The sequence below is a fragment of the Ranitomeya imitator genome, chromosome 5 (genome assembly GCF_032444005.1).
Source record: "Ranitomeya imitator isolate aRanImi1 chromosome 5, aRanImi1.pri, whole genome shotgun sequence".
Lineage (NCBI taxonomy): Eukaryota > Metazoa > Chordata > Amphibia > Anura > Dendrobatidae > Ranitomeya > Ranitomeya imitator.
In genome coordinates this window covers 405470649-405542737 of record NC_091286.1, presented here as the reverse complement: position 1 = coordinate 405542737, position 72089 = coordinate 405470649, and the positions used below count along the sequence as shown (strand labels likewise).

General features: G+C 44.9%; 1 protein-coding gene across 1 annotated transcript; it reads left to right on the top strand.

The window, feature by feature from the left end:
* Positions 1–14085: 14085 nt before the first annotated feature.
* Positions 14086–65746, top strand: LOC138637778 (5-hydroxytryptamine receptor 3A-like). Its single transcript, XM_069726698.1, has 6 exons — positions 14086–14089; positions 14222–14385; positions 31015–31059; positions 32204–32313; positions 62228–62397; positions 65126–65746. The coding sequence occupies exons 1-6, from the start codon at positions 14086–14088 to the stop codon at positions 65395–65397; spliced, it is 765 nt and encodes a 254-aa protein (XP_069582799.1). The 3' UTR covers positions 65398–65746.
* Positions 65747–72089: the final 6343 nt, after the last annotated feature.

The window sequence follows — 72089 nt, the reverse complement described above, 5'->3', positions numbered from 1 at the left end:
GAACTTACATTCCCTACGGATACCACAAGTTCATCCTGCAACAATGACCGGGAGATCGGACATGTCTGACTTTGCCAGATACATGATTCGCTGGGAGTTAATAAACATTAGTCTCTCAAAGTTTGATGATCGTGCTGAGAATTATAGAGCCTGGAAATCCACCTTTCAAGCAGTGATCCAAAACCTTAATCTCACCGGCAAGGAACAACTGGATTTGCTTGCTAACTGGTTAGGCCCTGAATCAGCAGAGCGCATAAAGACAATAAGGGCAGTTCATGTGGACTATTCAGATGCAGGTCTTATTGCAGCCTGGGAGAGACTGGAACAAACCTACGGCAGCTCAGAAGCTATAGAATGTGCCTTATTTAAAAGACTGCAAACCTTCCCAAAGATAACTAACAAGGACAATAGAAAACTTCAAGATCTGAGCGACCTGCTAAAGGAAATAGAATTGGCAAAATTAGACCCACGTCTCTCAGGACTGAGCTACCTAGATACTGCTCATGGCGTTAATCCAATAGTGTCCAAGTTGCCACACGGCATGCAGGATAAATGGGCAGACCATGGCTCTCGGTATAAAAGGCAGCATAATGTGTCCTTTCCCCCATTTTCATATTTTTCCAGGTTCATCAGTGACCAAGCTCGGAAGAAGAATGATCCCAGCTTCGACTTCACTGAGCCTACTCCACCAGCATCATCATCATCTACAAGGTATGATAACATTGCCAAACGTAGAGATTCAAGGAACACAGTATCTGTGAGAAAGACTGACGTTCCACTTACTACACCTGCCTTCACTAAGACAAATAATGTTGCTCCTAAAGTCATGGACAGTAACCGTATGTGCCCTATCCACAAAAGGCCTCACCCACTTAAAGAATGCCGTGGATTCAGAGCAAGGAATTTGCAGGAGCGTAAGGATACCCTCAAGGAGCTTGGGATATGTTATAAGTGTTGCACCTCCTCAGACCACCTCGCTAAGGACTGTAAGGCCGCCATTAAGTGCACTGAATGCAGCAGTGATAAACACGTCACAGCCATGCATCCCACGTCAGCTCCACACAACTCACAACCTTCTGCAGCATCTAATCCTGCTCAAAAGCATGGCAGGGAGCCACAGGTCCTTGACCCAACTGCAACTGCTGTTTCCTCCTCATGTACTGAGGTATGTGGAGAAGGGACTGATCCTAAATGCTGTGCCAAAGTATGTCTGATTAAGGTCTATCCAGAAGGACAACCCGACAAGGTCTCCAAAATGTATGCCATAATAGATGAGCAAAGTAACCGATCTCTAGCAAGGCCCAAATTCTTTGAGATCTTCAACATAAAGGGACAAACGACTCCATACACCCTCAACACCTGCTCTGGTCGTATTGAGACTTCTGGCAGGAGAGCCTCTGGGTACATAGTCTCTTCAATCAAGGGAAACGTGCATATACCCTTGCCAACCCTAATTGAATGTGACCAGATACCTGATAACAGGGAGGAGATTCCCCCTCCGGAAGCTGCACTTCATCATCGCCACTTGAGGCACCTGACTAATGAAATTCCTCCTCTGGACATGAATGCTGATATTCTAATCCTACTCGGAAGGGACATTCTGAAGGTCCACAAGGTACGCCAGCAATGCAACGGCCCAGATGATGCTCCATACGCCCAAAGACTCGACCTAGGCTGGGTAATCGTGGGCGATGTATGTCTGGATAGGAGTCACAAGGCATCCGAAGTCAACGCCTGTAAAACGTATGTGCTCCAAAATGGTCGCGCAACTCACTTTAAGCCATGCCTTCATCACTACGAAGTGAAAGAGAGGTTCTCTGATTGCATCCAGGAGCCTGACATCATTCCCACTCCCTACGGTGATGACTCAGGCTACGTTCACATTAGCGTTGCGCCGCCCTGCGTTGGCGACGCAACGCGCAACGCATGTTAAAACGCGCGCAAACGCGCGCAAAAACGCGCGCGTTTTGCGAGCGTTTTGCGACGCGTGCGTCGTTTTTGACGAAAATCGGACGCACAGAAAATGCAACTTGTTGCATTTTCTTGCGTCCGACGCTAGCGTCGGAAACGACGCACGTGGTGAAAAACGCCACCCAAAAAACGCACGCGTCCCCTATGTTAAACATAGGGGCGCGTCGCCGCTGCGTCGCCGCTGCGTCGCTGACGCAACAGCGGCGCAACGCTAATGTGAACGTAGCCAACAGTGTTTCACACAACAAAAGATGACTACAAAGTCGCCTTATCCATAGAAGACAAGGAGTTTCTTAAAATTATGGACAGTGGATTCTTAAAAAATGAATCGGACCGCTGGGTTGCTCCCTTACCCTTCAAGGCTTCAAGGACCAGGCTTCCTAACGACAGAGAACAGGCCTTATCTAGATTCATCTCACTGCAGAGAACATTAAGGAACAAGCCTGAAATGAAGGAACATTTCATAGCCTTTATGGACAAGATATTTCGCAATGATCATGCAGAGCCAGCTCCACCATTGCAAGCTGATGAAGAATGCTGGTATCTCCCTGCCTTTGGAGTGTATCATCCAAGAAAGCCGAAACAAATCAGAGTGGTGTTCGATTCAAGCGCCAAACATGACGGCGTATCTCTGAATGACGTTCTCCTCACTGGTCCGAACCTGACTAACAACCTGGTGGGAGTGCTCATGAGATTCAGAAAGGAACCGGTCGCCATTACCGCCGACATCGAACAAATGTTCCATTGTTTCATCATGCAACAAGATCACAGAAATTATCTCCGTTTTCTATGGCACCGAGACAATGACACCAACAAGGAAATGATCGAATACCGCATGAAGGTGCACGTTTTCGGAAACAGTCCTTCTCCTGCAGTCGCTACATACGGCCTACGTAGGACCGCCTCCGATGGTGCTGCGGAGTTCAGGAAGGATGCCCAACAGTTCGTTGAAAAGGACTTCTACGTGGACGACGGTCTTAAATCCCTTCCTACAGTGGAGGAAGCCATAGATCTGCTCCAACGGACACAAGGTATGCTTTCTAAAGCTCATTTAAGATTGCATAAAATTGCCTCCAATAGTGCTGTTGTCATGAAGGCCTTTCACCCTAATGATCATGCCGCAGAATTTAGGGACTTGAACCTAGGCTCAGACAATCCACCAGTACAGAGAAGTCTAGGCCTGAGGTGGAACTTGCTAAATGACTCCTTCAGCTTTCAGGTTAGTGGTGCAGAAAAACCATTTACTAAGCGTCGGGTTCTGTCAGTGGTGAACAGTCTATATGATCCACTTGGGTTTGTCGCACCCCTGACTATACAAGGCAAGCTCCTGCTGAGACAACTCTCAGAGTACATTAAGGACTGGGATATGCCACTCTCTGCAGACAAACAACTAAAGTGGAAGTCATGGAGAGAATCTCTTTGTGCCTTGCATAAGATCCACATACCACGTTGTTACACTCCGGCATCCCTAACTACAAGTCAAAGGAAGGAGATTCATGTATTCGCTGATGCCTCCACTGAAGCTATTGCCGCTGTCGCTTACTTGAAGGTTGTAGACTCTAATAATGAAGCCCATGTTGGATTTCTGTTTGGAAAGGCTAAACTGGCTCCTAAACCCGAGCACACCATACCCAGACTCGAGCTCTGTGGGGCTGTACTAGCCATAGAGATTGCAGACTTCATACAGAGCGAACTAGCTATTCACGTGGATGACACAAAATTCTACACAGACAGTAAGGTAGTTCTGGGCTACATATACAACCAGACGAAACGCTTCTATGTCTATGTCAGTAACAGAGTGGAAAGGATCAGGAAATCCTCCAAACCCCAGCAATGGCAGCACGTCCCATCCCATCTTAACCCTGCAGACCTTGCTACTAGACCAGTGTCTATTGGTGCCTTCGCAAGCTCTTCTTGGTTGACCGGACCGGAGTTCCTTCACGAACAGTGCAAAGAGACTGCCGTTGAAGACAGCTTCAGCCTTGAGGATCCAGATGTCGACCCAGAGATCCGTCCTGATGTCAGCACCTTCATCACCAAATTGAAGGAGAAGGTTGGCTTGGACTGTCAGCGTTTTGATCGCTTCTCAAGATGAACGAGGCTGGTTCGTGCCATTGCAAGGTTAGTACACATTGTACAATGCTATCGCAATAAGGATAGTAACACTGATTGTCACGGTTGGCATATCTGCCATAAGCCTCTCTCTGCAGAAGACATTGCTCTGAGTGAACTCATTGTGATACGCAATGTGCAGCAGAATGTTTTTCACAAGGAATTGGAATCTATGCTGATGGACTCAAATCTTTCAAGACTCACTCACGAGACCTTGACAACTTTCTTAGCAGAAGTCTCTGCTATAGTAAACTCAAGACCACTTGTACCCATATCTACGGATCCAGAATCTCCTACAATTCTCACTCCAGCAACTCTCCTCACCCAGAAACTTGGAACTGTTCCTAACCCGCCTGAAGACTCTGTGTCCGGTAACAAATATCATAGACGGTGGAAATATGTGCAACATCTGGCTAATTGTTTCTGGAATAGATGGAAGAGGGAGTACCTGAAACTTCTCCAAAAACGAAGAAAATGGCAACAAGTAAAGCCAAATTTACAAGTAGGAGATATTATCCTCATGAAAGACCAGAAGGAGGAAAGAAGCACATGGCCTATGGGACTTATATCTAAAACCTTTCCAAGTGACGATGGCAAGGTACGCAAGGTAGAAGTGACAGTTACTAAGCAAGGTGACCCCAAAACTTTCATTAGGCCTATATCAGAGATTATTTTACTCATACCGGTTGAGGATTGATTATCCATCCAATCAGTAGGAACTCTTTCAAGGAACTTCAACCTTTGGATTACAAATAGGTTGGAGACAGTTTGGCCTAACGCGGCTTCTCCAATCCGAAGATGGGTTATCCGTTGGATTACTTCAAGAAATCGTTCTAGACATTCGTCTATCTTGTTATTCAATATGTTATTGTTGCATTGCATGCATTGTTTTTATCTTACAGGTTGAGGTATCCCTCCATGTACTTCAGGTAAACACTTCCAATTTGAGACTGTTTCGTATAGTGAAATCCGAGGATTTCAGACGGGGAGTGTGCTGCTCAGTTTATTCTGATAGACTTTCAGTCATACATGGACATTTATGTAGTGCTAATATGCCTAGTTCTATCATTTATTGTATTTGTTATACTTTGCTGCCATCTACTGGCCGTTTGCTATATCACTGTAATATTTGTTATGGAATTTTCCCACAACACCTTTCTGTCTTTAGCTCCTCCTATCTTTTTCCTTCTCTTCCTGTTTTGTACTCCGTGCCATCTTGGAATACACATGTGCTGCAGAGCTGGAGAAAGGATTCTCTTGTTACCTCTAACCTGAAGCTTCTATTATCTCTATCTGGTGATTCTGTAACAGCTCTAACCTACAGTCCTCATTCTCACCAAGGTACTGTAAATAAACCTCTTGAATGTATCACTGCATCATCCTTCCGGATCACCACGCGCGGCTGATAGAGACTGGTGGCACAGGTTGGCGAGTAACGCTACCTGCCATTGTTTATATAGCGATTTGTGATCACATCCCTCAGACGCATCTCATCCATGTATATCGGTGGCAGAATAGCGCCACTGACATGACTACAAAGTGAGATTTACAAGTAATAAATTAAAGGGAACCTGTCACCCCCAAAATCGAAGGTGAGCTAAGCCTACCGGCATCAGGGGCTTATCTACAGCATTCTGTAATGCTGTAGATAAGCCCCCGATGTATCCTGAAAGATGAGAAAAAGAGGTTAGACTATACTCACCCAGGGGCAGTCCCGCTGCGGTCCGGTATGATGGTCGATTTTGGGGGTAACAGGTTCCCTTTAATTTATTACTTGTAAATCTCACTTTGTAGTCATGTCAGTGGTGCACATAGGACTGGGTACACCTTGGCACTGGTTTTATGATCAAAAACAGTGTTTACTAAGTACCCTGTTATTTATATATGTATTTGTTCATTTTGTTTCTATCTTAGATTTTGTTTGCGTCATAGAGGAAAATTAAAATCCATTAAGACATATTCAGAAAGGGGACATATCACCCTCACAGTGAACATATGGGATTATGTAGCGCCAGGGTTCCTGCATTATTACCATCCTCTTCTTCCCCATCAGGGACTTTAAACTCACTCACCACCCCGATCCTCAGCCTGTGCTTCATCCTGCTACTGCGGTCTCCCGTGACTGCGTATGTCTGGCAGATGCCCTGATACTGAGCTTTCAGGATTCATTGGGGGCTTATCTACAGCATTACAGAATGCTGTAGATAAGCCCCTGATGCCGGTGGGCTTAGCTCACCTTCGATTTTGGGGGTGACAGGTTCCCTTTAAGCCTCATTTAGACATCCATTTTTCATGTATGTGTTCTATCTGTGATTTTCATTATAATCTATAGGGCTGTTCACATATTCATGTATTTTTTGTAGACCATGTCTCCGGAAAAAAAATCAGAGACATGTCTGTTTTTTATCAGCACGACGGATTAAAATTACCCATACAAGACAATGGGTCTGTGAAAATCACGGTCAGCACACAGATGCCATCTCTGTGCTGTCCGTAACTAACACTGCAATGTATAGGAGGTTTGTAAGGCTACTTTCACACATCAGGTTTTTGGCGCCATGCCGATTCCGGCGTCGCGCCGCAGAGCGTAAAATGTGAAAACCTGATGGAACGGATCCGGTTTTCCGTCGGATCCAGCAGAAAACCGGATCCGTTCCATCAGGTTTTTTGACAGATCCAGTTTTTAAAAATGCCCCTGGGAGGCCCCAAAAATGTGATTGGCCCCCTGAAAACTATATATACAGTGTTCCTACAGCCCATCTGTAGAGGAGCAAGTGTTTTGAGCAAGATGGATGTCGTTATTGCGAATATTCTGAAGATCTACATGGATTTCACTGTGGAGGCGAATCGCATGAAAACAATTGATCTGGACAAGGAGCGAGAGAGATAGCATTCTGCGTCTGCGCCGACGGTGTTTGTGGATCCACACCATCACTGCACAGAGAATGACACGTGGGGTGTTTTCTACACTGAACATGGAGCTACGAGAAGACCCAGGAGACCTCATATGTGCGGATGAAAGTGGAGAACTTCGATCTATTGGTGGACCGAATTGGACATGTCATCCAAAGGAGTGATACAAATTGCTGATTCTCCATTTCACCGGGGAGCGTCTGATGGTCACTCTTCGGTAAGCAATTTTTATTGTATCTCATCCTGTAAAACACACTTGTTGTTGCTGGTATTTTTTTTTTTTTTAATAGCTTTTAGTGATCTTTTTTAGGAATAATTTTTATTGTATCTCCTACTGTTGAAGCTGACTTATAACTGTAATGTTACTGCTGGTATTTTGTAATAATTTTTGCCTTGCTTTTTTTCACAGATTTCTTGCAACTGGAGAATCCCTTTCGCCACTTAATTTCCAGTTCAGACTTGGGATTTCCACCATCTCCGGAATTGTGAAGTACACCTGCCATGCATTGTGGGACTCTTTGCACGCCAAATTTATACCACATCCCACAATGGAGAGTTGATTGGAAATAGCCGAGAAATTCCAGCAAGTTTGTCAGTTTCCTAATTGCTTGGGTGCAGTGGACGGGAAACATATCCGCATCGTGAAACTTGTTGGATCTGGCTCGGAATATTTTAACTATAAAAAATACTTCTCCATTTTGCTGATGGCCATCGCAGACGCGGAATACAAATGTATAGCAGTGGATATTAGGGCATATGGCCGCTCCAATAATTCCCTTCATGGAAACACCTTCCAATTCCCTTCCCCAAGACCACTGCCTCAAACCTCTGGGCCACCAATGCCTTTTGTTTGTGTTGGGGAGGAAGCCTTCCAGCTGTCGGAACACCTGCTGAAACCCTACTCCAGTAGTGGCTTAACGCAAACTTAAAGAATTTTGATAAGTCCAAGTAGAGAAAAACAAAAAGTGCACTCACTGGTCTATTTAGCAAAAGTCCTTTATTCAGAACATGTGCGGGCACACTGGGGAGAACGTGGACAAAAGACGACGGCCGTTTTTGCGCTGCTGCGCTTCTACGGGTCTCTACTTGGACTTATTTGAATTTGCTTTTTTATTGCACCCAATGTCTAGCAGGCATATACGGCACAGCAGCGGCATTTAGTTACTGTTTTGTTGGGAGGTGGTTCAAGATGCAGTCAATACGGTGCTGTGTTTATTCTACTTGTAAAAGAATTTTGAATTACTCGCCAAATGGCGAGTTCTATTGACAGCTATAAACTTGAAGACTGACACTGTTGATGAGGTGGTGAAAGCGTGTGTTGTACTGCACAATTATGTGATATGCAAGGAACATTTCTATTGAAGACCACTCAGAAGAAACCACCTTGACTGATTATCACAACATTACGTATAGAAGTTCTGTGTCGGTTTCCCAAATGAGGGACAAATTCGCAGAATACTTTATTTCACCTGAATGAATAGTAGACTGGCAGGATGAGAGAGTTTGAACAATTTGTCTTGGTCCTTGTAAGCCTTAGTATTTTACCCAAGTTGTGTACCTGTTTAGGTTGTCCCCAAAGTATTTTACCATTAACCTTATTTTACCCAAATTGTGTACCTGTTTGTGTTGCCCCCAAAGTATTTTACCTTTAGCTTTATTTTACCCAAGTTGTGTACCTGTTTGTGTTGCCCCAAAAGTAGTTTACGTTTAACCTTATTTTACCCATGTTGTGTACCTGTTTGGGTTTTACCCAAAGTATTTTACCTTCTTTTACCCAAGTTATGTACCTGTTTGGGTTGTACCCAAAGTATTTTACCTTATTTTACCCAAGTTGTGTACCTGTTGGGGTTTACCCAAAGTATTTTATCTTCTTTTACCCAAGTTATGCACCTGTTTGGGTTGTACCCAAAGTATTTCACCTATAACCATACCTTATAAATAAAATACAATTTTTTTTTAAAACAAAACAGTTTTATTAAACACAATTTTTTAAACAAAAATAACTTTTATAAGTTGGCATAGTTCGGGATGGAGATATTGCTGGAGCAGCTGTCAGATTGGGACACTTTGACAGTGGGAGTGTGGAGAGAGGAATGTGGTGGTAGTGGTGAAGGATCAGTAGGTAGCGGTGAAGGGGTGAAGAAAGAAAGAGAACTGGTGGACATGAAACTGGGAGTAGCATTTGGAATTTGGAAGGTTGGAGGGGTGTAGTGGATGGATTGGGAGGCAGAAGAGTGATGGGTAGAGAAGAGGGTTAGGATAGTGACATGATGGGTGAAGGAGACTGGTGGTAGTGGGCAGGGAGAGGAGGCACGTATGATGTTGGTGGGAACTGGTATGGGGTGGGATTTTGGTACGGGGCAGGATGCTGGGACGGGGCAGGGGAAGGATGCTGGGACGGGGCAGGGGAAGGATGCTGGTACGGGGTAGGGGCAGGATGCTGGTATGGGGCATGGGCAGGATGCTGGTAGTGGCTGGAGGGAGGGACAGTGGCTGGAGGGGGGCAGGTGCAGGAGGGGGACAGATGTGGTGGCTTGGGAGGTAACAAGCACTAGAGCAGACTGGCACGATTGCATTACTTGCATCTGCTGATCAAGAGGTAGCTTATCCATGCGCTCGAGTACCGACCGGAAAAAAGTGTGGTTTGGTGTTTGACTTGCATCTGAATGCATCCGTTGCAGAAGTGTATGCAACTCAAGACTACTTTTGTTTATCAAATTAAAACCTGCGGCCATTTGCTCCAACAAAAGTTTCAGGAAGTTCTGGAAGGATGCATTCAGGTGCAAGATCTCGGGCGCATAGCTCTGTACCTGACCCTTCTGGCGCTGCCGCTCCGAAGCCACAGGTGTGCTAGAGGTGGCTGCATCAGAGGGGTGGGTAAAGCTATATCCTCACCAGCAGATTCATGCAACGCAGGCAGCCAGGATGCTCCAGCGCTGGTGGATGGGACCGAGGGATCAGATGTGAGGAAAGGCTGGGAAGGTACAGAGGGGCCGGGACTAACACCACTGTCCCGCGGTGGCGGACTCCTGAGGGATCGCCCCAGAAGGGTTCAACTCTGCTGCAGGCTCCCGAGTGCTGCCGACGGTGCTGTGGAACAAAGAGAAAAAAATATATAATTAATATATTGTTATTGCATGGCCCTGGCTGAAACAGCAAAAAAGGGTTAGACATGTAAACATTGGTTATTAAATGTGGTGGGTAATATTTACCTTTGGCTCACCATCGTTGACCTGAGGAACGACAGGGCTTGGGCATATTTATATCTGCTCCTGCGTCCTCCAGATCCACTCGGGGCCCGCATCTCTTTGTTGAACTCCTTCTTGAAGCGATCCCTGATCAACCGCCACCGCTTGACAATCCTCTCGCCAGAAAAAAGTGAAAGCACAAATTGGTTAGTATACAATACTTTACATCCAGCAACATAACTGAACTGTGTATACTTATGTGCTTGATTCTGGGCCCGAACATCGAGGTCCTCCCAGTTGTCTACAAGCTGTTGGCAGACTTGCTCCCAGAGCTGACGGTTCACAATTACATCAGAGTGGCGGCGGTCACCCATGTTCCACAGCAGCTCCCTCTCTCGGATCAGATCGATGAGGAGGTCGATATTTAGACCTGCCTCCTCACCATCCGACTCAGGACCACATTGTGAAGCCTGTTAAAAAAGAAGAAAAAAAATCCATAAAATTCAAAACAACATTAAGTTCAAATAGAAAAAATAAATAAATAAATAAGGAGATGCTTACATGATGACGACCGCCCTGAGTCTCACGCCGATGACCCTGGGAGCCTCTCTGAGGACCTCTGGATCGAGTAGCAGAATCAGAAGACTGTAAGAAAAAAAAAAATGTATGTGCTTGTATGTTGGCTTTTTATGTGTTGTGTGCACTGTGATGTCTATAATGTTCAGTTTGTGTGTGTTGTATGTTGTGTGATGTCTGTAATGATCAGTTTGTATGTGTTGTGTGCAGTGTTATTTCTGTAATGATCTTTGGTTTTTATGTGTTGGGTGTAATGTGAGGTTGTGGTTCTGCGATGCATGCAAGAAACTTACCATTTGCGATCACACTCCAGGTCTCTCTCCACCCCTTCGGTCTTCTTCTGGAAGCACCTCTTCTGCTTCAGCTTCCTGTTATACAAAATTGATAGATTGATAAATGCATGAATTAATAAAATATCTGTATAAATAGATAGATATGGGAGAGATATATAGATGATAGATAGATAGATAGATAGATAGATAGATAGATAGATAGATAGATAGATAGATATGGGACAAAATGGATAGATATGGGACAGATAGATAGATAGATAGATAGATAGATAGATAGATAGATAGATAGATAGATAGAGCAAAAAAATTCAATAAAAACAAAACATTTATTTACCTCAATGCCTCTGACACGGGGGAGGGTTCTCAGAAGAAGACATGGCTGATAGGCTCTGTGGCTGGCTTGCATAGCCTGTGGCTGGCTGATAGGCTCTGTGGCTGGCTGGCAGACTCTGTAGCTGCTGGCTGGCAGACTCTGTGGCTGCTGGCTGGCAGAGTCTGTGGCTGCCAGCTGGCAGAGTCTGTGGCTGGCTGGCAGAGTCTGTGGCAGGCAGGCAGGCTCTGTGGCTTGCTGGCAGGCTCTGTGGCTTGCTAAGAGAGTCTTTGGCTGAATGGCAGAGTCTGTGGCTAGCTGGCAGAGTCTGTGGCTGGCAGGCAGGCTCTCTTGATGGCTGGTAAGGTGTGAGGGCCTCACTAGCATTGTTTATATATGTGTCCTGCGGGCCTGCCAATTGGTTCTGAGCATGCTCCGATTAAAAAAATGGATCAGGTCACCGGATCTGTCTTTTTCCGGACCCGGTGCATTCCGGCGCCCATATACTTGCATTGTAGCGAAAAGCCGGAGGCGCCGGATCCGGCCTTTCCGGCTTTTTCACCGCAGACAAAAAACATTACTGTAGACGTTTTTCCAGACGCCGAAATTTTTTTTTTGCCGATTCTGTTTTTTCTAAAAAGAACCGCAATGGGCCGGAATGAAAAAACCTGATGTGTGAAAGAAACCTAATACAAATTCATGATAATCACTGATGGTAAAAACTGACACACTGACCAAACACTGATGAAAGCCAAATCAAAAAAACAATGATGACACTCGTATAATTTTTTTTTTGCTTACTTGAAAATTACTTATGTCTGAATGAGGTCTAAATGTCTTCAAAATCTAAAAGGTATCTGCAATTTTAAATCTTTTCCTTGTTAAGCTTATTAACCATATTGTGATTTTTCACGTTCACAAAAAAGCAGTGCCAGTGTCAGCAGTGTGATTAGATGCAAATTTTTCATCAGTGTTTGGTAAGTGTGTCAGTTTTTTACCACCAGAGTTTCATCAGTGACTTTAACATCTGGAACATGAACATCTGAATGAGGCCCGGGGCCCAAGGGAAAATGAACTGAATTTCAACAGATTTTCATGTAATGATATTTTTCAGTTTTTTCACTGCTTGAGGAAAAAAGTTTCTCCACTTTCTCCTGTTAGGCAGTGAAAAATGGACATCTCATGGAAGGCATCCGAATGCTGTGAAATGTTTTCCACTGACCGGTAGACTGGTATTGCTGATCTTGATCAATATTGGATATATCTCCCCTATTTTCCATAGACCACTTAGGCCATGTTTTCACATTCAGTCTTTGATCAGTATTTTACATCATCATTTTTTAAGATAAAACCAGGAGTGGGTGAGAAATACAGAAGTGGTGACGTGTTTCTATTATACCGTATATACTCGAGTATAAGCCGACCCGAGTATAAGCCGACCCCCTAATTTTGCCACAAAAAAAATGGGAAAACTTAATGACTCGAGTATAAGCCCAGGGTGGAAAATGCACCAGCTACCAGTAAATGTCAAAAGTAAAAATAGATACCAATAAAAGTAAAATTAATTGAGACATCAGTAAGTTAAGTGTTTTTGAATATCCATATTGAATCAGGAGCCCCATATAATGCTCCATACAGTTAATGATGGGTCCCATAAGATGCTCCATACAGTTCATGATGGGCCCCATAAGATACTCCATATTAAAATATGCCCCATATAATGCTGCACAAAGGTTAGTAATGGCCCCATAAAATGCTCCATAGACACATTTCCCCCATACAGTACTGCATAAAGATGAATAAGGGTCCCATAAGATGCTCCATAAAAACATTTGCCCAATATAATGCTGCACAAACGTTGATTATGGCCCTATAAGATGCTCCATAAAGATATTTGCCCCATATAGTGCTCCACAAATGGTGATTATGGCTCCATAAAGATATTTGCCCCATATAGTGCTCCACAAATGGTGATTATGGCCCCATAGACACATTTGCCCCATGTACTGTTGCTGCGATTAAAAAAAAAATTACATACTCACCTCTCGTCGCTCAGGCCCCCAGCACTTGCAATATTCACCTGTCCTTGTTCCGGGTGCCGCTCCGTCTTCGGCGTCCTCTGCACTAACGTTCAGGCAGAGGGCGCGGAAGACGGAGCGGCGCCTGGAACAAGGACAGGTGAATATCGCGCAGTGCTCCCCATTATACTCACCTGCTCCCGGTGCGGTCCCTGCACATCCCTGATTCTCCGGGCGCTGACAGCTTCTTCCAGCTTTGAACGGTCACCGTTACCGCTCATTACAGTAATGAATATGTGGCTCCACCCCTATTGGAGTGGAGTCTGGTCCATATTCATTACTGTAATGAGCGGTACCATGTGACCGCTCAACGCTGGAAGAAGCTGTCAGCGCCCGGAGAACCAGGGACTTGCAGGGACCGCGCCTGAAGCAGGTGAGTATGTCACAGCCACCGCTCCCCCTCCCCCCGCCGATCCCCTGGGACCATGACTCGAGTATAAGCCGAGAGGGGCACTTTCAGCCTAAAAAAAATGGGCTGAAAATCTTGGCTTATACTTGAGTATATACGATACTTTTCCTCTTATTATTCCTCACCAGATTTTGACTTACAGATACTGAGGTAAAATACTGACCAGATACTGAACATGTGAATGTGGCCTTTGTCCGAGGGAAAACATCTTACATGTCAACAGTCTCAGATTGTCATGGGTATGTGTGTTATCCGTAAATAACATGGATAGCACTTGTATGTGAAAAACTGACGTGTGAATGAGGTCTTACAGTTTGTTTTTGCTTTCTATACTAACTTCAATTTTGGGAAATCCTTTTGTTGTCTACCAGGCACTGAAGTTGGGGGTCTGTTTCATTGTGCTGATCGCACTGCAGAAGCCTTCCATGATTCATTCCAGCAAGTGTTTTTAAAGAAGGCTTTCCGTCCATCGGGAGATGCTAATTCCCCAACGTCAGTTAACATTTCCATCAAACTGTATGCCGTCTTAGGAGTGGTATGTATGATATGTGTAAAAATTTGCTATTCTAGTTTACAATACTCATATATCCTGGTATATGGCCTGATAAAAGTGGCTGGGACGGTCTATATGAACATACTGCATACACAGCCTTGTCTGCAGAGGCCATGACATGTTGGGGCACAAGTATCAAAAGAATCTTTGTACGATCAAATTTTCATTAGTAAAAATTGATGCAAAATGAATTCAATGTTTGAAGTCTTGGATTTGATGCATGATCAATAAAAATTAAAATGTGGCATAAATGTTGAAACATTGGTTTCTAAGTGTTTAAGTGTGCACTGGAGTAATATTGACCAAATTCATTAAAAGTCATGCGCCTGTTAATGAATTTGGCACAATTCTCATATGACGTGCTCCACCGCAAGAAGTGAACTTGTACATTTCTGTTGTATTTTATGCTTGGTTTTTGTTTTTTTCCTTTTTAAAATCATGATAAATTTGTCAGCAGCACTTGGTCACACCCTCACCAAGCTAAGCTCCGCCCACTTGTCAAAAAGTTGATGCAGTAGTTGTTGGCATAAGGCGATGCAATATGGCAGGCACTCAACGGCTAGTGATAGGCGGCTCAAAAAAGAAAACAGAAAAACCTGTAGACTATAGAAAGGATGAACCAAGGAACTCATAATTCCAATGAAGAAAAATGTATTTTGATGTATTTGTTGGAGTGATGACGCAGTTCAGGCCGGCTCGTCTCTTCTGGTTCAGGCTCCACCGGGGCTGTTGCTGAATCTGGTCCTCATCTTCGCTGCAACGCTGGATCCGGGTACATAGGTTCCGACTCTCCAAGTCGTTCCGGTCGTTGTGGACATCTCAGCTCTGTGTCCAGTGGCTCTCGCCAAGGAGGTTCCTGCTCCGCTGGGCTTGTCGCTCCGATTCTCCCAAACGGTGTTCGGGCCACAGCAGCCGCCTGGGTCCTTCGGTTTCAGGTACGGGGTGCACTCCAGCCGCCTTGCTTCTCTGTCTCCTGGGTCGGGCCTGCTCCTCCTCCTGCCGCCATTTCCACAATGTGGAATACTCCTCTGTAATGCAGTGCGCAGGAGTGGTTCATCGCTGCCGGCGCCATTTCCCAAAATGGCGTCATACAGCTGCACCCAAGGTTTTCTTCTGGACCTCACCCGTTCTTCGCACCCTCCGGGGGCGGTGCCAGGGACGTCTCTGGGCAGGTCTTCACGCCATCTCAGTGCTGTCACGCCCACGGAGGATGAAGTCACAGTAGTTATCTTCTTCTTTGGCGCCATACTCCACCATCTTCATGGCTGCCATCTTGGTCTCAATCAAGGTGTCAGGCAAATCTGTTTAGTCAGTCACATTTGAAGTGCCAGTCTCTCCTCTCCTCGCAATTCCTTCACCTGGCAAGGTGTTAAGGTACCTTCACACATAACGATATCGTTAACGATATCGTTGCTTTTTGTGACGTAGCAACGATATCATTAAGGAAATCGTTCTGTGTGACAGCGACCAACGATCAGGCCCCTGCTGGGAGATCGTTGGTCGCTGAGGAAAGTCCAGAACTTTATTTCGTCGCTGGACTCCCTGCAGACATCGCTGGATCGGCGTGTGTGACACCGATCCAGCGATGTCTTCACTGGTAACCAGGGTAAACATCGGGTTACTAAGCGCAGGGCCGCGCTTAGTAACCCGATGTTTACCCTGGTTACCAGCGTAAAAGTAAAAAAAAAAAACACTACATACTTACCTACCGCTGTCTGTCAGCGGAGATACTAGTCACTTGTCTTGAACTTCCAGTCTCATCTTCTCTTGTCACTTCAATGTCATCTCTCACAGGATTCCCACACTGCACGATTTCGGCATCCTGAAGACTACGCCAAGTGTTGGAGTGGGCCAGGGCAGTAGTCATGGTTGAGAGCAAACCCTGTATCACACCCTGGCCTCCCCTGACAATACAGTAATGTCTTTCCTTCTGCATACCTGTGTTCTGGATCTCCATGCCATCCGGGTTCACCCTGGGCCGTCAGAGGTTCTTGGTAGACACTACAGCACAAAGGGAGACACAGTCCAACTCAACTTTAACAACAACAGCTTTACTTGGTTCTGTACGCAGCATTTTCACATTTTCTCCAGCATCAACATCAGGTTTTACAAGGTTCTAATCCCACCCAGGACAACATCTGCAAAGAGTTTGTATGTTCTCTCCGTGTTTGCGTGGGTTTCCTCCGGGCACTCCGGTTTCCTCCCACATTCCAAAGACATACTGATAGGGAATTTAGATTGTGAGCCCCTTCGGGGACAGTGATGATAATGTGTGCAAAATGTAAAGCACTGCGGAATATGTTAGCGCCATATAAAAATAAAGATTATTATTATTATAAATAAAGATTATTATTAAGGGTGGCTGAATATTAGGTTTATGCACCACAGCAAGCCTTTGAAGGATCCTACACCTTGAGGTTCGAGGGACTCCAGAGGCACCAGCAGCTTCAAATAACTGTTTGCTGCTTTGTAATGTTATTTTGGAAGCTGCTCTCTTAATCCCATGAATTTGTCTGGCAGAAACCTTCCTCATTATGCCTTTATCTGCATGAACTCTGTCTGTGCTCTGTTTCAGTCACAAATCTCTTCACAGTATGATGACCACTCTTAAGTTTTCGTGGAATATCTAATGTTTTCATACCTTGTCCAAGGCATTGCACTATTTAATGCTTTTCAGCAGCAGAGAGATCCTTTTTAGTTCCCATATTACTTGAAACCTGTGGCCTGCTTAATAATGTGGACCATAATCTTTAAGTAGTTTTCCTTTAATTAGAATCACCTGGAAAACTAATTATCACATGTGTTTAAGATTGATTTCAGTGATCCATTGAGCCCTGAGACACAATTCCATCCATGAGTTTATTTGAAAAACAAAACAATTAAATCTTTATGACACTTAAAGGGCCACTGTCACCCCCCTCCAGCCGTTATAAACTAAAAGAGCCACCTTGTGCAGCAGTAATGCTGCATTCTAACACGGTGGCTCTTTTAGTTTTGTGTTCATGTATTACTAAAATAAAGCGTTTTGAAACTTTTCAAAAATACCTGCCTTTGTCCATGGAGGCGGGTCTGCAGCCTCCTCTGTGAAGCGCCCAACTGCCGTCACTCATCTCTTCAGGGGCGATGGTCACCGCCCCATGCGCGCTGTTTTCTTCTGAAATCCGGCGCCTGCGCTGTGCATGCCTGCCTGGGGCAGGCGCAGTGAGAATTGGCCGTCATGGCTCTCAGATGCTGGGTTCCTGCCTGCGCCTGCGCCTGTGCGGGCAGTGTGGCCACCCTGTTACTGAATCCGCGCCCCGCACTTTGTTATGCATTATGCACAGTGCGGGGCTGGGATTCCTGGGCATGCGCACTGCGCTTGTCAGACTCTCCCCCAGGTTCCCCGCCTTCCAGCGTCGGTCTGTGCAGGAATCTGCCCAGGAATCCCAGCCCCGCACTGTGCATAATGCATAACACAGTGTGGGGCTAGGGGTGGCGACCATCGCCCCTGACGAGATGAGTGACGGCAGTTGGGCGCTTCACAGAGGAGGCTTCAGACACTTTCCTCCCCCCATATTGTCTGCACACAATTCTAATAGCATCCTCATGTACATCCCCCCTGCTAACTATACTATCTCCTCACTTATTTACCCCTTTGCTCTCCATATTTCCTACCCACACATTCCCCCGACTCCCCATACTGTGTCCTCACACATGCCATCACCTTCGCTCCCAATACTGTGTCAGCATACATTTTTCCCTTCGCTACTTTATCCACCCCCATCTCCCCACTCATCCCCACGGAATATATCCATTCCCCTTCCGACAGAATCCATCCCCCTCCACACAGAATAAATGCACCCTGCCCCACACATGCTAAATAAATACATACACACTGAATAAATCCCCACACACACTGATTAAATCCCCCCCACACACACTGAATAAATCCCCCCCACACACACACACACACAATGAATAAATCCCTGAACCTCCCTCCCATACACTCTGAATAAATCCCTAATCACACACACACTGAATAAATCCCTGACCTCCCCAACACACTGATTAAATCCTGCCTCCCCAAAACACACACTAAATAAATCCCCCCCCCAAACACTGACTAAATAAACATACACACACACTGAATACATATTCCCCATAAACCCACCCCACGATGAATTTTCGGTGTCTTCAGCTCCACAACTACAGGAGCACTTACCACCGAGTCTCTTCTTTCTCCTGCGCGCCAGATAGTGACATCAGCAGCGTGATCACATGACTTGATCACGCTGCTGGCGTCGCTCTGACCCAGCGGTCAGAGCCTCAATTGTACTCACAGCTGTTAGATGTGAGTACAATTGATTTCTGGGAGCCGGAGCTCTGCAGCTTCTCTGTGACGGCTGTCAGCTTGACAGGCGGCACAGAGAACAGCTGACTCCCAGACCGGGGGCGGCAGAATGCAGCCGCCGGGGGAGACACTGCAGACTGCCGCATTAGGCAGCCCAACTGCGCCCCCCTGCCGGCTGTGCCCGGGGCACATGCCCCGGCTGCCCCCCCCTAGATACGCCACTGAGTATTTGTAAGCTAAATTGGCAGCCTGTTAAATCCCCAGCCAACAGGAAGCCCTCCCCCTTGGCAGTATATATTAGCTCACACATACACATAATAGACAGGTCATGTGACTGACAGCTGCCATATTTCCTATATGGTACATTTGTTGCTCTTGTAGATTGTTTGCTTATTAATCAGATTTTTATTTTTGAAGGATAAAACCAGTGTGGTGTGTGTTTTAGGGCAAGTTTCATATGTCAAGTTCTGTGTGTTGAGTTGCGTGTGGCGACATGCATGTAGCGACTTTTGTTAGATGAGTTTTGTGTGGCGACATGCGTGTAGCAACTTTTTGTGTGTCGAGTTGCATGTGACAGGTGAGTGTAGCAAGTTGTGTGCAGCAAGTTTTGCACGTGGTGAGTTTTATGTGTGGTGCATTTTGAGTATGTGCAAGTTTTGTGTGAGGCAACTTTTGCATGTGTTGCATGTGTTGCAACTTTTGTGCATGTGGCAATTTTTCCACGTGTGCAAGTTTTGCGTGTGGCGAGATTTGCGTGAGCCTAGTTTTGCAAGTGGCGAATTTTGCGCATGGCGAGTTTTGAGCCGTGACTTTTGTGTTTCGACTTTTATGTGGCGAGGTTGGTGTATGTGTGGTGAAATGTGTGCTGAGGGTGGTTTATGTGTTCAAGCACGTGGTAGTGTGTGGTGCATTTTGTGTGTGTGTTCATATCCCCGTGTGTGGTGAGTATCCCATGTTGGGGCCCCACCTTAGCAACTGTACGGTATATACTCTTTGGCGCCATCGCTCTCACTCTTTAAGTCCCCCTTGTTCACATCTGCCAGCTGTCAATTTGCCTCCAACACTTTTCCTTTCACTTTTTCCCCATTATGTAGATAGGGGCAAAATTGTTTTGTGAATTGGAAAGCGCGTTGTTAAAACTTCGCCTCACAACATAGCCTATGACGCTCTCGGGGTCCAAACGTGTGACTGTGCAAAATTTTGTGGCTGTAGCTGCGACGGTGCAGATGCCAATCCCACACATACACATATACATACACACACACACACATTCAGCTTTATATATTAGACTAGATGGTGGCCCGATTCTAACGCATCGGGTATTCTAGAATATGCATGTCCACGTAGTATATTGCCCAGCCCACATAGTATATTGCCCAACCACGTAGTATATTGCCCAGTCACGTAGTATACTGCCCAGTCACGTAGTATATTGGTCAGTCACGTAGTATATTGCCAAGACACGTAGGTATAGAACACTGCCCACGCAGTATTTAGAAGTGTGTGCACCATATCCCTGTAAAAAAAAAAATAATTAAAATAAAAAATAGTTATATACTCACCCCTGGGATGCAGCGAAGCTGTGTGATGCGGCCGCCATCTTCCGTTCCCAGGATACATTGCGAAATTACCCAGATGACTTAGCGGTCTCGTCTTCAGGGTAAGTTCGCAATGCATCTCTGGGAACAGAAGATGGCGGCCCGCGCGAGCTCATCGTCCGACGACGGAAGGTGAGAATAGCATGTTTTTTGTTTTTTTATTATTTTTAACGTTAGATCTTTTTACTATTGACACTGCATAGGCAGTATCAATAGTAAAAACTTGGTCACACAGGGTTAATAGCAGCGGTTACGGAGTGCGTCACCCGCGGCATAACGCGGTCCGTTACCACTGGCATTATCCCTGTGTGAGCAGTGACCGGAGGGGAGTATGGAGCGGGCGCTGACTGCGGGGAGTATGGAGCAGGGAGTATGGAGCGGGCGCCGGGGACACTGACTGCGGGGAGTATGGAGCGGGGCTGGGCACACTGACAGCGGGGAGTATGGAGCGGGCGCTGACTGCGGGGAGTATGGAGCGGGGAGTATGGAGCGGGCGCCGGGGACACTGACTGCGGGGAGTATGGAGCGGGGAGTATGGAGTGTGCTCCAGGGACACTGACTGCGGGCAGTATGGAGTGGGGCTGGGCACACTGACTATGGGGAGTATGGAGTGGGGAGTATGGAGCGGGCGCCGGGGACACTGACTGTGGGGTTTATGGAGCGGGCGCCGGGGACACTGACTGCGGGGAGTATGGAGCGGGCGCCGGGCACACTGACTACAGGGAGTATGCAGCGGGCGGCGGGCACTGTGACTGCAGGGGAGTAGGGGAGGGACTAATCGGACTGTGGCCGTTGCTGATTGATCGCGGCAGCCATGACAGGCAGCTAGCGAGACCAATCAGCGACTTGGATTCCATGACAGACAGAGGCCGCGACCAATGAATATCCGTGACAGACAGAAGGACAGACAGAAGGACAGACAGACGGAAGTGACCCTTAGGCAATTATATAGTAGACTAGATGATGGCCCGATTCTAACGCATCGGGTATTCTAGAATATGCATGTCCTCATAGTATATTGCCCAGTCACGTAGTATATTGCCCAGTCACGTAGTATATTGCCCAGCCATGTAGTGTATTGCCCAGCCCACGTAGTATATTGCCCAGTCACGTAGTATACTGCCCAGTCATGTAGTATATTGCCCAGCCACGTAGTATATTGCCCAGCCACGTAGTATATTGCCCAGCCACGTAGTATATTGCCAAGTTACGTAGTATATTGCCCAGCCACGTAGTATATTGCCCAGCCACGTAGTATATTGCCCAGCCACGTAGTATATTGCCCAGCCACATAGTATATTGCCCAGCCACGTAGTATATTGCCCAGTTACGTAGTATATTGCCCAGTGACGTAGTATATTGCCCAGCCACGTAGTATATTGCCCAGTTACGTAGTATATTGCCCAGTGATGTAGTATACAGCACAGAGCCACGTAGTATATTGCACAGCGATGTAGTATACAGCACAGAGCCACGTAGTATATTGCCCAGCCACGTAGTTTATTGGCCAGTCACGTAGTATATTGCCCACGTATGTCACAGGTTAAAAAATAAAAATAAACATATACTCACCTTCTGAGGGCCCCTTGTAGTTCGGTCACATGACCGTGACGTCATGGCAGGTCCTTCTCGCGCAGGAGCGCAGGACCTGTGATGACGTCGCGGTCACATGACCGTGACATCATGGTAGGTCCTTCTCGCGCAGGCGCGCAGGACCTGTGATGATGTCGCGGTCACATGACCGTGACGTCATGTGTTGTGAGTTCTGTTTTTGGGCTCCCTCTGGTGGTTACTGATGGTACTGGGTGATTTGTGTTCTGCTGTCTCTGGTGTCCACCTGTTCTATTAGGATTTGGGAGTTTCCTATTTAACCGGGCTTTCTTGTCATTTCCCCGCCGGCTATCAAGGTTATCAGAGTGTTTTGTTACCTCAGCTTCTGGCTTCAGTAATCTTCAGGACAAGCTAAGTTTTGATTTTCTTGTTCCACGTTTTGCTTTATTTTTGTCTTGTCCAGCTTGCATATAATTGTCTCTTTGCTGCTGGTTGCTTTAGTGGGCTGTAATTGCTCCTCATGTTCCATGAGTTGGAACATGAGTTCAAGTAATTACAGGATGGTTTTTTGAAGGGCTTTTTGCTGACCGCGCAGTTTACTTTTGTATCCTCTGCTATCTAGTTTTAGCGGGCCTCATTTTGCTGAATCTGTTTTCATACTGTGTATGTGCCTTCCTCTCATTTCACCGTCATTATATGTGGGGGGCTGCTATTTCTGTGGGGGATTTCTCTGGAGGCAAGAGAGGTCTGTGTTTCTTCTAATAGGGGAAGTTAGATCTTCGGCTGGTGCGAGACGTCTAGGATCAACATAGGCACGTTCCCCGGCTATTGTTATTTGTGTGTTCAGGTTTAGGGTCGCGGTCAGCTCAGGTTCCATCACCCTAGAGCTCGTTGGTGCTTGTCCTTTTGTGATTCCCTGCCATTGGAATCATGACAGTATAGCCGGCCAAAATGTTTGGGCTGAAGTAGGAGGAAAAGTAGTCTGAGGAAGTTTTTTTTTTTTTTCTCTCCTCTGAGGTTGCTGCCTAGCCTTAATTGCAGCCAGGCTGATTTTTTTTTTTTTTTCCTCCTCTTAATCCTTGAATGGCTCTGACCTTAGCTGTTTATCATGGACGTCCAGAGTTTAGCTTCCAGCTTGAATAATCTTGCTGCTACGGTTCAAAATATACAAGATTTTGTTGTACATGCTCCTATGTCTGAACCTAGAATTCCTATTCCAGAGTTCTTTGCTGGAGATAGATCTAGTTTTCTGAATTTTAGGAACAATTGCAAGCTGTTCCTTTCTTTGAAATCTCGCTCTTCTGGAGACCCTGCTCAGCAGGTTAAGATTATTATATCTTTCCTGCGGGGTGACCCTCAAAATTGGGCATTTGCATTGGCACCAGGGGATCCTGCGTTGCTTAATGTGGATGCGTTTTTTCTGGCATTGGGTTTGCTCTATGAGGAACCTAACCAGGAGATTCAGGCTGAAAAAGCTTAATTAGCTCTCTCTCAGGGGCAAGATGAAGCAGAAATATATTGTCAAAAATTTCGGAAATGGTCAGTGCTTACTCAGTGGAATGAGTGCGCCCTGGCTGCAAAGTTCAGAGATGGCCTTTCTGAGGCCATTAAAGATGTTATGGTGGGGTTCCCTGAGCCTACGGGTCAGAATGAGTCTATGACTATGGCTATTCAGATTGATCGGCGTTTACGGGAGCGCAAACCTGTGCACCATTTGGCGGTGTCTTCTGAACAGGCACTTGAGACAATGCAATGTGATAGAGTTCAGTCTAGAAGTGAACGGCAAAACTATAGGCGGAAAAATGGGTTGTGCTTTTATTGTGGTGATTCAGCTCATGTTATATCAGCATGCTCTAAACGCACAAAAAAGGTTGATAAGTCTGTTGCCATTAGTACGTTACAGTCTAAGTTCATTCTGTCTGTGACTCTGATTTGCTCATTATCATCCATTTCCGTCGATGCCTATGTAGATTCAGGCGCTGCCCTGAGTCTTATGGATTGGTCATTTGCCAAGCGATGTGGGTTTAGTCTTGAGCCTCTGGAAGTCCCTATTCCTTTGAAGGGAATTGACTCTACACCTTTAGCTATGAATAAACCTCAGTACTGGACACAAGTGACCATGCATATGACTCCCGTTCATCAGGAGGTGATTCGCTTCCTGGTATTGTATAATTTACATGATGTTCTAGTACTTGGTCTGCCATGGTTACAAACTCATAATCCAGTCCTTGACTGGAAAACAATGTCTGTGTTAAGCTGGGGATGTCAGGGGGTTCATGATGATGCACCTCCGATTTCTATCGCTTCATCTACTCCTTCTGAGGTTCCTGTATTTTTGTCTGATTATCGGGATGTTTTTGAGGAGCCTAAGCTCAGTTCGCTTCCTCCTCACAGGGATTGCGATTGTGCTATAGATTTAATTCCTGGTAGTAAATTTCCTAAAGGTCGTTTGTTCAATCTGTCAGTGCCAGAGCATACTGCTATGCGGGATTATGTTAAGGAGTCCTTGGAAAAGGGACATATCCGTCCATCTTCGTCCCCTTTGGGAGCAGGTTTTTTTTTCATGGCCAAAAAAGATGGGTCCTTGAGGCCTTGTATAGATTATCGTCTTTTGAATAAGATTACCGTAAAATATCAGTATCCTTTGCCTTTGTTGACTGATTTGTTTGCTCGCATTAAAGGGGCTAAATGGTTCACTAAAATTGATCTTCGGGGTGCGTATAATCTTATACGAATAAAGCAAGGTGATGAGTGGAAAACCGCATTTAATACGCCTGAGGGCCATTTTGAGTATTTGGTAATGCCTTTCGGACTTTCTAATGCTCCTTCAGTCTTCCAGTCCTTTATGCACGATATTTTCCGTGAATATCTGGATAAATTTATGATTGTGTATTTGGATGATATTTTGGTTTTTTCTGATGACTGGGAGTCTCATGTTCAGCAGGTCAGGAAGGTGTTTCAGGTCCTGCGGGCTAATTCCTTGTTTGTAAAGGGCTCAAAGTGTCTCTTTGGAGTCCAGAAGATTTCTTTCTTGGGGTATATTTTTTCCCCTTCTACTATTGAGATGGATCCCGTCAAGGTTCGGGCTATTTGTGACTGGACGCAGCCTGCATCTCTTAAGAGTCTGCAGAAGTTCTTAGGCTTTGCTAATTTCTATCGTCGTTTTATAACTAATTTTTCTAGTGTTGTTAAGCCTTTGACGGATTTGACTAAGAAGGGTGCTGATGTTGCTGATTGGTCTCCTGCGGCTGTGGAGGCCTTTCGGGAACTTAAACGCCGGTTTTCTTCTGCTCCTGTGTTGCGTCAGCCTGATGTTTCGCTTCCTTTCCAAGTTGAGGTTGATGCTTCCGAGATTGGAGCGGGGGCGGTTTTGTCACAGAGAAGCTCCGATTGCTCGGTGATGAAGCCATGTGCGTTCTTTTCTAGAAAATTTTCGCCCGCTGAGCGGAATTATGATGTGGGTAATCGGGAACTTTTGGCCATGAAGTGGGCATTTGAGGAGTGGCGTCATTGGCTGGAGGGTGCTAGACATCGTGTGGTGGTCTTGACTGATCACAAAAATCTGATTTACCTTGAGTCTGCCAGGCGTCTGAATCCTAGACAGGCTCGTTGGTCACTGTTTTTCTCTCGTTTCAATTTTGTGGTTTCATACCTGCCAGGTTCAAAGAATGTGAAGGCGGATGCTCTTTCTAGGAGTTTTGTGCCTGACTCCCCTGGAAATTCTGAGCCCACTGGTATCCTTAGGGATGGGGTGATTTTGTCGGCCGTCTTCCCAGACTTGCGACGTGCTTTGCAGGAGTTTCAGGCGGGTAAACCTGATCGTTGTCCGCCTGAGAAACTGTTTGTTCCGGATAGTTGGACCAGTAGAGTCATCTCCGAGGTCCATTCTTCTGCGTTGGCAGGTCATCCTGGAATATTTGGTACTAGAGACTTGGTGGCCAGGTCTTTTTGGTGGCCTTCCTTGTCGAGGGATGTGCCTTCTTTTGTGCAGTCTTGTGAGGTTTGTGCTCGGGCTAAGCCTTGCTGTTCTCGAGCCAGTGGATTGTTGTCATCTTTGCCTATCCCGAAGAGGCCTTGGACGCACATTTCCATGGACTTTATTTCGGATCTCCCTGTCTCTCAAAAAATGTCTGTCATCTGGGTTGTGTGTGACCGCTTTTCTAAAATGGTTCATCTTGTACCCTTGCCTAAGTTGCCTTCCTGCTCTGAGTTGGTCCCTCTGTTTTTCCAGAACGTGGTTCGTTTGCATGGGATTCCAGAGAACATCGTTTCTGACAGGGGATCCCAGTTTGTGTCTAGATTTTGGCGGACGTTCTGTGCTAAGATGGGCATTGATTTGTCCTTTTCGTCTGCATTCCATCCTCAGACGAATGGCCAGACGGAGCGAACTAATCAGACCTTGGAAACTTATTTGAGGTGTTTTGTTTCTGCTGATCAGAATGACTGGGTTACCTTTTTGCCGCTGGCCGAGTTTGCCCTTAATAATCGGGCTAGTTCTGCTACCTTGGTTTCTCCTTTCTTTTGTAATTCGGGGTTTCATCCTCGTTTTTCCTCTGGTCAGGTGGAGCCTTCTGATTATCCTGGAGTGGACATGGTGGTGGATGGGTTGCATCGGATTTGGAGTCATGTGGTGGACAATTTGAAGTTGTCCCAGGAGAAGGCTCAGCAGTTTGCTAATCGCCGTCGCCGCGTGGGTCCTCGACTTCGTGTTGGGGACTTGGTGTGGTTGTCTTCTCGTTTTGTTCCTATGAAGGTCTCTTCTCCTAAGTTCAAGCCTCGGTTCATCGGTCCTTATAGGATCTTGGAAATTCTTAACCCTGTGTCGTTTCGTTTGGATCTCCCGGCATCGTTTGCTATTCATAATTTGTTCCATCGGTCGTTGTTGCGGAGGTATGAGGTACCTGTTGTTCCTTCGCTTGAGCCTCCTGCTCCGGTGCTGGTGGAGGGAGAATTGGAGTATGTTGTGGAGAAGATCTTGGATTCTCGTGTTTCCAGACGGAAACTCCAGTATTTGGTCAAGTGGAAGGGTTATGGTCAGGAGGATAATTCTTGGGTGGTTGCCTCTGATGTTCATGCTGATGATTTGGTCCGCGCTTTTCATAGGGCTCATCCTGGTCGCCCTGGTGGTTCTCATGAGGGTTCGGTGACCCCTCCTCAAGGGGGGGTACTGTTGTGAGTTCTGTTTTTGGGCTCCCTCTGGTGGTTACTGATGGTACTGGGTGATTTGTGTTCTGCTGTCTCTGGTGTCCACCTGTTCTATTAGGATTTGGGAGTTTCCTATTTAACCGGGCTTTCTTGTCATTTCCCCGCCGGCTATCAAGGTTATCAGAGTGTTTTGTTACCTCAGCTTCTGGCTTCAGTAATCTTCAGGACAAGCTAAGTTTTGATTTTCTTGTTCCACGTTTTGCTTTATTTTTGTCTTGTCCAGCTTGCATATAATTGTCTCTTTGCTGCTGGTTGCTTTAGTGGGCTGTAATTGCTCCTCATGTTCCATGAGTTGGAACATGAGTTCAAGTAATTACAGGATGGTTTTTTGAAGGGTTTTTTGCTGACCGCGCAGTTTACTTTTGTATCCTCTGCTATCTAGTTTTAGCGGGCCTCATTTTGCTGAATCTGTTTTCATACTGTGTATGTGCCTTCCTCTCATTTCACCGTCATTATATGTGGGGGGCTGCTATTTCTGTGGGGGATTTCTCTGGAGGCAAGAGAGGTCTGTGTTTCTTCTAATAGGGGAAGTTAGATCTTCGGCTGGTGCGAGACGTCTAGGATCAACGTAGGCACGTTCCCCGGCTATTGTTATTTGTGTGTTCAGGTTTAGGGTCGCGGTCAGCTCAGGTTCCATCACCCTAGAGCTCGTTGGTGCTTGTCCTTTTGTGATTCCCTGCCATTGGAATCATGACAAATCAAAGTATAGACAGGAGAGGCGCACTCTGTATCTAGTGTCCAGTGGTGCTCAGAGGAAAAAAAATACAGACTTCCTTGAAAAAGGCTAAAAAGCCGAAACGTTGGAGATGGTCTGATTTAAAATATGACCGGTGGTGAATAAATCCTTGAAATTCAAAACCAAGTTGTTTTCTTCTTTTGAGTGCCAGAGGTTATATATAAAACTTGATATTGGAATCATGACAGTCATGGCAGGTTCTTCTCGCACAGGCGCGCAGGACCTGTGATGTCGTCGCAGTCACATGACCGTGACGTCATGGCAGGTCCTTATCCCATACCATCCTTGGCACCGGAAGCTGCCGGAGGTCACCGGAGCGTCGCTAAAGGTGAGTATATAATGATTTGTTATTTTTTTTATTATTTTTAACATTAGATGTTTTTACTATTGACGCTGCATAGGCAGCATCAATAGTAAAAACTTGGTCACACAAGGTTAATAGCGGCGGTAACAGAGTGAGTTACCCGCGGCATAACGTGGTCCGTTACCGCTGGCATTAACCCTGTGTGAGCGGTGACTGCGGGGAGTATGGAGCGGGCGCCGACTACAGGGGAGTAGGGAGGGACTAATCTGACTGTGGCCGTCGCTGATTGGTCGTGGCAGCCATGACAGGTAGCTGGTGAGACCAATCAGCGACTTGGATTTCATGACAGACAGAGGCCGCAACCAATGAATATCTGTGACAGACAGAAAGACAGACAGACAGACAGAAGGACAGAAAGACGGATGTGACCCTTAGACAATTATATAGTAGATATAAAAAGAGAAAAAAGAAAAAACAGACATTGGCTTTTATACTCACATTTACCTCCGCATGCGGCATGCGTACCTATATTTAACATTAGGTACGCAGGTCGTGCGGCTGTATGCGGATGCCTCCACAAGCGTCGTTTTGACGATGCGGCGACCTGCGTCGAACGCAGCTGGTTGTAATTTCTTTTTTTTCTCTGCATCATCAAAACGACGCATGTGGAGGCATCCGCATACATCCGCACAACCTGCATACCTAATGTTAAAGATAGGTACGCAGGCCGTATGCGGACGTAGGCGGATCTGAGCGGCGGAGGTGCGTCCGTGGGCGGGGCTTCACAGAGGAAGTCCGCAGCTCAGCAAAATGCTAGTGTGAAACTAGCCTTACCCCGCCCACACCAGGCTCTATATGTACATTGTGGCAGCACAGTGGCTCAGTGGTTAGCACTGCAGCGCTGGAGTCCTGGGTTCAAACCCCACCAAGGACAACATCTGCAAGGAGTTTGTATGTTCTCCCTGTGTTTGTGTGGGTTTCCGCCAACATTCCAAAGACATACTATAGGGAATTTATAGTGTAAGTGCCATTGGGGACAGTGATGATAATGTCCGTAAAGCGCTGCGGAGTAAAGGTACCGTTACACTAAACGATTTACCAACGATCACGACCAGCGATACGACCTGGCCGTGATCGTTGGTAAGTCGTTGTGTGGTCGCTGGGGAGCTGTCACACAGACAGCTCTCTCCAGCGACCAACGATCAGGGGAACAACTTCGGCATCGTTGAAACTGTGTTCAACGATGCCGAAGTCCCTAGGTAACCAGGGTAAACATCGGGTTACTAAGTGCAGGGCCGCGCTTAGTAACCCGATATTTACCCTGGTTACCATTGTAAAAGTAAAAAAAAAAAACCACTACATAGTCACATTCCTGTCACGTCCCCCAGCGTCAGCTTCCCTGCACTGTGTAAGCGCCGGCCGTAAAGCAGAGCGGTGACGTCACCGCTGTGCTCTGCTTTACGGCCGGCCGGCGCTGACACAGTCAGTGCGGGAAGCTGACACCGGGGGACGTGACAGGAATGTGAGTATGTACTGGGTTGTTTTTTTTTTACTTTTACAATGGTAACCAGGGTAAATATCGGGTTACTAAGCGTGGCCCTGCACTTAGTAACCCGATATTTACCCTGGTTACCAGTGAACACATCGCTGGATCGGAGTCACACACGCTGATTCAGTGATGATAGCGGGTGATCAGCGACCAAAGAAAAGGTCCTGATCATTCCCAGCGACCAACGATCTCCCAGCAGGGGCCTGATCGTTGGTCGCTGTCACGCATAACGATTTCATTAACGATATCGTTGCTACGTCACAAAAAGCAACGATATCGTTAACGAAATCGTTATGTGTGAAGGTACCTTAAGATAAGATAATAATTGTCTATTGACAGAAGCTGCTTGTCAGAAGAGGGGGGGGGGGGGGGGGTGGAGTCGGACCAGTGCTCACGTGGCCAGCTAGTAACAGCAATGACAATATCCTAGTGATAAAACCTTAATTGTAAGTAAACAACAGCACACAGCTTAATAAGTGACACATCATTGAAATCTGTGTTCCAGCCTCTATCTCCTACTGTCTGTAGAGTGCATAACACAAATCTGCTGATAGATTCTCTTAATTAATTGTAATATATCCATGAAAACACATGACATATGGAGAGTAACTTATATGTGAACCATATTTTTCCACACACATACAAATATAATGGTCGCATCTATACCAGAATAATAGTGAATGTAGTAGTGCATTCTGTGATAATTTACATACAGACCAACAGTCTGTGTGTAGAAATATTCATTTGAACTACCATATTAACTTGCATTGGTTAATGTGCTGATATGCTTGTCTGAGCAAGCCAGTAAACACATGGAGTTCCTTGTCAAAATAAATGTATCCAACGCAGAATTCCTGCAGTAGAAAATCTGGAGTGAAATGTGTTGGTTGCAGAAAAGCTGCAGATTTGCCTCGCATTATACTTTTACCCGGTGAGTTTCCACGCTGTAGATATTGTTGCAGAAATTTCCTTTTATCTGAATGAGGTTGTTTCAGATGAAAACAACAAAATTAGAACTGTCTGCAACAAATTCTGTAGAAAATATGCAATATGTAAACTTTCCCTTGCATTTCAAAGGCTGAAATCCACTGTGAAGTCGACAGACTAAACCGCCATGCTGTGGATTAAACTTTTCAAAATGTATTGGAGATTCACAACTACGCAGAGGATTTTACGTCTGGAAAATGTGGATAAAAAATCCTCTGTGTAGGCTACTAGTGTACACATACCCTAATAACAAGAAACATTTCCAACCATCACTAGAAACATTGAGCAGAAGTCTTTTATGTGCAGATTACGGTATCTCATACTAAAACTATTTTATTTCTTTTTTTTTAGAATGAAAAAGAACAACTTCTGACAACCTTTCTATCAATACGTATGGTGAGTGAGCAGAAAAGTCTTTGAAAGGGCCTCTGTCATCCCCAAAACTTGATTTAAACTACATATACAGTTGTATAAAAGTCATTCCTGCAGCATAAATTTCCATTGATTGAATAGAAAAACTGTTTTATTACATGCGCTCCTTGGTGCACCCTTGGTGTGGCAAAGGGTTCAGTGCACCATTCTGTCCCCCCAATCAGCATGCCACACACCGCCCCTTAGCTTTATTGATAGGGATCGATTGTGTAGGAAGAATTGCCTGATTTCAGTCCACAAACCTACACTGTGTACTGGCACTGTAGGATCCCAACAAAAGCACACACACAGTATCAACGCAGGTGCCCTCTCCTCCCTATCTCCTGTCTGTAACGTCTGCTCGCAGCACACTACTCTGTGATCCTGTGTGTAGTGCACGCTCACAGCACACAGGGTCATGCAGCGGCTGCTCGCTACTGAGTGATCCTGTCTCTGGGTCAGACGGCCGTATGCTCTCTCATGCGAGGGAATCAGGACGATTTTGCTGATGACGCTTGGCTGTCATCTGAGTATAATCTGATTCTCTCACATAAGAACCGTCTCACAGGTGCGGAGAAGATGAAGAACTTAATTTCTCCATATTCTCCCTTGTCTATGTGCGCAGACATCGAAATGCACACGGATGAGATCCGAGTGCAGTCCGATGTTTCACACGGACCCTTAGACTTGTATGGGTGCATGTGATCCGAATATCAGATGCACTCGCAGCGTTCTCTGATTGTTTTCTCATGCTGTGTTGGCATGACTGTTATCCAACAAAACATAGGATAGCACGCGGCCACGTTATACGCTCATGTGAGCGATCCCTAGTGCTTGCTCTCTGCGCACAGGAACACACAGCGGCTGATCGCTACAGCATGATCCAATTTTCAAGTATAATAAAGTATCTGGTAATATAAAAGAAGTATTCCCATATGTGCCTGATACTTGTAGGACAAATCTATTCCCTACAATCAAGAGGTGTTCTCACAGTTAATCCTGCCTCAGCAAAGACACACATACTAATTCCTCTTATGTTCATTACCCAAACCCAATATTTAGCCTTATGAAAAAGTGAATCCTTTGAGATGTTTTACCATTGCCTAACAACATTTTATATATTTTTCAGCTGTGGTTTAATGATTTTGCAAAATGGGATCCAGAAGAGTGTGGTGGTGTAAAGGACATCTCAGTGCCCATTGAAAAGATGTGGGTTCCAGATATATTTATCCAGCAGTTGTGAGTATCCAAAGTATAAAAAGCTGAGAGTTCTTGGCCGAATATTACTCAAATCTTTTTTTAGTGTTTTAAAAACTGTAAACAATTAAAGTAATATTATATATAAAAACATCATTATTATTTTGCCATATTCTGAGAGCCATACTTTTTATTTTTTAACTGACACAGCTGTATACAGGCTTTTGGTTTGCTTCTTTATTGACTTATTTATTGATTTATATTGGGGTAATGAGAATGGGAAGAAAATATGGTACTAGATACCTTATCAGGCCGGGGTCACATGAGTGTACAAAAAAAATTGGTCCCATTCTCATTCAGAGTGGTACGATTGTTTCTCACTTCTCATCATAGTTACATACATAGTTACATAGTTATTAAGGTTGAAGGAAGACTATAAGTCCATCTAGTTCAACCCATAGCCTAACCTAACATGCCCTAACATGTTGATCCAGAGGAAGGCAAAAAAAACCCATGTGGCAAAGAGTAAGCTCCACATTGGGGAAAAAAATTCCTTCCCGACTCCACATACGGCAATCAGACTAGTTCCCTGGATCAACGCCCTATGAAGGAATCTAGTGTATATACCCTGTAACATTATACTTTTCCAGAAAGGTATCCAGTCCCCTCTTAAATTTAAGTAATGAATCACTCATTACAACATCATACGGCAGAGAGTTCCATAGTCTCACTGCTCTTACAGTAAAGAATCCGCGTCTGTTATTATGCTTAAACCTTTTTTCCTCCAAACGCAGAGGATGCCCCCTTGTCCCGGTTTCAGGTCTATGATTAAAAAGATCATCAGAAAGGTCTTTGTACTGTCCCCTCATATATTTATACATTAAAATAAGATCATCCCTTAGTCTTCGTTTTTCCAAACTAAATAGCCCCAAGTATAATAACCTATCTTGGTATTGCAGACCCCCCCAGTCCTCTAATAACCTTGGTCGCTCTTCTCTGCACCCGCTCCAGTTCAGCTATGTCTTTCTTATACACCGGAGACCAGAACTGTGCACAGTATTCTAAGTGTGGTCGAACTAGTGACTTGTATAGAGGTAAAATTATGTTCTCCTCATGAGCATCTATGCCTCTTTTTAATGCATCCCATTATTTTATTTGCCTTTGTAGCAGCTGCCTGACACTGGCCACTAAATGTGAGTTTGTCATCCACCCATACACCCAGGTCTCTTTCTTTGACGGTTTTGCCCAGAGATTTAGAATTAAGCACATAATTATACATCTTATTACTTCTACCCAAGTGCATGACCTCACATTTATCCCCATTAAAGCTCATTTGCCATTTATCAGCCCAAGCTTCTAGTTTACATAAATCATCCTGTAATATAAAATTGTCCTCCTCTGTATTGATTACCCTGCAGAGTTTAGTGTCATCTGCAAATATTGAAATTCTACTCTGAATGCCCCCTACAAGGTCATTAATAAATATGTTAAAAAGAAGAGGGCCCAATACTGACCCCTGTGGTACCCCACTGCTAACCGCTACCCAGTCCGAGTGTGCTCCATTAATAACCACCCTTTGTTTCCTATCCCTGAGCCAGCTCTCAATCGCATCCGTGCGCTGTCCGTATACAATCGTTTTTTACTCAGCAGCTATTAATATTTTACAGGACCATTCCTTACAGAATTGCAATGTCTCTGTAAAAATCGTGTGCAATACTGATGGTCCGTATGAGATACGATTTTTTTCTCGCACCTCTCAGATTTTGGAGTCAAATATGCTGCGATTTATTTCTCACACTGAATACAACTGAAAAAAATATGCAGATCTGCACTGTCTCATTGAATAGCATTGGTTCGAGTATAATACTTTTTTTTATCAGCTTTCACTTGTCCAATTTATACGGTTGTGTGAGTGAATCCTAAATGGAATTCCTGGAGAACTTTAAGCCCATGACTGCCACAACAACTCCTATCTAACCCATGAGTCCCTATTGACTGTGTCATTTCATAACTTTTATTAGAGTTAAAGCGGTATTTCCATCTCCCAGATTCTAACCAAATATGTAGTAATTGTAATAATAATAATATTGGCAAATACCTCCAATTTGAAATGTAGAATTGTTTTTCTGATATGCTATGATGCTTACCCCATGTGCAGGCCATTGCTTTAGCCTAGGTATCTATGGTTATGACCACTCAGATAATAGCAGTAATTTGTGATCGTAACCATGGACACCGAAGCTACTGCAATGCCCTGCATATGGGGTAAGTGACATAGTTTATCAGAAGAACTCAGAGGCGTAGCTAGGGTTTTGGTTCGGGGGGCAAAGCTTCTGAATGGGCCCCTAACCAGGTAACCTTGATTACAACTGGGTGACGCACCCTAAGGCCAGTTTCACACGTCAGTGGCTCCGGTACGTTAGGTGACAGTTTCCTCACGTACCGGAGCCACTGACTCACGTAGACACATTAAAATCAATGTGTCTCTGCACATGTCAGCGTGTTTTCACGGACCGTGTGTCCGTTTGAAAAACACGGAGACATGTCAGTGTTCGTGGGAGCGCACGTATTACACGGACCCATTAAAGTCATAGGGGTGGAGCCGCATATTAATTACTGTAATAAGCGGCACCACGTGACCGCTCATACAGGAAGAGCTGCGACGCTGAGAGGATGCAAGCGCCGAGGGAGCTGGGTAAGTATTTTAATGCCAGCGGGCGGGCGCACAGGGGTGGGAGGGGGTAGATTACCGGCAACTTTATTTTAAAAACAAAAATAAATTTAAAAACAAGATTATTCATTCCTTCTCTCCAGCGAACGCTACTGGAGAGAAGAAATGAATGGCGGCTTCAGCACCAGATGCAGGGGACAGCGCTTAACTGTAGCGCTGTCTCCTGCACGGTGCGTGTGGCACCCAGTCTGAACACGGGCAGCACACGGATGCCGCACGTGTGCCACACTGATGTGCCACGTGAGCACACGGACACACGAACACGGATAATTCCGGTACCGATTTTTCCGGTACCGGAATTATCTGGACATGTGAGACTGGCCTAATAGAGGAGAAGAACCTCAGCAGATGATAGCGATCTTGCTGTAAATAATCTCTATACAAAGAGCAACATTGATATTACCGCCATATGGTCAGTGGTAGATACCAGCCCTACAGAACATACAAGAGATCACAGTACAGTTACAGATAATGACTTACCGCTGACATTCTTTCGGATGGAGTTGTCCACTTTTCCCGTCTTTTCCATCCGGTCCAGACCGACACAATTTCTTCCACCCAGGACTTGTCTGCAGAGAATACAACAAAGACACATTTCACTTCTCAAATTTTCAGCATGTCACCATCTATTCCCAACCTGCACAAACTCCTCATCCTACTGGTACCCCAATGCTGCTGCCGTATGTGTCCCTATTACTGCACCTGCTGTGTGATTCTCTGTGCCCTCCAAATTCTAAAGCAATCCTCTAGAATATAGTAATGCCGGGTGCAAGTGCCCATGAAAACTGTGCCCACATTTTGCTCCCTAAAAAGTAATAATGCCCTGTGTGTGTCCCTTTGATAGTCTCAGTAACCTGAGTTCCCCTATAACAATAAGTGCCCACTTAACATTGAATAATGTCCCGAGTCTCATGATGCTCTCTTATACATAACATGATGCCTCCTCGCTGTAATGTACCCCCACACAGTATACTGACCGCTTAGTAACCCCTAAACTGCTTGATGGCCCCAACACTGTGTGGTGGCCCCTTCACTGTAATCCCCACACTGTTTCATGGCCCACTAGATAGCCTCCATATAGCTCAATGTGCCAGATAGTTCTCTATATATAATACATTCCCCATAGGCCTGTATAGTATAATGCATTCCCCATGATAGGGCTAGCGGAACGCACCAAATTATAAGAGAGATGGTCCACCGTGCAGAGATGGAACCTGCTGCTGAGTAATGATGGACTATATGGCGGTACAATGTGGATACACACACGGGTTAACTTCACCCTGTGTGAAGGAAGCAAACCCTGTTGCGTCACAGGGCCGCGGTACCGCACCAAAAGCGCAAGCAAGGAGTCTCAGGACTCTATCCCAAGACACAGGGTTAGAGTACGTACAGACCACTTGCGCTCGACACCGCAACTGGGGTGTCAAAGTAACAAAAAATATAACTTAAAGCACAAGAGTGCGTGCTGTGCCGCTTTGGCGGACACCACTAACCACCCAGACTTGGGATAGGAAAGCGCTCTAAAGCGCACGGCGCCACACTGGCGGTTACAGCAATAGACGCTGTATCATGTGTCTTTATGTTGACAGCTTAGTCGGGCGCTAGACAGCAAGCATCCACCTTTTGTGAACAGTCATACACAAGGGAGGGGATTTTAAAGAATGACTTGCACTCATCAACACACACACAATTCCAAATGTACACTAGCGCATGGCCATGTGGCCATGCGAACCCTTTATAGCTGCAGCAAGAACAGGACCTTCCCAGAAGGACCAATGGGAGTCAGCCACAGAAGAACTCCTTCAGGACCTTCCTAAAGGACCAATGGGATTTGCTGCAGTATCTAAGCATGTGACCCTTGATCTCCAATGAGAGAACTTGCCCTGGGCATGCTCAGAAAGGGAAGAGCAGGACTTAGTCCCAAACACGTTTGCTCACCGCTGCCCAGTATTGGCTACAATGGCAGAAGCTGGAAAGGCAGCAGTAACCAGTCGTCCAGTATCAGCCTGAGCTAGATGCTGGGACCGACGTCTCCGCTGAGCAGACTCCACTGCGGCTGGAGAAGAATGGGAGACCGCAGCGGAGATGGTTCGAGATTTTCCCTGTGCAGAGGGGGGATCTCGACGCCCAACACCCCATAGGCCTGTATAGTATAATGCACTCCCCATAGGCCTGTACAGTATAATGCACATCCCATAGGCCTGTATAGTATAATGCACTCCATATAGGCCTGTATAGTATAATGCACTCCCCATAGGCCTGTCTATTATAATATACTCGCCATAGGCCTGTATAGTATAATGCACTCCCCATAGGCCTGTAAAGTATAATGCACACTCCATAGGCCTGTATAGTATACTGCACTCCCCATAGGTCTGTATAGTATAATGCACTCCCCATAGGCCTGTACAGTATAATGCACTCCCATTAGGCAGCCAGTACAGTATAATGCACCCCCATTGGACAGCCAGTACAGTATAATGCACCCCCATTAGGCAGCCAGTACAATATAATGTGCCCCTATAGGCAGCCTGCATAGTATAATGCACCCCCCATAGGCAGCCAGTTCAGTATAATGCCCCCCATAGGCAGTCAGTACAGTATAATGCACGCCCATTAGGCAGTCTGTATAGTATAATGCACCCCATTAGGCAACCTGTATAGTATAATGCACCCCCATTAGGCAGTCTGTATAGTATAATGCACCCCCTTAGGCAGCCTGTATAGTATAATGCACCCCCTTTAGGCAGCCAGTACAATATAATGCACCCCCTTTAGGCAGCCAGTACAATATAATGCACCCCCTTAGGCAGTCTGTATAGTATAATGCACCCCCATAGGCAGCCAGTACATTATAATGCACCCCATTAGGCAGCGAGTACTGTATAATGCACCCCCATTAGGCAGTCTGTATAGTATAATGCACCCCCATTAGGCAGCCTGTATAGTATAATGCACCCCATTAGGCAACCTGTATAGTATAATGCACCCCCATTAGGCAGTCTGTATAGTATAATGCACCCCCTTTAGGCAGCCAGTACAATATAATGCACCCCTTTTAGGCAGCCAGTACAATATAATGCACCCCCTTAGGCAGTCTGTATAGTATAATGCACCCCCATAGGCAGCCAGTACATTATAATGCACCCCATTAGACAGCCAGTACTGTATAATGCACCCCCATTAGGCAGTCTGGTGTTATGAAAGGTAATTCAGTACCACAATGGACATAGAGGTCAGCGCACATACAGTGACCTGGAAATAACCCAAAAAACAAGAACGAGCTCTGAGACGTGGGAACTCTGTTGACCGCAATCCCTAATCCTCTCAAACCACACTAAAGTCAGCCGTGGATTGCGCCTAACGCTCCCTATGCAACTCGGCACGGCCTGAGAAACTAGCTAGCCTGAAGATAGAAAATAAGCCTACCTTGCCTCAGAGAAATACCCCAAAGGAAAAGGCTGCCCCCACATATAATGACTGTGAGTTAAGATGAAAAGACAAACGTAGAGATGAAATAGATTTAGCAAAGTGAGGCCCAACTTTCTGAACAGAGCGAGGATAGGAAAGGTAACTTTGCGGTCAACACAAAACCTTACAAAAACCACGCAAAGGGGGCAAAAAGACCCTCCGTACCGAACTAACGGCACGGAGGTACACCCTCTGCGTCCCAGAGCTTCCAGCAAGCAGTAAAAAACAAATTGACAAGCTGGACAGAAAAAAACAGCAAACAAATAGCAAAGAGGAACTTAGCTATGCAGAGCAGCAGGCCACAGGAGCGATCCAGGAGGAAACAGGTCCAATACTAGAACATTGACTGGAAGCCAGGATCAAAGCACTAGGTGGAGTTAAATAAAGCAGCACCTAACGACTTCACCACATCACCTGAGGAAGGAAACTCAGAAGCCGCAGTACCACTTTCCTCCACCAACGGAAGCTCACAGAGAGAACCAGCCGAAGTACCACTTGTGACCACAGGAGGGAGCTCTGCCACAGAATTCACAACAGTACCCCCCCCTTGAGGAGGGGTCACCGAACCCTCACCAGAGCTCCCAGGACGACCAGGATGAGCCATATGAAAGACACGAACAAGATCGGGAGCATGGACATCAGAGGCAAAGATCCAGGAATTATCTTCCTGAGCATAACCCTTCCACTTAACCAGATACTGGAGTTTCCGCCTTGAAACACGAGAATCCAAAATCTTCTCCACAATATACTCCAACTCCCCCTCCACCAAAACCGGGGCAGGAGGATCAACAGATGGAACCATAGGTGCCACGTATCTCCGCAACAATGACCTATGGAATACGTTATGTATGGAAAAAGAATCTGGAAGGGTCAGACGAAAAGACACAGGATTAAGAACCTCAGAAATCCTATACGGACCAATAAAACGAGGTTTAAACTTAGGAGAGGAAACCTTCATAGGAATATGACGAGAAGATAACCAAACCAAGTCCCCAACCCGAAGTCGGGGACCCACACAGCATCTGCGATTAGCGAAACGTTGAGCCTTCTCCTGGGACAAAGTCAAATTGTCCACTACATGAGTCCAAATCTTCTGCAACCTGTCCACCACAGTATCCACACCAGGACAGTCCGAAGACTCAACCTGCCCTGAAGAGAAACGAGGATGGAACCCAGAGTTGCAGAAAAACGGTGAAACCAAGGTAGCCGAGCTGGCCCGATTATTAAGGGCGAACTCAGCCAAAGGCAAAAAGGACACCCAGTCATCCTGATCAGCAGAAACAAAGCATCTCAGATATGTTTCCAAGGTCTGATTGGTTCGTTCGGTCTGGCCATTAGTCTGAGGATGGAAAGCCGAGGAAAAAGACAAGTCAATGCCCATCCTACCACAAAAGGCTCGCCAAAACCTCGAAACAAACTGGGAACCTCTGTCAGAAACGATATTCTCTGGAATGCCATGTAAACGAACCACATGCTGGAACAACAATGGCACCAAATCAGAGGAGGAAGGCAATTTAGACAAGGGTACCAAATGGACCATCTTAGAGAAGCGATCACAGACCACCCAAATGACTGACATCTTTTGAGAGACGGGAAGATCTGAAATAAAATCCATAGAGATATGTGTCCAAGGCCTCTTCGGGACCGGCAAGGGCAAAAGCAACCCACTGGCACGAGAATAGCAGGGCTTAGCCCGAGCACAAATCCCACAGGACTGCACAAAAGTACGCACATCCCGCGACAGAGATGGCCACCAAAAGGATCTAGCCACCAACTCTCTGGTACCAAAAATTCCAGGATGACCAGCCAACACCGAACAATGAACCTCAGAGATAACTTTATTCGTCCACCTATCAGGGACAAACAGTTTCTCCGCTGGGCAACGATCAGGTTTATTAGCCTGAAATTTTTGCAGCACCCGCCGCAAATCAGGGGAGATGGCAGACACAATTACTCCCTCTTTGAGGATACCCGCCGGCTCAGATACACCCGGAGAGTCGGGCACAAAACTCCTAGACAGAGCATCCGCCTTCACATTTTTAGAGCCCGGAAGGTATGAAATCACAAAGTCAAAACGGGCAAAAAACAACGACCAACGAGCTTGTCTAGGATTCAACAGCTTGGCGGACTCGAGATAAGTCAAGTTCTTATGATCAGTCAAGACCACCACGCGATACTTAGCTCCTTCAAGCCAATGACGCCACTCCTCGAATGCCCACTTCATGGCCAGCAACTCTCGATTGCCCACATCATAATTTCGCTCAGCAGGCGAAAACTTCCTGGAAAAGAAGGCGCATGGTTTCATCACCGAGCAATCAAAACTTCTCTGCGACAAAACAGCCCCTGCTCCAATCTCAGAAGCATCAACCTCGACCTGGAACGGAAGCGAAACATCTGGTTGACACAACACGGGCAGAAGAAAAACGACGCTTCAACTCTTGAAAAGCTTCCACCGCAGCAGAAGACCAATTGACCAAATCAGCACCTTTCTTGGTCAAATCGGTCAATGGTTTAGCAATACTAGAAAAATTGCAGATGAAGCGACGATAAAAATTAGCAAAGCCCAGGAACTTTTGCAGACTTTTCAGAGATGTCGGCTGAGTCCAATTATGGATGGCTTGGACCTTAACAGGGTCCATCTCGATAGTAGAAGGGGAAAAGATGAACCGCAAAAATGAAACCTTCTGAACACCAAAGAGACACTTTGATCCCTTCACAAACAAAGAATTAGCACGCAGGACCTGAAACACCGTTCTGAGCTGCTTCACATGAGACTCCCAATCATCCGAGAAGATCAAAATGTCATCTAAGTACACAATCAGGAATTTATCCAGATACTCTCGGAAGATGTCATGCATAAAGGACTGAAACACTGATGGAGCATTGGCAAGTCCGAATGGCATTACTAGATACTCAAAATGGCCCTCGGGCGTATTAAATGCAGTTTTCCACTCATCGCCTCGCTAAGGCTACGTTCACACTAGCGTTGTGCGCCGCTGCATCGGCGACGCAACGCACAACGCACGCAAAAACGCGGCAAAACGCACGCAAAAACGCTGCGTTTTGCGACGCATGCGTCGTTTTTTGCCGAAAATCGGACGCAAGAAAAATGCAACTTGTTGCGTTTTCTTGGTCCAACGCTTGCGGCGAAAAAGACGCATGCGTCGCACAACGCAGCAAACAAAAACGCATGCGTCCCCCATGTTAAGTATAGGGGCGCATGACGCGTGCGTCGCCGCTGCGTAACCCGACGCACACTAGCATAACGCTAGTGTGAACGTAGACTTAATACGCACAAGATTATACGCACCACGAAGATCTATCTTGGTGAACCAACTAGCCCCCTTAATCCGAGCAAACAAATCAGATAACAATGGCAAGGGGTACTGAAATTTAACCGTGATCTTATTTAGAAGGCGGTAATCTATACAAGGTCTCAGTGAACCATCCTTCTTGGCTACAAAAAAGAACCCTGCTCCTAATGGCGACGATGACGGGCGAATATGCCCCTTCTCCAAAGACTCCTTCACATAACTCCGCATAGCGGCGTGCTCAGGCACAGATAAATTAAACAGTCGACCTTTTGGGAATTTACTACCAGGAATCAAATCGATAGCACAATCACAATCCCTATGCGGAGGTAGGGTATCGGACTTGGGCTCATCAAATAAATCCCGGTAATCAGACAAGAACTCAGGAACCTCAGAAGGGGTGGATGACGAAATAGTCAGAAATGGGACATCACCATGTACCCCCTGACAACCCCAGCTGGACACAGACATGGATTTCCAATCTAATACTGGATTATGGACTTGTAGTCATGGCAACCCCAACACGACCACATCATGCAGATTATGCAACACCAGAAAGCGAATAACCTCCTGATGTGCAGGAGCCATGCACATGGTCAGCTGGGTCCAGTACTGAGGCTTATTCTTGGCCAAAGGCGTAGCATCAATTCCTCTCAATGGAATAGGACACTGCAAGGGCTCCAAGAAAAACCCACAACGCCTAGCATACTCCAAGTCCATCAAATTCAGAGCAGCGCCTGAGTCCACAAATGCCATGACAGAATACGATGACAAAGAGCAGATCAAGGTAACAGACAGAAGAAATTTTGACTGTACTGTACCAATGGTGGCAGACCTAGCGAACCGCTTAGTGCGCTTAGGACAATCAGAGATAGCATGAGTGGAATCACCACAGTAGAAACACAGCCCATTCAGACGTCTGTGTTCTTGCCGTTCAACTCTGGTCAAAGTCCTATCGCACTGCATAGGCTCAGGTTTAAGCTCAGGTAATACCGCCAAATAGTGCACAGATTTACGCTCGCGCAAGCGTTGACCGATCTGAATGGCCAAAGACATAGACTCATTCAGACCAGCAGGCATAGGAAATCCCACCATGACATCCTTAAGGGCTTCAGAGAGACCTTTTCTGAAAATAGCTGCGAGCGCACCTTCATTCCACTGAGTGAGTACGGACCACTTTCTAAATTTCTGACAATATACCTCTATTTCATCCTGACCCTGACACAGAGCCAGCAAATTCCTCTCTGCCTGATCCACAGAATTAGGCTCATCGTACAGCAATCCGAGCGCCAGGAAAAATGCATCGATATTACTTAATGCAGGATCTCCTGACGCAAGAGAAAATGCCCAGTCCTGAGGGTCGCCACGCAAAAAAGGAATAACGATCCTAACTTGTTGAACTTGGTCACCAGAGGAGCGAGGTTTCAAAGCCAGAAATAGTTTACAATTATTTTTGAAACTCAGAAATTTAGTTCTATCTCCAAAAAACAAATCAGGAATAGGAATTCTCGGTTCTAACATAGAATTCTGAACCACAAAGTCTTGAATACTTTGTACTCTTGCCGTGAGCTGATCCACACATGAAGACAGACCTTTAATGTCCATTGCTACACCTGTGTCCTGAACCACCCAAATGTCTAGGGGAAAAAAAGGCAAAACACAGTGCAAAGAAAAAAAAATGGTCTCAGAACTTCTTTTTTCCCTCTATTAGGAATCATTAGTACTTTTGGCTTCCAGTACTGTTATGAAAGGTAATTCAGTACCACAATGGACATAGAGGTCAGTGCACATACAGTGACCTGGAAATAACCCAAAAAAACAAGAACGAGCTCTGAGACGTGGGAACTCTGTTGACCGCAATCCCTAATCCTCTCAAACCACACTAAAGTCAGCCGTGGATTGCGCCTAACGCTCCCTATGCAACTCGGCACGGCCTGAGAAACTAGCTAGCCTGAAGATAGAAAATAAGCCTACCTTGCCTCAGAGAAATACCCCAAAGGAAAAGGCAGCCCCCACATATAATGACTGTGAGTTAAGATGAAAAGACAAACGTAGAGATGAAATAGATTTAGCAAAGTGAGGCCCAACTTTCTGAACAGAGCGAGGATAGGAAAGGTAACTTTGCGGTCAACACAAAACCCTACAAAAACCACGCAAAGGGGGCAAAAAGACCCTCCGTACCGAACTAACGGCACGGAGGTACACCCTCTGCGTCCCAGAGCTTCCAGCAAGCAGTAAAAAACAAATTGACAAGCTGGACAGAAAAAAACAGCAAACAAATAGCAAAGAGGAACTTAGCTATGCAGAGCAGCAGGCCACAGGAACGATCCAGGAGGAAACAGGTCCAATACTAGAACATTGACTGGAAGCCAGGATCAAAGCACTAGGTGGAGTTAAATAAAGCAGCACCTAACGACTTCACCACATCACCTGAGGAAGGAAACTCAGAAGCCGCAGTACCACTTTCCTCCACCAACGGAAGCTCACAGAGAGAACCAGCCGAAGTACCACTTGTGACCACAGGAGGGAGCTCTGCCACAGAATTCACAACAGTCTGGATAGTATAATGCACCCCCATTAGGCAGCCTGTATAGTTTAATGCACCATCATTACATAGTAACATAGTTATTAAGGTTGAAGGAAGACTTTAAGTCCATCTAGTTCAACCCATAGCCTGCCCTAACATGTTGATCCAGAGGAAGGCAAAAAAAAACCATGTGGCAAAGAGTAAGCTCCACTCTGGGGAAAAAAATTCCTTCCCGACTCCACATACGGCAATCAGAATAGTTCCCTGGATCAAAGCCCTATCAAGGAATCTAGTCTATATACCCTGTAACATTATACTTTTCCAGAAAGGTATCCAGTCCCCTCTTAAATTTAAGTAATGAATCACTCATTACAACGTCATACGGCAGAGAGTTCCATAGTCTCACTGCTCTTACAGTAAAGAATCTGCGTCTGTTATGCTTAAACCTTCTTTCCTCCATACGTAGAGTCCCTGTCTCAGGTCTATGATTAAAAAGATCATCAGAAAGGTCTTTGTACTGTTCCCTTATATATTTATACATTAACATAAGATCACCCCTTAGTCTTCGTTTTTCCAAACTAAATAGCCCCAAGTGTAAAAAAAAAAACACGGTTACATGTTTTTTGATAATTTTGTCCTTACGGCTGACTTGCGTCTCGGTTTTCCTGGAGGCTCCGACTCAAGGCCGTTCACGGGGATTGGGGAGGTCTGTCCAATAGGGGAACCATTACAAACCATAGGGATATACAGTAGTTTGCATCACCAAGGGATTAACCCATACACTGGGAAGTGTTAGATCAGATAAAAAGGGTAAGCAGTTCCTGCTTTAGTCAGTCAGGTTGAGAGTCAAGTTGAGAGTCAGATGCTAGTGGAGGGGAGCTCAGTCAGAGGAATTGCTCAACAGTGACCGTGTTTTACAGGTTCCAGGGCAGTGATACAACAGTGGCAAAAGGCTCCTGTCAGGGCCAAGTCTCCAAACAGTAAGAGGACATTAGTTAAGTCTCGTGCAGATTCTGGGGCAGTCTTGAGCCTAGGGCCCAGAAGAGAAATTGGGTGCCATGTCTCTGTTCCCCCTGTCATGTCTCTGTTCCCCCTGTGAGGAAGATGCCAGTCGGGTTCCAACAAGAGAGAAAGATGGTGGGTCTCAAGGAAGCGGTAATGCCGAATGGAAGGACTGGCAGAACAGAGACAAGAACTGATAGTATCCTGTAAGAAAAAGCACAGCAGCACTCTGTGAAGGTCAAGACATGCAGAAACAATGGAAACATTGGAAACATTAACTCCAAGCTGGATAGGATAATAATAATAATAATAATAATTTTTATTTATATAGCGCCAACATATTCCGCAGCGCTTTACAAATTATAGAGGGGACTTGTACATACAATAGACATTACAGCATAACAGAAATACAGTTCAAAACAGATACCAAGAGGAGTGAGGGCCCTGCTCGCAAGCTTACAAACTATGAGGAAAAGGGGAGACACAAGAGGTGGATGGTAACACCTAGGGAAGGGAAGGGTTACAATAGGACCCATCAGACAAGTGTCACCTTGCCGTGGTTGATGGGCTCACATAAATTGATGTGCGATCACATCAGAGGATAGAGAAATTAAATGGAAAATCTGCCTTTTTTTTGCGGTCGCCATTATATTGTTAATAACGGCGATCGCAACATCGGGGTTGGTAAAGACCCGAATCATGTTCTCTGGGGTCTCGGCTACCCCTGGTAGCTAGCCGAGACCCCAGAGAAATTCCGAGTCTAGGGGGCGCTATATACTTTTTCCACAGCACTGTTAAAAATCGGCGCAGTGGTTTAAGTACCCTTTACTGCCGCTATTAAAAGGTGTATCGGCGGTCGTTAAGGGGTTAATGATAGATATTTCATGCTTCCACACCAAATTTGGCATCTACAAGTCATTACTGTGCATGTCTATGTGCTTCATTGTTAGACAGAAAGAGTTGTCAGACGCCATCTTTACTGTGGAAAGTTGAGACTGCGCATTTCCACACTATTTGTTGCAGAAGTCATCCTATCTACCGTATATGGCTCAAAGGATGATAAAATCGCAGCTGTGCAGTTGCTAAGTATATACTGTGAGCGTCATTTTATATCTGGGCAAACTCTGCTCAAGTTAGTTGGAGGTACGAATTTAATTTTGTATCATGATTCATGCAGCACATGAGAACAAGTATGTTCAGAATGGGCATCCATTCCTTAACCCCTTTACCCCCAAGGGTGGTTTGCACGTTATGGACCGGGCCAATTTTTACAATTCTGACCACTGTCCCTTTATGAGGTTATAACTCTGGAACGCTTCAACTGATCCCGGTGATTCTGACATTGTTTTCTCGTGACATATTGTACTTCATGATAGTGGTAAAATTTCTTTGATATTACCTGCATTTATTTGTGAAAAAAGCGGAAATATGGCGAAAATTTTGAAAATTTTGCAATTTTCCAACTTTGAATTTTTATGCAATTAAATCACAGAGATATGTCACACAAAATACTTAATAAGTAACATTTCCCACATGTCTACTTTACATCAGCACAATTTTGGAACCAAAATTTTTTTTTGTTAGGGAGTTATAAGGGTTAAAAGTTGACCAGCAATTTCTCATTTTTACAACACCATTTTATTTTAGGGACCACATCTCATTTGAAGTCATTTTGAGGGGTCTATATGATAGAAAATACCCAAGTCTTACACCATTCTAAAAACTGCACCCCTCAAGGTTCTCAAAACCACATTCAAGAAGTTTATTAACCCTTCAGGTGTTTCACAGGAATTTTTGGAATGTTTAAATAAAAATTAACATTTAACTTTTTTTCACAAAAAATTTACTTCAGCTCCAATTTGTTTTATTTTGCCAAGAGTTACAGGAGAAAATGGACCCCAAACCTTGTTGTACAATTTGTCCTGAGTACGCCGATACCCCATAAGTGGAGGTAAACCACTGTTTGGGCGCATGACAGAGCTTGGAAGCGAAGGAGCGCCATTTGACTTTTTAATGCAAAATTGACTGGAATTGAGATGGGACGCCATGTTGCGTTTGGAGAGCCACTGATGTGCCTAAACATTGAAACCCCCCACAAGTGACACCATTTTGGAAAGTAGACCCCCTAAGGAACTTATCTAGAGGTGTGGTGAGCACTTTGACCCACCAAGTGCTTCACAGAAGTTTATAATGCAGAACCGTAAAAATAAAAAATATATTTTTTTTCACAAAAATTATCTTTTCGCCCCCAATTTTTTATTTTCCCAATGGTAAGAGAAGAAATTGGAACCAAAAAGTTGTTGCACAATTTGTCCTGAGTACTCTGATACCCCATATGTGGGGGTAAACCACTGTTTGGGCGCATGGGAGACCTCGGAAGGGAAGGAGCGCCGATTGACCTTTCAATGCAAAATTGATAGGAATTGAGATGGGACGCCATATTGCGTTTGAAGAGCCACTGATGTGCCTAAACATTGAAACCCCCCACAAGTGACACCATTTTGGAAAGTAGACCCCCTAAGGAACTTATCTAGAGGTGTGGTGAGCACTTTGACCCACCAAGTGCTTCACAGAAGTTTATAATGCAGAACCGTAAAAATAAAAAATAATTTTTGTGAAAAAAATTATCTTTTTGCCCCCAATTTTTTATTTTCCCAATGGTAAGAGAAGAAATTGGAACCAAAAAGTTGTTGTACAATTTGTCCTGAGTACGCTGATACCCCATATGTGGGGGTAAACCACTGTTTGGGCGCATGGGAGAGCTCGGAAGGGAAGGAGCGCCGTTTGACTTTTCAATGCAAAATTCACAGGAATTGAGATGAGACGCCATGTTGCGTTTGGAGAGCCACTGATGTGCCTAAATATTGAAACCCCCCACAAGTGACACCATTTTGGAAAGTACACCGCCTAGGGAACTTATCTAGATGTGTGGTGAGCACTTTGACCCACCAAGAGCTTCACAGAAGTTTATAATGCAGAGCCGTAAAAATAAAACAAAAATTTTTCCCACAAATATTATTTTTTAGCCCCCAGTTTTGTATTTTCACGAGGGTAACAGGAGAAATTGGACCCCAAAATTTGTTGTGCAATTTGTCCTGAGTGTGCTGATACGCCATATGTGGGGGGGAACCACCGTTTGGGCACATGGGAAGGCTCGGAAGGGAAGGAGCGCCATTTGAAATACAGACTTAGATGGAATGGTCTGCAGGCGTCACATTGCGTTTGCAGAGCCCCTAATGTACCTAAACAGTAGAAACCCCCCACAAGTGACCCCATATTGGAAACTAGACCCCCCAAGGAACTTATCTAGATGTGTTGTGAGAACTTTGAGCCCCCAAGTGTTTCACTACAGTTTATAACGCAGAGCCATGAAAATTAAAAAATCTTTTTTTTCCCACAAAACTTATTTTTTAGCCCCCAGTTTTGTATTTTCCCAAGGGTAACAGGAGAAATTGCACCCCAAAAGTTGTTGTCCAATTTGTCCTGAGTACGCTGATACCCCATATGTTGGGGTAAACTCTTGTTTGGGCACACGGGAGAGCTCGGAAGGGAAGGAGCACTGTTTTACTTTTTCAACGCAGAATTGGCTGGAATTGAGATCGGACGCCATGTCGCGTTTGGAGAGACCCTGATGTGCCTAAACAGTGGAAACCCCCCAATTATAACTGAAACCCTAATCCATACACACCCCTAACCCTAATTCCAACGGTAACCCTAACCACACCTCTAACCCAGACACACCCCTAACCCTAATCCCAACCCTATTCCCAACTGCAAATGTAATCCAAACCCTAACCCTAACTTTAGCCCCAACTTTAACTGTAGCCTTAACCCTAACTGTAGCCTTAACCCTAACTGTAGCCTTTACCCTAACTGTAGCCTTAACCCTAGCCCTAACCCTAGCCCTAACCCTAGTCCTAACCCTAGCCCTAAACCTAACCCTAGCCCTAACCCTAACCCTAGCCCTAACCCTAGCCCTAACCCTAATAAGAAAATGGAAATAAATACATTTTTTTAGATTTTTTTTATTTTTCCCTAACTAAGGGGGTAATGAAGGGGGGTTTGATTTACTTTTATAGTGGGTTTTTTAGCGGATTTTTATGATTGGCAGCTGTCACTCACTGAAAGACGCTTTTTATTGCAAAAAATATTTTTTGCGTTACCATATTTTGAGAGGTATAATTTTTCCATATTTGAGTCCACAGAGTCATGTGAGGTCTTGTTTTTTGCGGGATGAGTTCACGTTTTTATTGGTAACACTTTCGGGCACGTGACATTTTTTGATCGCTTTTTATTCCGATTTTTTGTGAGGCAGAATTAGCAAAAACCAGCTATTCATGAATTTCTTTTGGGGGAGGCGTTTATACCGTTCCGCGTTTGGTAAAATTGATAAAGCAGTTTTATTCTTCGGGTCAGTACGATTACAGCGACATCTCATTTATATCATTTTTTTAATGTTTTGGTGCTTTTATACGATAAAAACTATTTTATAGAAAAAATAATTATTTTTGCATCACTTTATTCTGAGGACTATAACTTTTTTATTTTTTTGCTGATGTTGCTGCATGGCGGCTCGTTTTTTGCGGGACAAGATGACGCTTTCAGCGGTGCCATGGTTATTTATATCTGTCTTTTTGATCGCGTGTTATTCCACTTTTTGTTCGGCGGTATGATAATAAAGCGTTGTTTTTTGCCTCGTTTTTTTTTTTTCTTACGGTGTTTACTGAAGGGGTTAACAAGTGGGACAGTTTTATAGGTCGGGTCGTTACGGACGCGGCGATACTAAATATGTGCACTTTTATTGTTTTTTTTTTTATTTAGATAAAGAAATGTATTTATGGGAATAATATTTATTTTTTTTTCCATTATGTAGGATTTTTTTTTTTTTTTTGACACACTTGTAAAAAATTTTTTTTACTTTTTTACTTTGACCCAGGGGGGGACAATACAGATCGGTGATCTGCCAGTTTGTACAGCACTCTGACAGATCACCGATCTGTCAAACAGCGCTGCAGCGTTATCAAGTGCCTGCTCTAAGCAGGCACTTGGTAAGCCACCTCCCTCCCTGCAGGACCCGGATCCGCGGCCATCTTGGATCCGCGATTTGCTGCAGGGAGGAAGGTAGGAGACCCCCGGAGCAACGCGATCACATCGCGTTGCTGCGGGGGTCTCAGGGAAGCATGCAGGGAGCCCCCTCCCTGCGTGATGCTTCCCTGCACCGCCGGCACATCGCGATCATGTTTGATCGCGGTGTGCCGGGGGTTAATGTGCCGGGGGCGGTCCGTGACCGCTCCTGGCACATAGTGCCGGATGTCAGCTGCGATAAGCAGCTGACACCCGGCCGCGATCGGCCGCGCTCCCCCCGTGAGCGCGGCCGATCGCCTATGACGTACTATTCCGTCCTTGGGAAGTAAAGCCCACCCCACATGGATGGAATAGTACGTCTAATGGCAGAAAGGGGTTAATCATGTGTTCGACTAATCTTGCATGGGCAAAAGGGTACTGTATCAACATGACCTCCCCAATACCCTGATTAATATTCTCAACACGAAAATATGGGCATATACAATAGTTGAGAGATTAGCCAAACGCATGATTAAGGAATGGATGCCGAAAGATGGACAGACAGACAGATAGATAGATAGATAGATAGATAGATAGATAGATAGATAGATAGATATGTCCAGATACTGTGTTGGAGGCAGCATACCATTCAAGTGAAAAAAGCCTCTTATTTAATGGCCCAACATGGCAACGTTTCAGTTCCTTAGTGAGAACCTTTAGGCTTCATCAAGATGGCGCCTGCGGTGCCTGCGCAATCACTAATAGATGCTACTGTGCAGGAGCCTCTACCGGTGCCATTTATTCCACAAAATATTAATTTCTGAACTCTTCCTGAGTTAAAACACTAGTATTGTTGTTTATAAATGATTATGAACTTGTTTTCTTTGCATTATTTGAGGTCTGAAAGCACTGTTTTTTGTTTTTTTTTTAATTTTGACCATTTCTCCTTTTCAGAAAAAAAAAAATACAAAATTTATTGCTTGGAAATTCAGAGACATGTTGTCAGAAGTTTATAGAATAAAACAACAATTTACATGTTACTCAAAAATATACACCTATAAAAAGAAAAATCAGACAAACTGAACATTTTGCTGTGGTCTCTTAATTTTTGCCAGTGCTGTATATCTACCAGTGTATCAGCTCTCAAGCTGTTCATTATGTTTTATGTTATGCTGTGCTATCAGGCAACACAGTGTGCAGTAATCAGCGCACATACAGTGATATGGCAATAACCCAAAAACAATAGAACAAGCTCTGAGACGTGGAATCTCTGCAGACTGCAATACCTGAACCTATCCTCACACAACTAAAAGCAGCAGTGGATTGCGCCTAACACTACCTATGCAACTCGGCACTGCCTGAGGAGCTGACTAGCCTGAAGATAGAAATACAAGCCTGACTTGCCTCAGAGAAATACCCCAAAGGAATAGGCAGCCCCCCACATATAATGACTGTTAGCAAGATGAAAAGACAAAACGTAGGAATGAAATAGATTCAGCAAAGTGAGGCCCGATATTCTAGACAGAGCGAGGATAGCAAAGAGAACTATGCAGTCTACAAAAAACCCTAAAGCAGAACCACGCAAAGGGGGGCAAAAAGACCCACCGTGCCGAACTAACGGCACGGCGGTGCACCCTTTGCGTCTCAGAGCTTCCAGCAAAAGAGAATAGCACAGCTGGACAGAAAAAACGGAAGCAAAAAACAAAGTAACACTTATCTAGCAGAGCAGCAGGCCACAGGAAAGATGCAGTAGCTCAGATCCAACACTGGAACATTGACAAGGAGCAAGGAAGACAGACTCAGGTGGAGTTAAATAGCAAGGCAGCCAACGAGCTCACCAAAACACCTGAGGGAGGAAGCCCAGAGGCTGCAATACCACTTGTGACCACAGGAGTGAATTCAGCCACAGAATTCACAACAGTACCCCCCCCTTGAGGAGGGGTCACTGAACCCTCACCAGAACCCCCAGGCCGACCAGGATGAGCCACATGAAAGGCACGAACAAGATCTGGGGCATGGACATCAGAGGCAAAAACCCAGGAATTATCCTCCTGAGCATAACCCTTCCATTTGACCAGATACTGGAGTTTCCGTCTAGAGACACGAGAATCCAAAATTTTCTCCACAATATACTCCAATTCCCCCTCCACCAAAACAGGGGCAGGAGGCTCCACAGATGGAACCATAGGTGCCACGTATCTTCTCAACAACGACCTATGGAATACATTATGTATGGAAAAGGAGTCTGGGAGGGTCAGACGAAAAGACACCGGATTGAGAATCTCAGAAATCCTATACGGACCAATAAAACGAGGTTTAAATTTAGGAGAGGAAACCTTCATAGGAATATGACGAGAAGATAACCAAACCAGATCCCCAACACGAAGTCGGGGACCCACACGGCGTCTACGATTAGCGAAAAGCTGAGCCTTCTCCTGGGACAAGGTCAAATTGTCCACTACCTGAGTCCAGATCAGCTGCAACCTGTCCACCACAGAATCCATACCAGGACAGTCTGAAGACTCAACCTGTCCTGAAGAGAAACGAGGATGGAACCCAGAATTGCAGAAAAATGGAGAGACCAAGGTAGCCGAGCTGGCCCGATTATTAAGGGCGAACTCAGCCAACGGCAAAAATGACACCCAATCATCCTGGTCAGCAGAAACAAAACATCTCAGATATGTTTCCAAGGTCTGATTGGTTCGTTCGGTCTGGCCATTAGTCTGAGGATGGAAGGCCGAGGAAAAAGATAGGTCAATGCCCATCCTACCACAAAAGGCTCGCCAGAACCTCGAGACAAACTGGGAACCTCTGTCAGAAACAATATTCTCAGGAATGCCATGCAAACGAACCACATGCTGGAAGAACAAAGGCACCAAATCAGAGGAGGAAGGCAATTTAACCAAGGGCACCAGATGGACCATTTTAGAAAAGCGATCACAGACCACCCAAATGACCGACATCTTTTGAGAAACGGGAAGGTCAGAAATGAAATCCATCGAAATATGTGTCCAAGGCCTCTTCGGGACCGGCAAGGCCAAAAGCAACCCACTGGCACGTGAACAGCAGGGCTTAGCCCTAGCACAAATCCCACAGGACTGCACAAAAGCACGCACATCCCGTGACAGAGATGGCCACCAGAAGGATCTAGCCACTAACTCTCTGGTACCAAAGATTCCTGGATGACCAGCCAGCACCGAACAATGAAGTTCAGAGATAACTTTACTAGTCCACCTATCAGGGACGAACAGTTTCTCGGCCGGACAACGATCAGGTTTATTAGCCTGAAATTTCTGCAACACTCTCCGCAAATCAGGAGAGATGGCAGACACAATGACTCCTTCCTTGAGGATACTCGCCGGCTCAGATAACCCCGGAGAGTCGGGCACAAAACTCCTAGACAGAGCATCCGCCTTCACATTTTTAGAGCCCGGAAGGTACGAAATCACAAAATCAAAACGAGCAAAAAATAACGACCAACGGGCCTGTCTAGGATTCAAGCGCTTGGCAGACTCGAGATAAGTAAGATTCTTATGATCAGTCAATACCACCACGCGATGCTTAGCTCCCTCAAGCCAATGACGCCACTCCTCGAATGCCCACTTCATGGCCAGCAACTCTCGGTTGCCCACATCATAATTACGCTCAGCAGCAGAAAATTTCCTGGAAAAGAAAGCACATGGTTTCAACACTGAGCAACCAGAACCTCTCTGTGACAAAACCGCCCCTGCTCCAATCTCTGAAGCATCAACCTCGACCTGGAACGGAAGAGAAACATCTGGTTGACACAACACAGGGGCACAGCAAAAACGACGCTTCAACTCCTGAAAAGCTTCCACGGCAGCAGAAGACCAATTAACCAAATCAGCACCCTTCTTGGTCAAATCGGTCAATGGTCTGGCAATGCTAGAAAAATTACAGATGAAGCGACGATAAAAATTAGCAAAGCCCAGGAATTTCTGCAGACTTTTCAGAGATGTAGGCTGAGTCCAATCCTGGATGGCCTGGACCTTAACCGGATCCATCTCGATAGTAGAAGGGGAAAAGATGAACCCCAAAAATGAAACTTTCTGCACACCGAAGAGACACTTTGATCCCTTCACGAACAAGGAATTAGCACGCAGTACCTGGAAAACAATTCTGACTTGCTTCACATGAGACTCCCAATCATCAGAGAAGATCAAAATGTCATCCAAGTAAACAATCAGGAATTTATCCAGATACTCACGTAAAATGTCATGCATAAAAGACTGAAAAACAGATGGAGCATTGGCAAGTCCGAACGGCATCACCAGATACTCAAAATGACCCTCGGGCGTATTAAATGCCGTTTTCCATTCATCTCCCTGCCTGATTCTCACCAGATTATACGCACCACGAAGATCAATCTTAGTAAACCAACTAGCCCCCTTAATCCGAGCAAACAAGTCAGATATCAATGGCAAGGGATACTGAAACTTAACAGTGATCTTATTAAGAAGGCGGTAATCAATACACGGTCTTAGCGAACCATCCTTTTTGGCTACAAAAAAGAACCCTGCTCCCAATGGTGATGACGATGGGCGAATATGTCCCTTCTCCAGGGATTCTTTCACATAACTGCGCATAGCGGTGTGTTCAGGCACGGACAAATTAAATAAACGACCCTTAGGGAATTTACTACCAGGAATCAAATTGATAGCACAATCACAATTCCTATGCGGAGGTAGGGCATCAGACTTGGGCTCTTCAAATACATCCTGATAATCAGACAAGAACTCTGGGACCTCAGAAGGGGTGGATGACGAAATAGACAAAAATGGAACATCACCATGTACTCCCTGACAACCCCAGCTGGTTACCGACATAGAGTTCCAATCTAATACTGGATTATGGGTTTGTAGCCATGGCAACCCCAACACGACCACATCATGCAGATTATGCAGTACCAGAAAGCGAATAACTTCCTGATGTGCAGGAGCCATGCACATAGTCAGCTGGGCCCAGTACTGAGGCTTATTCTTGGCCAAAATTGTAGCATCAATTCCTCTCAACGGAATAGGACACCGCAAAGGCTCCAAGAAAAATCCACAACGTTTAGCATAATCCAAATCCATCAGATTCAGGGCAGCGCCTGAATCCACAAACGCCATGACAGAATACGATGACAAAGAGCATATCAAGGTAATGGACAGAAGGAATTTGGACTGTACAGTACCAATGACGGCAGAGCTATCGAACCGCCTAGTGCGCTTAGGACAATTAGAAATAGCATGAGTGGAATCACCACAGTAGAAACACAGCCTGTTCAGACGTCTGTGTTCTTGCCGTTCAACTTTAGTCATAGTCCTGTCGCACTGCATAGGCTCAGGTTTACTCTCAGACAATACCGCCAGATGGTGCACAGATTTACGCTCGCGCAAGCGACGACCGATCTGAATGGCCAAGGACATAGACTCATTCAAACCAGCAGGCATAGGAAATCCCACCATGACATCCTTAAGAGCTTCAGAGAGACCCTTTCTGAACCAAGCCGCCAGTGCAGATTCATTCCACAGAGTGAGTACTGACCACTTCCTAAATTTCTGACAATATACTTCTACATCATCCTGACCCTGGCATAAAGCCAGCAAATTTTTCTCAGCCTGATCCACTGAATTAGGCTCATCGTAAAGCAATCCAAGCGCCTGGAAAAACGCATCAACATTACTCAATGCAGGGTCTCCTGGCGCAAGAGAAAACGCCCAGTCTTGAGGGTCGCCGCGCAAAAAAGAAATAATAATCAAAACCTGTTGAATAGGATTACCAGAAGAATGAGGTTTCAAGGCCAGAAATAGCTTACAATTATTTTTGAAGCTCAGGAACTTAGTTCTGTCACCAAAAAACAAATCAGGAATAGGAATTCTTGGTTCTAGCATAGATTTCTGATCAATTGTATCTTGAATCTTTTGTACATTTATAACGAGATTATCCATTGAGGAGCACACAGCCTGAATATCCATGTCCACAGCTGTGTCCTGAAGCACTCTAATGTCTAGGGGAAAAAAAAAAAACAAACTGAAGACAGAGCTGAGGAAAAAAAAAAATGATGTCAGGACTTCTTTTTTCCCTCTATTGAGAATCATTGGTTTGGCTCCTTGTACTGTTATGCTGTGCTATCAGGCAACACAGTGTGCAGTAATCAGCGCACATACAGTGATATGGCAATAACCCAAAAACAATAGAACAAGCTCTGAGACGTGGAATCTCTGCAGACTGCAATACCTGAACCTATCCTCACACAACTAAAAGCAGCAGTGGATTGCGCCTAACACTACCTATGCAACTCGGCACTGCCTGAGGAGCTGACTAGCCTGAAGATAGAAATACAAGCCTGACTTGCCTCAGAGAAATACCCCAAAGGAATAGGCAGCCCCCCACATATAATGACTGTTAGCAAGATGAAAAGACAAAACGTAGGAATGAAATAGATTCAGCAAAGTGAGGCCCGATATTCTAGACAGAGCGAGGATAGCAAAGAGAACTATGCAGTCTACAAAAAACCCTAAAGCAGAACCACGCAAAGGGGGGCAAAAAGACCCACCGTGCCGAACTAACGGCACGGCGGTGCACCCTTTGCGTCTCAGAGCTTCCAGCAAAAGAGAATAGCACAGCTGGACAGAAAAAACGGAAACAAAAAACAAAGTAACACTTATCTAGCAGAGCAGCAGGCCACAGGAAAGATGCAGTAGCTCAGATCCAACACTGGAACATTGACAAGGAGCAAGGAAGACAGACTCAGGTGGAGTTAAATAGCAAGGCAGCCAACGAGCTCACCAAAACACCTGAGGGAGGAAGCCCAGAGGCTGCAATACCACTTGTGACCACAGGAGTGAATTCAGCCACAGAATTCACAACAGTTTTATCAACTTATATGGCTAGCTAGCCATTAAATATCAAATCTATCTATATCTTCACTGTGACGACACAGCATTTAATCTTAATCATTCAGATGTCTATTTTCAGTAATCCAGGAGACATAGACTTATCTGTAGGTTGAGTTTTGAATTTATGTGTCACGGGGCTACCGCGACAGGGAGGTTCCAGAGAACCGCAGCGCTCTGGGCCTCGTTCACACACAGTGAACAGAAGCTCTTCTCTTGTATTCTGACCTTGCTGCTGAGTTGCTGTGAGCTGGGTCTCTCAACTGAAGGTGATTTTGTAATCGCCTCCTCTATATACACCCAGCCTTGACTTCAGCTATTGTCAGTGATCAGTTCAGCTGCCTGGCTTGGAGGTTGAAGGAGCGTGGTGTATTAGGAGCTTGGAGATTTATTTACAGAGATTGGTGTCTGCTGTTTTGGTTGCATGTTAAACCTGTTTTCCTTCCTAATTTTTTCCTTGTCTTTCCTTCTATGTGTACCTCTGTGGATGTGTGAGCATTTGGTGAGTTTGAGACTATTAGTTACCTTGTCTGTATACCATGTTTATTGTTGTATTTATACACTGGTGCAGTCTACCTCCTTTGGGGGGTGAGGGGGCCATTGATAGGGCCTGCACAGGAGACAGGGATACGCTGGCAGCTCAGGCCTCCTAACCATCATAGGTACCCCTGAGATAAGGGAAAGTCAGGGCCCCATTATAGTGGCAGGGACAGGTGCGGGTCCCAATACGCCGTCCTGCCCCTTTATCGCCGTTAACGGCGTGACATTATGTGTTTTTCTTTGGTTGGTCAAGAAAATACAGACTATTGTTCGTGTGAGCCTATAATATTGACTTTTAAGATGACGTTTGTTGTAACATATTATGTTGTTATCCTGGATGACAGAGACACAGGGTAATTGAACAATATATGTTTATTAATATGTTGATTACACATGCCCAGGCCAGTTAATTTGATGACCTGATAAACAGAGGACAAACTATGCAAATTGTTTGAATACTCAAACAATGCAAGCTAACCTCATCACATTTTCCTCTTGACCTCTGGATGATGGCTTTATGGACAACAGTTGCGAACAATATAAGTGGGATATGCCCCTGTAACAGGTCATCCAAGAGATTCAGAGAACCATAGACTCTTTACAAAACCACAGCCAGGAACACACAGGACAGCTGCCAGAACGTCTTGGCTTCACTACGAGTGACAAAGAATTGACATTTTGCAGGAGGCGAGCTTAGGGCACCATGGTCCCGGCTGAAAGAATACAGATCTGCTCTATTGACCATCACTGAACCCATGGATATGTTAGGGGAAGCCAGGATTTGGACCCACCAGTCACCTGAGCCGCACGGATAGGTTTGGGAAAGCCAGGATTGGGATCCACCGGTCACCAGGCTCCATGGAGATGTTCGGAAAAGAAAGGTTATGACCCCCCGGTCAACGGTCCACGTACTTCAATGCACTGTCAGTTTCCTAAGCTTGTCATTACCTCTCTGTGGGTGTCACAGGTGGGGTTAGTAGGCCCTGGAAGCTCCTAAGTCACAGCTGCTCTAATCCCTGCGAGTCAACGGAAGGGCGAGACTCTGTAATTTTGCACCATCTTGGGTTCTATGTGTTATTTGTCTGTTTTGTGGTTCTATAAAGTATTGCCACACTGTTTTACCTTCACCCTGTGTTGTCTGAATAGTATTATGTTCACCATAAAAGCAGAACAGACGTTTAGTGGGATGATCCCTGGTTTATACGGTCCCGAGCCAGCGGACTAGAGCACCCACTGACCCCCATGTCTCCACATTCACTAACTGCCTTTACCATGCTATTTAGTGTCTGATTAATTCTATGTTTAATATCCCTATGTATCTGCATACACTATCTTACCCAACCTTATCCAACTAAAAGACACAAAAGAGAATAGTAAAACCAAAAACACTCAGTTTGAAAAAATGTTGCAGTAATCCGCAAGTGCTAGTAAAAGATGTAAAAAACAGGGTATTTGGTTGATACGTTTTTTGCAAAAAATGTATACTAAGCTGCTCTACCAATCTTCACGGTATACCCTTATCAGAGCAGTCCTAACTAATGTATGCAATCCCTATCTGATGTATTTATATAACCTGATCATCTGTATATAACCTGTGTGAACAGGGTTCAGAGAGGAAAAATCCATGTGTGCATACAGGGTAGAACAGCTTTTGTGCAGATAGCCCAAGAGGAGTGGTGGAACTCCCCAGTCTTGTAGACACAAGAGAACAATTATGGAAACAGGAACACATGGGCTACTTGCACAGTGAACAAGTCTGTATGATCATGTTCACACACCACCAAGAAACCTGAAGACACACATGCACACATGGATTTTTCCTCTCTGAACCCTGTTCACACAGGTTATATACAGATGATCAGGTTTTTAAATACATCAGATAGGGATTGCATACATTAGTTAGGACTGCTCTGATAAGGGTATACCGTGAAGATTGGTAGAGCAGCTTAGTATACATTTTTTGCAAAAAACGTATCAACCAAATACCCTGTTTTTTACATCTTTTACTAGCACTTGCGGATTACTGCAACATTTTTTCAAACTGAGTGTTTTTGGTTTTACTATTCTCTTTTGTGTCTTCAGGTTTCTTGGTGGTGTGTGAACATGATCATACAGACTTGTTCACTGTGCAAGTAGCCCATGTGTTCCTGTTTCCATAATTGTTCTCTTGTGTCTACAAGACTGGGGAGTTCCACCACTCCTCTTGGGCTATCTGCACAAAAGCTGTTCTACCCTGTATGCACACATGGATTTTTCCTCTCTGAACCCTGTTCACACAGGTTATATACAGATGATCAGGTTTTTAAATACATCAGATAGGGATTGCATACATTAGTTAGGACTGCTCTGATAAGGGTATACCGTGAAGATTGGTAGAGCAGCTTAGTATACATTTTTTGCAAAAAACGTATCAACCAAATACCCTGTTTTTTACATCTTTTACTAGCACTTGCGGATTACTGCAACATTTTTTCAAACTGAGTGTTTTTGGTTTTACTATTCTCTTTTGTGTCTTCAGGTTTCTTGGTGGTGTGTGAACATGATCATACAGACTTGTTCACTGTGCAAGTAGCCCATGTGTTCCTGTTTCCATAATTGTTCTCTTGTGTCTACAAGACTGGGGAGTTCCACCACTCCTCTTGGGCTATCTGCACAAAAGCTGTTCTACCCTGTATGCACACATGGATTTTTCCTCTCTGAACCCTGTTCACACAGGTTATATACAGATGATCAGGTTTTTAAATACATCAGATAGGGATTGCATACATTAGTTAGGACTGCTCTGATAAGGGTATACCGTGAAGATTGGTAGAGCAGCTTAGTATACATTTTTTGCAAAAAACGTATCAACCAAATACCCTGTTTTTTACATCTTTTACTAGCACTTGCGGATTACTGCAACATTTTTTCAAACTGAGTGTTTTTGGTTTTACTATTCTCTTTTGTGTCTTCAGGTTTCTTGGTGGTGTGTGAACATGATCATACAGACTTGTTCACTGTGCAAGTAGCCCATGTGTTCCTGTTTCCATAATTGTTCTCTTGTGTCTACAAGACTGGGGAGTTCCACCACTCCTCTTGGGCTATCTGCACAAAAGCTGTTCTACCCTGTATGCACACATGGATTTTTCCTCTCTGAACCCTGTTCACACAGGTTATATACAGATGATCAGGTTTTTAAATACATCAGATAGGGATTGCATACATTAGTTAGGACTGCTCTGATAAGGGTATACCGTGAAGATTGGTAGAGCAGCTTAGTATACATTTTTTGCAAAAAACGTATCAACCAAATACCCTGTTTTTTACATCTTTTACTAGCACTTGCGGATTACTGCAACATTTTTTCAAACTGAGTGTTTTTGGTTTTACTATTCTCTTTTGTGTCTTCAGGTTTCTTGGTGGTGTGTGAACATGATCATACAGACTTGTTCACTGTGCAAGTAGCCCATGTGTTCCTGTTCCTCTTATCCAACTAAGTAGCCAGACAGAAAATTAATATTCATTATATATTTTAAAACATTGGTGGCACCAAAATCCTTTGTGCGTTCTTGTGTGTGCTGTGCTCCTAGGTGTCACAGCAATGGCAGCTTCTTGTGCGCGCTCCCTTCACTGGTCCTCTGTGTAAAGTGGAAGGAAGTGTGCAGATTGAGATCATTGCACACTACTAACTGCACAGGCACACAATTTAAAACAGGAGACAGGTCACTGAAGGTTCTGTGACCTGTCATTTGAGCATAAAATAATGACAAGGCCAGAGCACCAAGAAAAGCCCCGCCCCCAGACCCGCCACGAAGCAGGAGCATCTCATTAACTGAAAACTTCAAACAAAGATTACACAAGAACCACAATACGGATTTCTTCAACCCATGTATCATTTTAATCATAGTAACAGCGTCAACATTACAATACTTGCACCTTACGTAGCAAAATCCTGCTGACAGATTCTCTTTAAGGGTTCTCTCACACTAGTGTATAAATTGGACGAGGTATTGCACTCGGACCAATGTTATTCAATAAGGGAGTGCAGATCTATGTATTTTTTTCTCAGCTGTATTCAGCATGAGAAAAAAAATGTTGGAGGTGAGAAAAAAATAGAATGCCGTACGAACCATCAGTTTAATACCAGGTTTTAACGGATACATTACAATTCTGTAACATAGGAAACTATAAATGGTCCTGCAAAAGATTAACAACTGCTGAGTAAAAAAAATCGGATTGTATTCGGACAGCACACGGATGACACAGAGAAAATTGTCCCACTCTTCTGGATGAGAATCGGACCTTTTTTTATATGCTAGTGTGAGCATTCCCTAATTTAGAAGAAAACCAGTTACAGCACATAATACATATCATTTTCATATCCTACAATATTATCTTTAATTGCCCTCCTGATATTTTCATCTTTCAGTGTTGATGAAGACAGATATGAGCATCTCTCCTATCTGACAGTGGATCACACAGGACTGGTTAGATTCTTGAAGCCAATGAGAGTTGTTAGTTCTTGCAATCTTAACATATTTCAGTTTCCCTTTGATATTCAAAATTGTTCCTTGACATTTGGATCATCATTGAACACAGGTGTGTAGAATTTGACAGACAAGTCCATCCTGTGGTAAGGCGATGTTTACACTTTTCAATCTGAGTGCTGTTCGTCTAGAAACTGACATTACGCAGAAAGCACTAGGAGGACCAATGTCTTTCAATGGTTCTGTTCAGATGGTTGTAGCATGCACTAGTGTCCTTCTTTTTGGATCAGGCTCCCCTGTTACAGTCTATGGGTCTGCAGGCTCGCCTGTTCAAGTCTATGGGTCTGCAAAAAAATTGGATCCCAGATGTTTTAACCATATAGCTGTTAGCACCACGCCGGGTCCCTGCTCTGACAGGCAGGGTCTCCGGCGTGTCACTTCACTCACCCGCACTGCAGTAGGCTCCTCTCTACTTCATGCTCCGTATGCTCCCAGCAGCAATTGTATCTTGGTCTCTAGCCATGTTCTGAGGGCACGCACGTGCGCTCCCGCCCTCTTAAAGGGCCAGCGCATGACTTGCTATTTCCTCAGCCAATGGTTATGAGGCATTTTGTATATACTGCTTCCTCTCCACTGGGGAAGTGCCCGAGCAACCTTTCTGTTTACAGTCTATGTTGTGAAAGGTCGCATACCAGTGCAATCCTGCCTGCTGCACTCGGATACGAACTTGGTCAGCTGCACTCTGATACAAGCTCTACCTGCTCCTCCGTCCAGTCCGTCCTTCTGGGTCCACCTGCTGCGTGATCGTTGGTCTGTCCTGGAGTGCCACCTGGCATGCATCGAGAGCCAAGTTTAACCTCACTATCAGAGGCACTAGTGAACAGTCCGGTGCTCGCTTAGTCATGCAGCTGACGTTTTTAAGGATACCATTTTGGTGCAGATACATTCTTTTGATCGCCATTTCAATGCAATGTCACGGCAACCAAAAAAACATAATTCTGGCGTTTTGATTTTTTTCTCGCTACGCAGTTTAGCGATCAGGTTAATCCATTTTTTTAATGATAAATTGGGCAATTCTGAACTCGGCGATATCAAATATGTGTATGTTTGATTATTTTTTAGTGTTTTATTTTGAATGGGGTGAAAGGGGGGGGTGAGTTAAAATTTTATATATATTTTTTATTTTCATATTTTTTAAAACATTTTTTTTTACTTTTGCCATGCTTCAATAGCCTCCATGGGAGACTAGAAGATGGCATAGCCTTATCGGCTCTGCTACATAGGAGCGATGCTCAGATCGCTCCTATGTAGTAGAATTGCTGCATTGCTATGAGCGCCAACAACAGGGTGGCGCTCACAGCAATCCGGCATCAACAACCATAGAGGTCTTCAGTAGACCTCTGGTTGTCATGCTGACACATCGCTGACCCCCCATCACGTGACATACATACATGAAGCTGCGCACTCCAGTCCTGAGTGCCAGTGTTTTTCTTTTTTACATTTACAATGGTAACCAGGGTAAACATCGGGTTACTAAGCGCGGCCCTGCGCTTAGTAACCCGATGTTTACCCTGGTTACCCGGGGACTTCGGCATCGTTGGTCGCTGGAGAGCTGTCTGTGTGACAGCTCTCCAGTGACCACACAACGACTAAACAGCGACGCTGCAGCGATCGGCATCGTTGTCTATATCGCTGCAGCGTCGCTTAATGTGATGGTACCTTAAGTTTCCTCCTCGACTCCTCCCAGCCCCAGTCAGGCAGGAAGAAGCGAAGCAAACAGCAGGGGGAAAATAAAATTGGCTCAGCTCCCAGTGGTGAGCCGACCCCGTCTTTCACATCAAAGAGCCAGCTCTTTGTCTTAGATCATTCACGAAAGACACATCACTACTTTGGAGGTGAAAGAATAGTCCTTTTTGTGTCAGTTCTGCCATCTTTTTACTCATAGGAAGGACTGTCACAGCGCTTTATAAGAGATTGCTAAATTTACAATACACTGTAATACAATGTTGTATTTTTAGCATTTTTCAAGTATTATATAGTTTAGTATAGGAAAAATTCCATGCCTAGAGCATGCTGTATTTTACAAAAAAACCCACTCACAATAAAACAAAAATACTTTGTATGTAGTGTGGTTAAAGGGAAGCCTTGTGGCTTCTGCACTGAGAACCCCACTGCCGGGAGTAAATTAACTTAATTCCTCCCAGCAAGCTCTGGATTTCAGTCATAGAGGCGGCTGTAACCATGTCCCCGACACTGACTGACAGACGGCTCTACTGTGCATTAGTGCAGAGCTGGCTGTCAGTCAGTCAGTGCCAGGATGTGGTTACAGCTGCTGCTCACAATGTACTGAGCAATGAGTGAAGCCGTGGCTCTATGACTGAAATCCGGAGCCTGCTGGGAGGAATAAAGTTAATTTTCTCTGATAACCGAGCTTTTAGTGTGGTGGCTGCACAGCTTTAAAATGCTATTAAACTACAGATTAACCCCACATCTGCTGGTTAACAGCCTTTGGGGGCATGACAAGTCCCCTTCAATATGTTAAAATACAGTGACCAGCCTTGTTAGCCTTTAAAAAAATAAAAATCTACAACATGGCCTACAGTATATTTCTGAAGAACGCTTTGAGTAAAACCAGCTGTAATCAGAAAAGTGATATCGGATGACAATATGTATTTTTCCTGAATTATATTATGACACAAAATTAGAAATTAGTGAGTCTAAAAACATAGGGAAAAAGTGCACTCCATAATGAAGACCATAAGCTGCCTCTGCAGTGTGAACAGGGTACATCTATTATCTCTTGCACAACCATTTATATCTTGGATTTCTTATATTCACAGCTCAACACATTAAACTTGGTCTTCTTAAGACAAATGGCAGTGCTGAGCAAATTTCTTCAGAGGGCGAGGGTCCACAGGGTGAGTGGGAACTAGTCCAGACAGAACCTTCTGATCCTGGATATATGCAGAACATGGTGGCATTTAATGTAAGTAAAACATTGAAGGATTGTCCCCCTCCTGTTAAAGGGAACCTGATAGCTGATGCATGCTGCCCGATCCACAGACAACATGTATCAGACCGTGCCTGCAAGATTTCAGCATCATATGTGTAACTGTGAAATACAGCGTAATTTCAGAGAAGAGCATTCGTTAATAACTGCTGTGGAGTGAGGTGTATGGGAGACTAGTTGGACAGGGAGGTTCCTGGCTTGCTTTTCGACTGACAGGTCTTTCCCTGCAGGCACATGTAGCAAGAGACCTGTCACTCCATGGCAGAAGGTGGGCAAATGCCGCTGAGGACCAGCTAGTCCAACTAGTCCCATGTGGCTCGGTTCTTAAACTTCAGAGTTATTTATGACTGAGATCATACATCAAGTGCCTGATACACGTGGATCGGGCAGCATGTATCCGCTGTCAGGCTCCATTTAATGTTTTGTACATATCCGCAGAGTGAATATTGTTTCAATGGAGTAAGACTATTGCTAGGCTGGGGGACCATTTTTATTCCTCCAGTAGGCAGCTGGTGAGGAGGAATGGTAAAAGATTATGGTCACAGATATGCAGTAGAGTGCACGCAAGGCTATCATCATATACTGTGGTGTAAAATAAAAACACAGCACAGAGAGCTGTGCAAATACCTCATAGATGCATGTCATATACCCCTGGGGTTCACATACCACGATTTAAGAACCTAGGATCCAGGAGAGAAGTATTAATAATGGGGAAAAATAACATCATCCATTTTATTGATAATTGAAGGTAGTGTGTATTATCACCTCAGATTATCATCAAACGACGCCCAGGCTTGTATGTGGTCAATCTACTTCTTCCAAGCGCCTTCCTGATGTTAATAGATATCTTCAGTTTCAACCTTCCACCACACGGTATGGACCGAGCCACCTTTAAAATGACCTTGCTGTTGGGATATATGGTATTTATTCTCATCATAAATGATTTGCTGCCTGCTACATCCAGTGGAACACCTCTTATAGGTAAGAGCTAAAATGATTGTCATTTTTTTTTTTACCTTTTGTTGAATTTTTCATGGGTTACTTTTTTTCGACTGTTTAATGTGAACCTAGCAGTTTAATCATGTTATCCAAACAGGAGGCATGAAGCAGACACTGACTTCTTTATTGTTGCAGTGTATGTTTTACTTTGAAAGAGAATCTGTCAGTAGTAACAACCCTCCTAAGCCACCTCTATGGGCATGCAGTAAACAAAAAAAAGTGCACTCTGTAGTGCTAAAGCATGTCAATATGAAATATACGAAACATGAATAGCAATACTGCTTCTGGAAACTACGAACAATTGAGATGCTTAGCACATAATTTGACCAATCCATGCATGCCCAGCAACCAATGACAAGGTGGTCTCAAAACTGCTGGGTCCTAACATGTCTAGTGTGAATACCTCCCTAAGACTGAATATAGAATAGATAGGTATTCACACTAGACACTTTATGACCCATGACTGACAGTTTGCTCTCCTAATCTTCATGTCTTACACTGGTAACTCCCCTTTTCATTTAAAATAGGCTCTGGAGGCAGATTCTCATTGAGAGCTGTGCCCCGCCTATAGATCTTAACAGCTCATACACACATTAGGAAAATGTGGATTTCTCTGGAATAAGACAACATTGGATCAAATATATTACTGTATCATTTTATTCAACTGTTTTATAACCTACCAGCCCATATAGACTGCTTAGGAGTGTTGATCCTACTGACAGATTGCCTTTAACCCCTTCAAGACCCAGCCTATTTTGACCTTAAAGACCTTGCCGTTTTTTGCAATTCTGACCAGTGGCCCTTTATGAGGTAATAACTCAGGAACGCTTCAACGGATCCTAGCGGTTCTGAGATTGTTTTTTCGTGACATATTGGGCTTCATGTTAGTGGTAAATTTAGGTCAATAAATTCTGCATTTATTTGTGATAAACACGGAAATTTGGCGAAAATTTTGAAAATTTTGCAATTTTCACATTTTGAATTTTTATTCTGTTAAACCAGAGAGATATGTGACACAAAATAGTTAATAAATAACATTTCCCACATGTCTACTTTACATCAGCACAATTTTGGAAACAAAATTTTTTTTTGTTAGGAAGTTATAAGGGTTAAAATTCGACCAGCGATTTGTCATTTTTACAACGAAATTTACAAAACCATTTTTTTTAGGGACCACCTCACATTTGAAGTCAGTTTGAGGGGTCTATATGGCTGAAAATACCCAAAAGTGACACCATTCTAAAAACTGCACCCCTCAAGGTACTCAAAACCACATTCAAGAAGTTTATTAACCCTTCAGGTGCTTCACAGAAGCAGAAGCAACATGGAAGGAAAAAATGAACATTTAACTTTTTAGTCACAAAAATTATCTTTTAGCAACAATTTTTTTATTTTCCCAATGGTAAAAGGAGAAACTGAACCACGAAAGTTGTTGTCCAATTTGTCCTGAGTACGCTGATACCTCATATGTGGGGGAAAACCACTGTTTTGGCGCACGGCAGGGCTTGGAAGGGAAGGAGCGCCATTTGACTTTTTGAATCAAAAATTGGCTCCACTCTTTAGCGGACACCATGTCACGTTTGGAGAGCCCCCGTGTGCCTAAAAATTGGAGCTCCCCCACAAGTGACCCCATTTTGGAAACTAGACGCCCCAAGGAACTTATCTAGATGCATAGTGAGCACTTTGAACCCCCAGGTGCTTCACAAATTGATCCGTAAAAATGAAAAAGTACTTTTTTTTCGCAAAAAAATTCTTTTAGCCTCAATTTTTTCATTTTCACATGGGCAACAGGATAAAATGGATCCTAAAATGTGTTGGGCAATTTCTCCTGAGTACACCAATACCTCACATGTGGAGGTAAACCACTGTTTGGGCACATGGTAAGGCTCGGAAGGGAAGGAGCGCCATTTGACTTTTTGAATGAAAAATTATTTCCATCGTTAGCGGACACCATGTCGCGTTTGGATAGCTCCTGTGTGCCTAAACATTGGCGCTCCCCCACAAGTGACCCCATTTTGGAAACTAGACCCCCCAAGGAACTAATTTAGATGCCTAGTGAGCACTTTAAACCCTCAGGTGCTTCACAAATTGATCTGTAAAAATGAAAAAGTAATTTTTTTTCACAAAAAAATTCTTTTCGCCTCAATTTTTTCATTTTCACATGGGCAGTAGGATAAAATGGATCATAAAATTTGTTTGGCAATTTCTCCCGAGTACGCCGATACCTCATATGTGGGGGTAAACCACTGTTTGGGCACTCGGCAGGGCTCGGAAGAGAAGGCGCGCCATTTGACTTTTTGAATGGAAAATTAGCTCCAATTGTTAGCGGACACCATGTCGCGTTTGGAGAGCCCCTGTGTGCCTAAACATTGGAGCTCCCCCACAAGTGACCCCATTTTGGAAACTAGACCCCCCAAGGAACTTATCTAGATGCATATTGAGCACTTTAAACCCCCAGGTGCTTCACAGAAGTTTATAACGCAGAGCCATGAAAATAAAAAATAATTTTTCTTTCCTCAAAAATGATTTTTTAGCCTGGAATTTCCTATTTTGCCAAGGATAATAGGAGAAATTAAACCCCAAATATTGTTGTCCAGTTTGTCCTGAGTACGCTGATACCCCATATGTGGGGGTAAACCACTGTTTGGGCGCACGGCAGGGCTCGGAAGGGATGGCACGCCATTTGGCTTTTTAAATGGAAAATTAGCTCCAATCATTAGCGGACACCATGTCACGTTTGGAGAGCCCCTGTGTGCCTAAACATTGGAGATCCCCCAGAAATGACACCATTTTAGAAACTAGACCCCCAAAGGAACTAATCTAGATGTGTGGTGAGGACTTTGAACCCCCAAGTGCTTCACAGAAGTTTATAACGCAGAGCCATGAAAATAAAAAAAAAAATTATTTTCTCAAAAATGATCTTTTAGCCTGCAATTTTTTATTTTCCCAAGGGTAACAGGAGAAATTTGACCCCAAAAGTTGTTGTCCAGTTTCTCCTGAGTACGCTGATACCCCATATGTGGGGGTAAATCACTGTTTGGGCACATGCCGGGGCTCGGAAGTGAAGTAGTGACGTTTTGAAATGCAGACTTTGATGGAATGCTCTGTGGGCGTCACGTTGCATTTGCAGAGCCCCTGATGTGGCTTAACAGTAGAAACCCCCCACAAGTGACCCCATTTTGGAAACTAGACCCCCAAAGGAACTTATCTAGATGTGTGGTGAGCACTTTGAACCCCCAAGTGCTTCATAGAAGTTTATAATGCAGAGCCGTGAAAATAATAAATACGTTTTCTTTCCTCAAAAATAATTATTTAGCCCAGAATTTTTTAATTTTCCCAAGGGTAACAGGAGAAATTTGACCCCAATATTTGTTGTCCAGTTTCTCCTGAGTACGGTGATACCCCATATGTGGGGGTAAACTACTGTTTGGGCACATGCCGGGGCTTGGAATTGAAGTAGTGACGTTTTGAAATGCAGACTTTGATGGAATGCTCTGCGGGCGTCACGTTGCGTTTGCAGAGCCCCTGATGTGCCTAAACAGTAGAAACCCCCCACAAGTGACCCCATTTTGGAAACTAGACCCTGAAAGGAACTTGTCTAGATGTGTGGTGAGCACTTTGAACCCCCAAGTGCTTCATAGAAGTTTATAATGCAGAGCCGTGAAAATAATAAATACGTTTTCTTTCCTCAAAATTAATTATTTAGCCCAGAATTTTTTATTTTCCCAAGGGTTACAGGAGAAATTGGACCCCAAAAGTTGTTGTCCAGTTTCTCCTGAGTACGCCGATACCCCATATGTGGGGGTAAACCACTGTTTGGGCACACGTCGGGGCTCAGAAGGGAAGTAGTGACTTTTGAAATGCAGACTTTGATGGAATGGTCTGCGGGTGTCACGTTGCGTTTGCAGAGCCCCTGGTGTGCCTAAACAGTAGAAACCCCCCACAAGTGACCCCATTTTAGAAACTAGACCCCCCAAGGAACTTATCTAGATATGTGGTGAGCACTTTGAACCCCCAAGTGCTTCACAGACGTTTACAACGCAGAGCCGTGAAAATAAAAAATCATTTTTCTTTCCTCAAAAATTATGTTTTAGCAAGCATTTTTTTAGATTCACAAGGGTAACAGGAGAAATTGGACCCCAGTAATTGTTGCGCAGTTTGTCCTGAGTATGCTGGTACCCCATATGTGGGGGTAAACCACTGTTTGGGCACACGTCAGGGCTCGGAAGTGAGGGAGCACCATTTGACTTTTTGAATACGAGATTGGCTGGAATCAATGGTGGCGCCATGTTGCGTTTGGAGACCCCTGATGTGCCTAAACAGTGGAAACCCCTCAATTCTAACTCCAACACTAACCCCAACACACCCCTAACCCTAATCCCAACTGTAGCCATAATCCTAATCACAACCCTAACCCCAACACACCCGTAACCCCAACACACCCCTAACCCTAACCACAACCCTAATTCCAACCCTAACCCTAAGGCTATGTGCCCACGTTGCGGATTCGTGTGAGATATTTCCGCACCATTTTTGAAAAATCTGCGGGTAAAAGGCACAGTGCGGATTTTCCGCGGATTTCCAGTGTTTTTTGTGCGGATTTCACCTGCGGATTCCTATTGAGGAACAGGTGTAAAACGCTGCGGAATCCGCACAAAGAATTGACATGCTGCGGAAAATACAACGCAGCGTTTCCGCGCGGTATTTTCCGCACCATGGGCACAGCGGATTTGGTTTTTCATATGTTTACATGGTACTGTAAACCTGATGGAACTCTGCTGCGAATCCGCAGCCAAATCCGCACCGTGTGCACATAGCCTAATTCTAAAGGTATGTGCACACGCTGCGGAAAACGCTGCGGATCCGCAGCAGTTTCCCATGAGTGTACAGTTCAATGTAAACCTATGGGAAACAAAAATCGCTGTACACATGCTGCGGAAAAACTGCACGGAAACGCAGCGGTTTACATTCCGCAGCATGTCACTTCTTTGTGCGGATTCCGCAGCGGTTTTACAACTGCTCCAATAGAAAATCGCAATTGTAAAACCGCAGTGAAATGCGCAGAAAAAAACGCGGTAAATCCGCCATAAATTCGCAGCGGTTTAGCACTGCGGATTTATCAAATCCGCAGCGGAAAAATCCGCAGAGGACCAGAATACGTGTGCACATTCCTAACCCTAACCCTAACCCTAGCCCTAACCCTACCCCTACCCCTAACCCTAGCCCTACCCCTAACCCTAACCCTACCCCTAACCCTACCCCTACCCCTAGCCCTAACCTTAACCCTAACCCTACCCCTAACCTTAACCCTAACCCTACCCCTAACCCTACCCCTAACCCTAACCCTATTCTAACATTAGTGGAAAAAAAAAATTTCTTTATTTTTTTATTGTCCCTACCTATGGGGGTGACAAAGGGGGGGGGGGGTCATTTATTATTTTTTTTATTTTGATCACTGAGATAGATTATATCTCAGTGATCAAAATGCACTTTGGAACGAATCTGCCGGCCGGCAGATTCGGCGGGCGCACTGCGCATGCGCCCGCCATTTTGGAAGATGGCGGCGCCCGGGAGAAGACGGACGGGACCACGGCTGGATCGGTAAGTATGATAGGGTGGGGGGGGACCACGGGGGGGGGATCGGAGCACGGGGGGGGGAATCGGAGCGCGGGAGGGGTGGAACGGAGCGCGGGGGCGTGGAACGGAGCACGGGGGGGCTGGAATGGAGCACGGGGGGGTGGAACGGAGCACGGGGGGGGGGGTGGATCGGAGTGCAGGGGGGGTGATTGGAGCAC

Bases quoted from the DNA above. Each gene is read 5' to 3' on its own strand.
- LOC138637778 (XM_069726698.1), top strand. The intron at 14,386-31,014 runs GTATGTATGATA...CTTTTTTTTTAG, and splicing joins TGTATGCCGTCTTAGGAGTG to AATGAAAAAGAACAACTTCT. The intron at 31,060-32,203 runs GTGAGTGAGCAG...TATATTTTTCAG, and splicing joins CCTTTCTATCAATACGTATG to CTGTGGTTTAATGATTTTGC.